The 70,998-nt window shown below is 46.8% G+C and overlaps 1 protein-coding gene across 6 annotated transcripts; it reads left to right on the top strand.

The window, feature by feature from the left end:
* The first annotated feature begins 22,794 nt into the window (after window positions 1-22,794).
* Rgs8 (regulator of G protein signaling 8) lies at window positions 22,795-64,185 on the top strand. 6 transcript variants are annotated; one of them, XM_055624589.1, is made up of 7 exons: window positions 24,112-24,172; window positions 34,995-35,068; window positions 36,940-37,068; window positions 39,512-39,613; window positions 40,516-40,580; window positions 58,850-59,016; window positions 59,177-64,185. In XM_055624589.1, the coding sequence occupies exons 3-7, from the start codon at window positions 37,043-37,045 to the stop codon at window positions 59,357-59,359; spliced, it is 543 nt and encodes a 180-aa protein (XP_055480564.1). In that variant the 5' UTR covers window positions 24,112-24,172; window positions 34,995-35,068; window positions 36,940-37,042; the 3' UTR covers window positions 59,360-64,185. The 6 variants fall into 6 exon arrangements, with proteins under 6 accessions (XP_055480562.1, XP_055480564.1, XP_055480567.1 ...); XM_055624590.1 differs by lacking the exon at window positions 24,112-24,172 and adding an exon at window positions 34,662-34,693; XM_055624587.1 differs by lacking the exons at window positions 24,112-24,172; window positions 36,940-37,068 and adding an exon at window positions 22,795-23,005.
* Window positions 64,186-70,998: the final 6,813 nt, after the last annotated feature.

Raw genomic sequence — 70,998 nt, 5'->3', positions numbered from 1 at the left:
GTTCTTTCTCACATAACCCAGGCTAGTCTCTAATTCACTATCTGATTAAGGCTGACTGACCTTGAAGGTCCTTCTGCTTCCTATTTTCTTTTTAATTTTCTATCTCTCTATATCTATCTATCTATCTATCTATCTATCTATCTATCTATCTATCTATCTATCTATCTATTTTTGAGGAAGGGTTTCTCTGCATAGCCCCAGCTGTCTTGGACTCACTTTGTGGAACAGGCTGGCCTCAAACTCACAGAGATCTGCCTGCCTCTGCCTACTCAAGTGCTGGGATTACAGATGTGTGCCACCATGCCTGGCTGCATCCTATTTTCTAAATGCTGGGATTATAGCCATGCAGAATGTCCCCTAGTTTAGGGGCCATCATCTACATGCTGCCAGCTGGATGCATTTTAGGACGACAGGCTTTATTTGTAGAGCAAGATGCCTGTCCAAGCCATATCTTGGGCCCCTGGTTACTTCCCTGACCAGGACTCTTTGTCAGTACCTTTGTTCTGCACTTGAGACAACTGAAAAATGCCAGTGCAGTTGGTTTCCTGATATTTGTTGCTCTGCGCAGGTTTGAAGATGACGGAGAGAGGTTATGGGGAAAAGGACAAAACGTCACCAGTAAAATGAAAAAATACAACAGTGGAGGCATCTTTCCATGGACAGAGATGGTTTCTACGACAATATGCAAACAGGACCACTGGCAACATTAAAAACGATTAATCACTTTCGGATGAATGTGGCAGCCCGGGCCTGTAATCTCTGTACTCCGGAGGCTGTGGCAGGACGATTGTAAATTTTGAGGTCAGCCTGTGCTATAGTGTGACCCTTTGTCTTCAACAAAACAAGACATAAAACAATGACAAAAAACAATAACAAAAATCTGTTTTCTTGGGCACCTTGGAAAGCCTGTGTCGGGATGCCAGGAAAGGACATGGGCTATTGTTTAGTTCTTTGTTCCTTCAGATCTGATAACACCACCTTGCTTTTTCCTTTGGGATTCCCACATCTTCACACCTGTGTAATGCTGTGGGACCTTTGGTTTTGGTCCTTTTCACCCTATTGGGGAGGGAGAGATCCCTGATTTAGGGCCTGGGTAGCTGAATCATGACACCTGGTGCAGGAGTGATGACATCATCAGTATGTTATTAGTCATACAAAGTCAGAGCCTTGGGGAGGAGGACACCGCAGGCCACACAGGGGTGGGGATTGTATTGGGACTGTGGGAAAGCATGAGCCTGAGGGGCTTGGGGAAGCAGACTTTGTAGTAGGACGAGGGTGGGTAGGTCTGTGATGTGTGAGGTATGGTTGGAGTATATAAATCATGTCACAGCCCAGCAAAGGAGACAAAATCCATACTTGGGAATAAGCAGGCTTGTTCCAGTTCACTTGGTGAGGAGGGTTATTTATTTTCAGCTGTGGTGAGAGTTTGATGTGAGGCCCTCTAAGACCTTTCTTATTCCTGACGTAGACAGGTAATCCAGACAGGGCTGTTTTGTATAAATTATCTGTCCTGAAACCTAGAGTCTTCCCTGATCCTTGCTTTACTGCATTGAGTTCCTTGGGGCACATTTGATCTTCATCAGGATATCTCCTACCAGCAATTCAGCAGACAGCAACCAACAACAGCAACAGGAAAACACAGGAACTAGCTATAGCAGCAGCAGAGAGAGCAGCAGCTGCTGTAACCCCTCTGGAGATCTAGCATTTTTATACCCCATAATTCTAAACATAAACTATTTTCAGCTGGCAAAATCATGCCTCTGCTAGAGCATGAGGCAAATCATAGTTAGCTGCTGTGGATAAGTTGAAGCAGTCCCATATCTCACATCTGGGATTAATAAAAAAAAATATATATATATATATATATATATATATATATATATATATTCCTAAAACATTAATGTGTTTTAAAAAAAATCAAAATTTCTCACTACATATGGGCAAAAGTATTTAGAAGGAGGGGACCTGTGAGCACCAGCCGTGGGTTTTTTAAGTATCAAACATGAGTTCCCTCCTGTGGAACTGGCCTCAAACCCAAACCAAAAGTGTTACCTTCATAATACTCGTTTCACTACTGTACTAATGGGCATATTTGGCCTTCCAGGTAAGGATTATGGCATACAGGGTTTACTGTTATATATTATAGCATACTGGGTAAGACTGTGAATGACTTTTTACCCCCCAGCAGCTGGCACTATGAAAACTAGCCTCCAGGGAGGAAGTTTCCCAGTTATTTTCAGTGTGATTCCTCTATGCCCTACAGTCAAGTATGTAGTAGCTTCAGCAATAAGGTCTTACCATGTAGTTACTGTGGACATCCATGGGCATTGACAATATTCTGTGTTGTTTTAAGGGCCTCTGTGGCCTTCCTGACCAAAAACTTAAGTAATGTACCTGGTACTGAGATTTTTATTTAATAACCCATGCCTTCTGGAAGCAGCACTGTCTACCCATGCATGGTACCTATATTCAGATGTATATATATATATATATATATATATATATATATATATATATATATATATATAATATATGATATATTATCTATAATTGATATAGGATATATATTATATATGTCTATGAACTTACAAAGTAGTGGGTTTTCATAAGGATTTCCCATACATCCTTAGTTTTAGTTAATCCAGCCCCATCCTTCCCTCTCTTAGGAGTCTTTATTCCCACTTCACAAATGAAGGAAATGGAGGCAGAGGGGTGCCAAGATTGTTCAAGTTCACAAAACACATAAGCAAAAAAACTGGGGAAAGTTCAAGAATTATAACGAGCTCCGTAATCATGAAGAGCTCTGTATCTATTGTCTTAGAAGCAGGAAATAGAGATAACTTCTTAAAACTCTGAATGCCAACTAGGGAGAGTATCATGCTGGTAACTTGTCATTTGTTGGCAACGCTTGGTCTACCCTGTACTCATCTATGGTCCTGGGGAGTCCCTTACAATTCACCCAGAGATAAGGGATCTTGGTCCTTGAGTTCTAAAGATTGTTCTGATCGAGGCACCTCATCTCTGTGGCGACTCTAGCCTGAGAATGGAAGGCCGTTTTCTCGAGCAGGCTCTGGATGGTTAGGGAAGAGGTCTCTGGGCTGACTGGGTTAGGGTGTGGGTACATGTGCACTTCATAGCTCAGGTTATTCAGCCTTTTCTGCTCGTCATTGCTTTGGTGGGCAGAGAGTCAGACTGAAGAGAGAAAAGGGAGTTAGAACGGAGTTATTTCCCATTCACAAATAAGGTCTAGAAAGTTAAAAATGTGAAAGAAAGATGGACAGTGTTCTAAAGAGGATGTTGATCTACACACCTAAATAACAGCATATCTATAGAAACAGGGACAAAGACAGGAAACAGAAGAGCCACTGAAGTCGAAGATGGGAAAGAGAAGGTGTGCAGAAATAGAGAAGGCGCTGCAGTGATGACGTCCTAGGGCAAAAGGTGCATCTACCTGGGCATCTCAGATAGGCCCTTCTTTCTCTTCCTCTTCCTGCCTCCTCGGAGCTGAGAGCTACTTTAGAAGGGAGTGTTGTTGTTGCATAGACCCCAGGAGCAGTATCGTCTTCCTAGAGGTTCAGAGGTCACACCTCATGCCAGTGGTCAAGAAAGAAGTGGCTTCCTACAGACACAGCAGATCAGGAATGCAGGACCACAGCTGGTGGTTGTTCCGAATCCTACACCCTGGGAGACCCAAACTCATTCTCTGAATTTTGAGGTCTCTGGCTCTTGGCAAGATCTAAGAGCTTCAGCACAGAGAGACGGAATTGGCCTCTATCTGGGAGCCAGCCTGGCGGTAGGAAAGATGAAGCTGAGCTAAAATTATCCTGCTCTTATTTCTGTAGCTGAAAGACACACTCTAAGGTCACCGGCATTTTGCTGTCAGTCCATGTTGGCTTTAAGCCTCTTGTCAAAACCATTATTTCATCTCAGGAGTGGGTGGAGTCCACGCCTGCCTCTCTTAAGAGGGTGAGTTTGTTGCACCCGGAATAACAGTGGCTGAGTGCTGAGTCTGTCTCTCCTTCAAGAACTTGCTTCAAAGACACAATAGGACCCTTGTCTTGCACATTGCTACCTTGGAGGGAGTAGGAAGGAATGCATTACAAAGGAGTCACATTGTAAGAGTTAAGCTTGAGAGGAAGCTACAGAGGGAACAGATGTTTTCCTACTGATGGGCTTGCTCTTCATCCTAAGGGTTGCTGTTGCTTATTCTGCTGGCCAAGAGCCTATGCTGCATGAGGCTAATTCCAGTTGTACTGGTTCAAGCCACCTGTCCACACACAACACCTAACTTCCTTGCCTTTTTTCCCAACCTTGCTGTAACTCTAAATACCTCCCTCCCCCGATCTTGGGGTTCTACACTCGAAAACTGCTGTATCGGTGACAGTGTGGGCCTGAGCTTGAGCTTGTAATAAAAAGACTCTACTGTGTTTACATCGGAATCAGTTCCTTGGTGGTCTTTGGGGTCCATGAGACTTGGGCATAACACCTTAGCTTTAGTATCTGCAGAATGGCAGACTTAGCTCAGGAGTGTTGATGACTGACAAGCAGAATCCATTTGCTTCAGTTAGTGACAAAACACCATTACCAAGACAACTTATGGAAGGAAGAGTTTATTTGGCGCTCACAGTTCCAGATTGTTCAGGGTCTGTGATGGTGGAGTGGAAGTAGCAGGTGGCAGGCAGCTGGAGCAGCAGCTGACAGCTCACTCCTCAAGCCACACACAGGAAGCAGAGAGCACGCTGGACACAGGTGTGCCTTCTGACATCTCAAAGCCCGCTCTCAGTGACAAACTTCCTCCAGCAAGGCTGCACCCCCAAACAAGCACCAACTGAAGGTTGTATTCAAATGCCTGAGACTTGTGGGGAACATTGCATTCAAATCACCATACCATACCATACCATACCATACCATACCATACCATACCATACCATACCAAAACAAAACCCTAAGAACCATGTTGGCATAGAGGAAATACCTAATATGTGTCATCTTATTGATTGTGATGACTAAATAGTTGTCTTCAGTACCTCTGCCCTCAAACTTTTTTTGATCACTGTAGAGATGCTCTGGCCCCAGGTTAGGGGCTTATTGGAATCCTTCTCTAGGGGTGGGATGCTGAGGAGCAGAAAAAAAGGACTAAGGATGGCTTGACAAATCTTAACACAAAGTGTTGACTCTCTGGGCATGCTCTACCCTGTTTTGCACTTGGATTACATTCAAAGACACGCTCCTGTGGCCAGCGTTCTTAGAAAGCTGGCGCAAGCCATACTTGGCTTCATCTTTTTTAGTGGGCAAGAGGCCACATTCCTCAGCTGGACCTGCTCCAAGTAAAGTGAAGTGGAAAGGGCTGCCTTTGGCTCTGCCTAGGCCTCTGTTCCTGCAGCCTCTTCTCAGGTGCCATCTTTTGTTGTTCCCATCAGTAGCTCGGTTGAGAGGATCTGAAATGAATCCATCCTGAGGCGTTCCAAGTAGTGTCACTGCTTCAAGGGAATTTAGATTTTGACACAAATGAATTTTGATGTAAACCAGCATTAACTGTAGGGGTCAGCCCACGGGAGAAGGTGTTCTGTGCCAGGGGTGGGGGTGGGGGCTGTGGAAGTTCTGGAGTATCTTAAGTAGATAGTTACCTTCCAGACTTTGCTCTTCAGATCTCTCCTCTGCAGCATTCCTAGCTCTAGCTAAGGGCTCCGGATGAGCAGGAAAGTCTGTTCTCAGGATGCTGGACCTGAATCTGGTACCAGGAGAGGCCTCAGCATCTGCTGCTCTGCATTTGACTTGCTCCCAAACCCATCACTTGCAGGAGAAGCTATTGAAGTAGGAGGCCATGGATGCCCCCCATGTGGGGTGGTGAGAGGGATTCTGGGCCTCTGAAACCTACTGCAATAATTAAAAGGGTCTGACAATTCTCTTATACACAGGGAACTTCATCTTTTTTACATCATTGTTTTAATTTGTGGTGCCATTAGCTTGTACATACCGTAAATATGTAACCCTATCTTAGTATTAATGACTGGGTGAATATTATGAGGTCACTTCTGGGGCTCTCTGTGTCTACTTACCTACTTCAAAGCTAAAGCAGCTTTTGGTTTTTTAAAAAGAAAAATATAATGGTTGATTTTATATGTCAACTTAACTGGGAATGCCCATTTAGCCCCAGAATCGTATTTGTAGCTGTGGTAGCAGGTGCTTGCTCACACTTGTGTGGATTAGGGAGCAGAGAGAGGGCAGGAAACAAGGGTTCAACAATGCCACCATCCACAGTGACTAACTTCCTCCAGGTGGGCCCCGCCTCTAAAGGTCCACTGTCTCTCCAAATAATGCTCTCAGCTGGAGACCAAATGTCCAAACACAGGATTCTGGAGGGGACTCTCCGAATTCAAAGTAGAGCAGCATCCAAGATGCTTTGGATGAGATTAGCGTGTGGATTGATACGTGATTAAAGATTTGCCCTTGTTTGGTGGAGATGGCACATACCTTCAGTCTCAGTGCTCAGTAGGCAGATGCAGGCAGATCTCTGACGTCTTTGAGGCCATCTTGGTCTATATAGTGAGATAATGTTTACAAATGAACAAGAAAATGAACAAAGCAAAAGGGATCCAGAGATTCAATGCCTTTATCCTATTATCTTGTGGGTTGAAGTAAATCAATACTTTTGAGCAAGAGCATTTTCCTCCCCTCCTGCTTGCCTCCCTCCTTCCCGTCTACCCTTCCTTCTTTTCTTCCCTCCCTTCTACTTTGTTTTTGATTTGCTGGGTTTGCTTTGTTTTCTTGAGATAGGGTCTCATGTAGCCTAGGCTGGCCTTGAGCATTGATCCTCTTCCCTCTGCCTTCCAAAAGTTGGATTTGAGGCATGTGGCACCATGCCCAGCAGCGAAAACAATTACTAAGTTCATGCCACTATGGTTATTGGAGGAGCAGCCTAGAGTCCTACAAGATCAGCAGCCACTGGTGTCCTGTGGGTGTTCAGATTAACTTTGGGCTCATAGTTGAAGCTCCAGTGAAATCTGAGTTTATAAAGGTAGTCTTGGTGTACTCTCCTCCTGTGGTGGCTTGAATAATAATGGCCTCCATAGGCTCATATATTAGATAATAGAATGCTTAGTCATCAGGGAGCGACACTACTTGAGAAAGAACAGGAGGTGTGGCCTGGTTGGAGTAAGTGTGGCCTTGTTGAGGGAAGTGTGTCACTGGGAGGTGGGCTTTGAGCCAAGACCAGGCCCAGTGGCTCTCTCTACCTTATGCCTGTAGATACCAATCTAGACCTCTCAGCTACACCTCTAGCACCATGTCTGCTTGTGTGCTGCCATGCTCTGCACTATCATGATAATGGACTAAAACTCTGAAACTATAAGCCAGCCCCAATTCAAAGCTTTCTTTTGTGAGAGTTGCTGTGGTCATGATGTCTCTTCACAGCAAGAGAACACTGCCTAAGACACCTCCTAAGAAGATGGCGAGCTTGTTCACAGTAGAGACGTCCTCACTCCTCTTTATGTCTCCTGTGAAACCAAGTGCCGCGCCTTGCCATTTGCTGACGTTCAATAAATATTTGTTAAATAATGATGCAATTTGCGGCTTAACTCCCACGAAGTTTTATTTCAAAACAGCTTTTCTCAACACCCAACCCCCTGGAAGACAACGGCAGTGCTGCTCCCTGACTTCTCTGTCAGTGTGGACTGAGGGAATGCAAACAAGAAGTTAATTAGAGAGGTGAGTGGACTTTGAAAGGCACTCACATAAGCAAATGTAGGACAGAAGCAAATTTAAATGATTTGCAGACTCATCTGAGGTTATTATCCGTGACCCTATGCTGGCCCAATTATTTCAGATAATCAGGTTATAATTGGCATTGGTTCCTCATTCCTCTTTAGAACAGCGGGAGAAAGTATGGGGCTGCTATGACCATGAAATAGGAGAAAACACAGCCATAAAAACTCGATCACTGTGGTAAGTTGACACAAAATCAAGAGATACTGTTTTACATAGTGAAAGTCTACACGAATATGCTTAGGCCCCGCTCTGCTCTAGAGGCAAGTTAGGATGAGATGGCATGTCTGTGTGCCTCCTCATCTCTTGAGTAGGGGCAGAGGTGAAGTGTGGGTGGCATCAGGATTTTTAGGACTTTTACTTGCGTTTGTTATTCCCAGGAGTATAATCTTCTCTTGACATAACGGACGTTTCCCAGCTTTCCCAGGGGAGGTCTTGGTTTGGAGCTTTTGCTATTACTCAGGAATCTCTCTCAAAGTTTGAGTAGCAGGAGAAAATGTCTCTTTCCTTTCAGAGAGACCTGCAAGAGGATAGGAGATCTTTGTTCAACGTGGGTCAGAACACAGGCTTGGAACTGTACCTGTTACCAGTCAGAGCCACTCAGAACACCCCTTTGTTGGCTGTTGCAGTTTGTACCACGCATAATAGGCGCTAAAAGGGTCAGAAGGACAGCTAGTCAGATGTTGAGTAAATGGACGGACGAGAGCACCACTCAAGTCTCCTGCCCTTCGTCACTTGCAAACATTCCCATGAGCCACCTGTCGAACGCTCAAGAGAGGTGACTTGCTGGGCTCCGTACCATGGACACTGTAGACTATGATGTAAGGGAAGAAGGCAATGCACCCCTTTCATCCAAAGAGCCAAGTTTTCATCCCTTCCAATATGTTGAGCTACTTCTTAGTGATCTGTATTTTTGACTTGCTTTGAAATTCCCGGCGTGATTATCATCTAGGGGTGCATATAACACAGTCAAAGAACTAAATTGTGAACTAGGGGGGGATGGCTCAGTTGGTAAAATGCTTGCTTGAACTTGGATTTCCAGCAGCCACATAAAGTCTGCGCAGCGGTAACCCCAGTGCTTTGAAGAGATCCTGAGGAGGCCCATGGGCTAAGTCAGCAGGGCTGAGTCGCGAGCTCAGGTACAGGAGAGACTCTGTGTGAAAAAAAACAAGGTGGGGAGTGGCTGAGGAAGACTGTAGACATTGCTTTAGGCTTCTACACTGACATACATACATAGACACTTGGCACAAATATAAACATCACATGTACACACATGTACACAATGCACACACACATAGTTAAATTTCTCACCCCGGTGTGGTGCTATATGCTTGTAATTCTAGCACTTGGGAGGTTGAGGCAAGAGGAGCATGAATTCAAAGTCATCCTTGACCAAAATAGTGGCTTTGAGGCCAATCTGGGCTACATGAGATATTTTCTCAAAAATTGAGTTTTAAATTAATGTAGGAAGTTATTGGAAAGTTTTTATATAGAAAGCCATGGACAATGTAAACAATTTAAGTTAGGCTCTTCATGAGCTCCTGTTTGTCAGGTTAGCTGGTTGGTTCCTTGATACTAAGATAACTGATTAATGAATTAATTTATGTTTGAGACAGGATCTCGTTACATAGCCGCGACTGTCCTGGAACTTAATATGTAGACCAGGTTGGCCTCCAGCTCACAAAGATTTGCCTGTCTCTTCCCTCCTTCCACAGTGGCGGGCTAGAGGTGTGTGCCTCCACACCCAACCAAACACAAATATTTAAATCTAAGAACTGCACAGAAAAGTAGGGAATATTTGGGTACCCTAAGAACCTCCTCTATGGCACACCATGAGCTTTTGCATATGCAAAACTGCAGTTGTCCCAGAGGAAGATTGGACATGAATATGGTACACGGAACTGATAATTTGAATTTGCCTTCTCTGCATCTGGCACCTTGTTGCCTGATGGAGTTTCTACATTTACTTAATGTGTCTGCTAAGATGTCATAGTTCTGCTCAAAGATAAACAATGCTGTCTATGGCCCATCAGTTCAAATGGCCCCCTGCCCTTGTGCCATCCTTGAGCTATACTGGTTTCACTTATTTGCCCTTGGGCCAGAGCTACAGCTGTGTGAAGAAGGCCTACACGCCATGTTTTTACAAGAAAAATGACACATTGGACAGTTTTTTTAATGACGGGCTTGTTATGATGATGTAGAGTGTATATAACTTATTCATTAAAACTGAGATGCTTAAGCTGAGTCAGGTTTGCCACAAGTTCAAAGACAGCCTGGGGTACGTAGCGAGTTCCATGGTAGATGGGACTATAGTCTGTGACCCTGCCTCAACCAAACAGATAAAAATATCATGCATGTAACAAGGCACATGGCAAATAGGCACATAGACACGCATGTAAATGGAAGTGCCTCCAAAGAATACTAGACTTATATTTGGAAAACTTGACCCTGAATCCCACTGTTCATTATGAAGCCTCAGATAATTATTTCTTTCCAGTGTATCAATTTTCTCCGAAACCAGCAGTCCTCTGGCTGTTTCTATCAAATGAGACGATTTTGAGTTTTTTAAATGCAACATCTAGATATTCAAACCATCTTCAAATACATTTCACCAGGTAACATACACAGATTCCGTCAGCTTGTGGGTGAGTGTTTCAGCTTTGTACGATTACTAAAAAAAACAAAAAACAAAACAAAACAAACAAACAAACAAAACAAAAAACAAACAAACAAAAAAAACAAAAAAACAAAACGAAGGAAAGCTCTGGATCTTCCCAAGACTCCCAGAATCTCAGCTATTTCATGAAGGCTCCGAAGATTAGACGGATCCATCCTGCCAGGATCAGCCGAAAGCTGGTGGCGATGTTGAGACGCCAGGGATTGCTGGTCTCTTGGAGGCAGACAGGAACAATGTAAAGCGCCGGGCAGAGGAGGCGGGCGGATGTTTGGTGGGGGGGGGGGGGGGGGTCAGGTTGGGGTGAGTGGTCACACCTGCTTCCTTCCATTTTCCAGGGCAAATGGCTTCAGCTGCTTCCCAGCAACAGCAGTTTCATAAAAGCTTTTGAAAAGGTGTCAGCCAATAGCAGGGCGGGACCCTGCCTAACAGCTGGAGGCCCTCCCCCTCCTCCTGGCTGGAGTGGAGAATTGGCAAGCAGCAGATGGAGCCTCAGTGGGCTCCCAGGACTCGGCTGCTAGGCCCCCAAGATTCAGGAGCGGAGGCAGACCCTTCACAGGTTTTCTTTTGGCTCGGGCTGCAGAACAGTTCCTCCCCCCTCCGTCTCCCCCCCAAGCCTTGCAGTTTCCTCGGTGGGGTGTGAGGCGCCGGGATCTCATCCAGGGCAGGCATCCTGTAAAGATTTTGTTCAAATGTTAAATTTGCCTCGAGTCTTCTCATGTGACATTAATCAAACAGCTGAGCCGAGCGGGGCCCTGCTGGAGCACAGTATTCATTAGAGTCCCCAAGGGACCCCTTCCTCTTAGATCTGGGAACTTTTGGCTGCAGGCATAGAGAGATATCCGCTCTGCCAGGAAGGCCCCAGGCTTGTGGCACTCCGAGGGCTTTCCCTGAATGTTTCCCCGGATTCGGAAGCCCATGGCCACCCCCAGGGTTCTGGGGCTCTTTCTGGATTCCTATGAACCCTGCAGCAACCAGGTCTCTTGGGGAGCGGAGGCACTGGGCTCTGCGTGGAAGTTTCTGGTGTCACAGCCATATGGCGCATGTCTAGACTGCTCTGTAAAGTGTTTTCAACTTCCCCTGTGGCTAGTGTCGGTCCCTGGGGGCTGGGAGTGAGGAGAGTCTCAGGGAGGCCGCCTGCCAGGGATGCTTGGCTCCCTTAGCTAATCTCTGCTCCCAGGAAGGAGCTCCCAGAAACCCTTGCTTTTTCTCTCCCGCCCCCCACCTCCCGTCCCCTTCCCCATAAACCAACCAAATGCCTTTCTTGATTTCTAAATACAGCTCGGTACCAGGAAAAGAAAAGCCCTTTAGCGGTGGCAGCCTGGCCAATGTTTCTAATCCCAGGTAGAAGGAACGATGTGAATGAAGGCCTGCCTCAGTGGCGCTGTGAAACCTGGCCGGGTGATGGAGATTTGAAAGCACAGCCTGAGAGGTGGCTTCTGATATAAAGATGAATCCACACGCACGAAGTATAACTCCTCGGCTGTGACCCATCTTTTGCTTTACCCCTTCCAGAATTGTTAACAAAGAAACTAAAAGCAAAACGAACGTAATTTCTTCCAAACCCCACTCTTCCCTCCCCACCCCCTTTTCACAGACATACAGTAAATCCGAGCACTCGTTGACATTTGAATATATGTAACTCCACGTTCACTAGAGATTTGTGTATGCATTAATCTAATTCGATGATGGTTCTCATTTTGTGCATTCAAAAAAACCAAAACAAGAACGGAGGAGGCACAGCAGGATTGAGTCACTTGCTTGAAGTCACACATCTTTTTGTTTGTTTTTGTTTTTTTGAGACAGGGTCTCACCTGTAGCCCAGGCTGGCCTAGAACTACATAGCCCAAGTTGGTCTTGGACTCGCCTTGATCCTTCTGAGTTCAAGGACTAACAGACATCAGCTGCCACAACTGCCCCTCATACCAGCGCTGTCAAGCCCCCTGGGGGGGTTTTACAGGGCTCTAGTTTTCTCCCTTTTCCTCAACTGGTTTTACATTTCCCCTCCCCTCAATCCTGCTCACTAGTAGACCCTATGACAGCGTAATGAGGGAAGACAGGACAGAAACACCCAAGTCTGTTCACCTTTAACAACATTTAGTGGTTCTAATGGTCCCTGGGGTTACAGTGTCACATTGGATTCTCTGAATCACAGATACCACGCTAAAGCGAGGGAAGCTCAGCCATCACGAACATGCTCCTTCCCTTCTCCCAGTTCAGCTCAAATCATTTTAATAAGCACACAGATGGCTTCTGGCCATGGAGACTGCTAGCCCAGTGGAGTTACAATGTCTTATTAACTGATTAGCTGAAGGGTGCATATGTTTTCGCTGTAGCTTTGAATTTTGAGGAGAATTGAGCTGGGGGCGGGCGAGGTGGGGAGGTAGTCAGCAACCTTTCCTCATTACAGATGCACAGGGATTGTATGACTTTTTGGACATGGAACTCTTAAAGCATGTGTGTATGTGAGGGAGGAGTTTAGAGTTGGGAAGACTGTGTATTTTACTTCCATCTTTTCACCAGGATAAAACCATACTCTAGAAGGCCTTTGGAAGGTTCTCCTGATGTCGTCTCCCTCTTTGGGTATGTGAGTTTTGATTACAGTTGTCAGGTAGAGTTCAGATTTGTTCAGATATCTATTTTAATAATAGCTTAAGGGGTTCTATTTTTTTTTTTTTCAAGACTAGAGAGAGATTGTTTTGTAAGGAAACCAGTTCCTGGATGAGCTGTGTATTTCCTTTTGGGGAGGAGGGAAGCTGGCTTCAGGGATGACCCTACCAGGCTAGGAACTGCCTGGAGATTCTTTTATTATTCTTTGGGAATTCCATACATGTGCACAATGGAATATGATCATATTCATGTCCCAGCTCCAGCACTCTCGTATTGCCCTCAGCACCTCTTTCTAACTGCTTTGTCTTTTTCTTCCTCCTCCTCTTCTCCTTTTCCTTCTTGTTCCTCCTCCTCTGGCTCTTCCTTTTCTTCTTTGCTAATTCACCAACTCCAGTTATCGTTGCCCAAATAAGTGTATGTGGGTCTGGGTCATCCTCTGGAAAACCTACCAGTGGTCACACCCTCAAAGAGAAAACAAACAAACAAACAAACAAACAAACAAACAAACGATTGCCTTCTCCCAGTAGCCTTAGTAAGTGGTGGAGCCTGAAGATCCTCTCCACCATTAAAGCAGGAGATTTTGGCTGGCTTGTTCTTGGGGGTAGTTTCTGTGTGGGAAAAACAGCTGGTGTGAGTTCATGGTGTAACAGCCACGTTCAGTCCAGGAGACAGCATTTCACAGCACCCCCCTCCACATTTTCTAGCTCTTACTTTCATTGTGTCACCTCTTCCATGATGTTCCCTGTGTAACAGGAGTGTGGGCGGGTAGGCGATGGCCATTGTCTAGGGCATTGCCAAGTTCGTTCTCTGGCATGAACAAAAACCAATGACGAAGTAAAACAGAAGATGAAGCTACAGAGGAAAGAGAAATATTAATTTTATACAGAGAAGGAACTCTCTCCTGTCTTGTTTTGTACTGTCTGGGGACCGCTTCTGTGTCCAAGGCCATTTCTAGCAGACATTGGTTTGCGTTGGAGGAAATGTTAAAAAAGCTATGATTGTCAACGGTCTTGCTGTAGTTTGAAAGTTAGACCTGATGTGACAGGCCTCCTGCCCTAGCATTTCTGTGTTGTAGCAGCTGCATAATGTGACGAGTGGAGGAGATGAAGTCGGACATGGTGATACAGGCCTCCCATCCTAGCCCTTAAAGTTGAAGCAGGAGAATGGAAAGTTCCAGGCCACAGAATTTTAGGGAACTATGGTGATTTAAATAAGAACAGCCCCCCATAGGCTCATCTACTTGAGTGCTTGGTCACCAAGAAGTGGCACTATTTGCAAGGATAGGGGCATGGCCTTGTTGGAGGAAGTGTGTCACTGGGGGTGGGCTTTGAGATTTTCAAAAGCCCAAGCCAGGCCCAGTGGTTCTTTCTTCCTGCTGCCTGTGGATCTGGATGTAGAACTCTCGGCTTCTTCTCCAGCACCATGCCTGCCTGCGTGCCACCATGTGCTCCACCATGATGACAATTAATAAACCTATGAAATTGTAAGCAAGCAACAATCAAAGGTTTTCCTTTGTGAGACTTGCCTTGGCCATGGTGTCTCTTCACATCAATAGAACACGGACTAAGACAAGAAGCTTGAGCCACAGAGTGAGATCCTGTCTTAAAAACAAAAACAAAAACAAAAACAATAAAAATCAACAAAGACAAACGTGAAAATGGAGAAGAGGCTGTTTCTCCTCAGCTCTTCACAGGTCCGTCACAGGTCTCTGGAAAATTCACAGTATGGCTCTCCAGTCTTATATGTCTGCTTTCTATAGCGCTGAAGATCTATGCCTCCTCCAGAGTCAACAGAGCACATGAGGTAAAGACACTCCTGAAACATACCCTTCAGTGCCATTTCTGATTATGGTCCTCTGGCATTCTGGAGAATAGTTTGATGTATGTATGTGGACCAATGAAAAAGCACCAAAGAAAAAGTTAGCAATGACTACAGAAAAGTTAAAGAACCCCTCCCCAAAAAAACCTAATGCCCTAATGCAGTGTGTGTGTGTGCATTTCTTCATAATAATTTCTATGTATATATACTTATATATGTAAAGAATTATCCTTCATTTTGCTATCCTTTATACTTCTTTGAATTAAAATTATCTTTATTCTATAAAATGATAGTGGTAATAATATGATTTTTACTATTATTTGGAAAATGAAAGATTGATAATTCTGTATTATTAAGCGAGAATTTAGAAAATTTTTGCTAGGTTATGACATACAGATGTGGAAATTTTATGACACAAAGTGCTGAGTTTGTTAACGGGAATATGTATGGTAGATAAGTGAACTAATACATAAAAGAAAAAAATTAAATCAGTCACTTTGAAGAAAAGAAAAGTTTGATCAGTCTTTTAGAGGACATAGTCACAAATAAGTTTTCTAATCCAGCCTGGATTTCATTAGGTTCCTGTGTCAATTTTCAGGTTTGATATTAGGAATGAAGTTGGGATGCATACATTAAGAATGTCTGGCGGGTAACAGAGCCTCAGTGGAAAAATTTCAAGCCAGGGTCAGTGGGAGATAGTACAAAAGAGCATGGGTAGGCAGTCCTATGAATAGGTGAAGGACTGCCATGCAAGATACCTTTAGCGCCTTCTAACACCTCAGTGATGGCTTATTGAATCAGTGTGTCATTTGTTCATATTGCCTTAACAATTTATTTCAGATGAGACTTCCAGCTGGCAGGTGAAAAGTGAAACACAGAATCAGAGAAGAGGAAACACATATAGAAAACATAGTAAATATGGAGGCTCAAAGATCCAAGTGGGAACTGATTACATGCTTTATATGTCAGTAGTTGTAGAGCCTGGTGTTTTAGTTACTGTGAAGAGACATCATGACCAAGACACCTTTTTAAAGAGAAAGCATTGCCAAGCAGTGGTGGCATATGTCTTTAATTCCAGCACTTGGGAGGCAGTGCAGGTGGATCTCTGTGAGTTCAAAGCCAGCCTGGTCTACAGAGCAAGTCCCAGGATAGCTAGAGCTACACAGAGAAACCCTGTCTGAAAACACAAACAAACAAACAAAACCACACACAAAAAAAGGAGAAGGCATTTAGTTTAGTCTATTATCTCCAGGGTAGGCAGCATAGCAGTGTGCAGGTAGGTGCTAGAGGAAGAGCAAGTGAGCCAGAGAGAGAGAGAGAGAGAGAGAGAGAGAGAGAGCTTGGCCTATGCCTCAAGGCCCATTCCCAGTGGCACACTTTCTCTAACAAGCCACACCTCCTAATCCTTCTAATCCTTCTAGCCCAGTTCCACCCCTTGGTGACTGATCATTCAAATATATGAGCCCGTGGGAACCATTCTCATTCAAACCACCACACCTAGAGAGGAATAAAGTGCCGTTTCATCACTGAGATTTTGATGAGACAAGGAAAGCAGAGTGAAACAGGAGAACTGGTTCTTGTCTTCAAGGGATATATAGTCTAATAGGGGTGCCAGAGACAAGGAGAAAGACAAGATAGTACCTCTGCACTGAGGATGGCTTTGTTTCTAAGCCAAACATAGGGTGCCGAGGGGAGTGTGGGTCATGACGATGTAGCGGGGTATCATCCAAACTCATCCAGTTTCATCAGGACTCTGTGATGACCACGGGGAGGTCCCTATTTTACAGGGAAGGACACATGGTGCAGAGAGCTTAGTGAGTTATTCTAGGTCACGGAACTGATGAGTGCCTGGGCTAATGTTTAATACTCAGACTCCAGGGTCCATCCTCTTCATTGTGCACGTCTGTTGCTGATGGAAACAGGAAAGAGAAAAATGAAGGTTGGGAACAGAATTCCTGGTAGGTACTTTAAATTCTGTTTGCTTCAAACAACCTGAACATACAAGATTTAACCCACAAGCAATGCATGCACCCATGTGGGTGCCATGTACCCATGGGCCCGTGGGGACCTCTGCTCATCGGCTCTCAAGTACTGGCTGGGTTGGCCTTTCATGGATTTCTGCACCAACTGATACATCTGAAGAGTTCAGAAGCTTATTTTTTATTTTATTCTATTTTTTTGTTTCTTTGACTATTAACTATTTCTATCCGTCTGTCTACTGATCAGCTCATCCTATTTTCTTTCTATCTGGAACCTTCTGGCTCCTTCGTGCCTTAGGACTGGGCTATTTTGGTAATATTTCTGCTGTTTATTTTCTCTCTTCCCTCCAGCTGGCAGGCTCTGCTTTCTCGTGGTCAGACACACTCTTTTTCTGTTGCAGGAGGTGGCCTTCTCTACACTTTTCTTCTCCCAGGGCCTGGGCCTTAATTGTGTTCCCTGTCATAGCCAATGCTGTGTGGGAGGGCAGAATCATCCTCACGTGCAGCTAGTTGATCAGAGAGCTAGAGCCATTTTTCCTGGAAGGAGGATCTGCCTGGGAAGGGAAGAGAAGAAAAAAAGCGTCTAACAGGTTATTTAACGGTGGGGAGGGGAGGAAGGTAAACTTTACATATGAAAAGCCGCCCTTTGGTTTCTGATTTTGCTTTTTAACCATCTTCCGCATTCCTGCATGTTTAGTATTCATTGCCCTTAGTATTTAGGTTCTACCTAAATGTAGAAATGCCTTTACTACAGCCACTGCTGCCATACCAAATTCCACACACTCAGCAGGGACTTAGCACAAATTCATTATCATACAGTTCTATAGGCTAGAGGTTTCACAGGCGTCCCAATGGGCTAACATTAAGTTGTTGATTGGGTTGGTTCCTTCCTAAGGCTCCAGGAGATATCTGCTTTCCTGCTCTTTTGGCTCTTTGCATTCAGTTCCCGGTGTTTGCAGACTGGACATCTTGCATCTTTGATGTGGTTTTCCAGCTACAAGCGGTAACTGTATCCTTTGGTTCTTGGCTTCTTCCTCCATTTCAAAGCCACAAAACAGGGGTCAAGCCTCTTTCATGGGTTGAATCTCTCCCACCCTTCATCTGTTTTGTCCTCTTCTGTCTCATTCTTCCACTTAAAAAATAGATTTGTTTTCATTTTATTTATGTGTGTGTGTGTGTGTGTGTGTGTGTGTGTGTGCGCGCGCGTGAGCATGTTGCAGATGCCCATGGAGGCTAGAAGAGGGTGGCAGATTGCCCTGGAGCTGAAGTAGAGGTCATAATCTGCCTGACAGGAGTGACTGGGAAACCAACTCTGGTTCCTCTGCCAGAGCAGTAAGGGCTCTTAAATGCTGAGCCATCTTGTCAGTGCCCTGCTCTCTCACTTTCAGAAACATATGTTATGGGGTGGTAAGACAGCTCAGCGGGTAAAGGCGTGTGCTACCAAGCCTACCGACTTGAGTTAGATCCTGGGAGCCCACAGGATAGGAGGAGGAAACTGACTCCTGCAAGCTGTCCTCTGACCTTCAGATGCACCCTGGGCCATATGCACTTTACCCCAAACAAATACAAGTGTAATAGAAAGAGAGTGTTATTAGAAGGTGTTGGGATGCCACTGGGTCAGACAATCCAGGATTGGATTCCCACCCCTACGTCATTCACCTCTGTCAAATCTGCCTTCACAACTCCCAGAGATTAGCTGTGGATATCACTAGGGCCGTCTTTCTCCACACCCCGTAGCTGTGTCTCACTTAGTTTATCCACCTTCACAATCTTTTTTATATCTTCCCTTGTTTCCTTTTTTTCCTCCTCATGTCCTCTGTCATTCCCATGTTTATTTCTTCCTTAAGAAACCAAGTTTTATTTGAGAGGGGGTTGTATGTATGTGACAGGCACAGCAGTGGGACACTAGTAAGAAACTGATGGGGGCTGAGTTGGTAGAGTGCTTACCTGGCAAGCATGAAGCTCTGGATCCTATCCCCTGGGGCTAGGCACAGGCCTATAATCCCAACACTTGGGAGGTGGAGGCAGGAGAATCAGAATTTCAAAGTCATCCTTGGTTACAAAGAAAATTCGAGCCACGAGTACATAAGACATTATAGCATGGGCCGTCAAGTAGCTTACAATTGGATGGAAGCAGTTAAATTAGTTAAATTAGTTAAAGGAAAAAAATGTAGTAGAATATGTTGCTCATATAGCAAGTCTTTGTAATGTTCCCCTGGACTCACCAACTCTTCTTAGAGTCAAAATAGAATAAATATTGTAACTAAACACTGAAAAGGCTACACCTGCCGGTGACAGTATGCATGTCACTCAGGGAACACTTGTGAGCCTGGGTAAGTGTGTCACAGACTGCAGTGGGATCTACTGCTTCTTTCGTTCCTCCACCAAGAAAAGGATGCTTGAGCAGGGAAGTTCATGCAGCCTCAAACCTTGATTCCTTCCTCTCTTGTTTGCTTCGTCTCTATAGCCAGCAGTTTCTTTTCCCTGACTCTAAAAACTCCACCTTGATATTGCTTGCCCTTAAAGCTACAGCCCCCTTTTCTCTAGTCTCAGTTCTTGATTCAATTTATTGTAACATTTATAGGGTTCTTGTACTTATCTGGTACCGGGGATACAAAGAGAAAAAGAGTTTCTGTTCTTTAAAGCAAAATTTGTTTTTGTGGCTCTGACAAGCCAGTCACATTCTGCTGTTTGACCCCTTTTCGTTTCATTTCTTTAAGTCGAGCCTTCCCAGTCCATTAGCTGAGCAGATCTCTCCATTGCTGAACTATTTCTTCTCTCGGTCTTAAGGAACCTGGATGAATCCTCTATTCCACTTACTCTAGTGTCCTCCACAGAAAAAAAAAGGCATTCTGGCCAGGCACTGTCAGCATCAGGAGGCAGAGGCGGGTGGAGCTCTGTAAGTATAGAGGCCAGGTTGGCCCACATACCATGTTCCAGGATAGCCAGGGCTACATAATAGAGAAATCCCATCTGAAAACGAACAACAAAACAAAATGACATTCTGCTTGTGTGACAGTGTGAATAACCGTGGCACAATAATCCTCTTGACCCTGATGTCCTCATGTACAGTGTGGGGCCTGCATAATTCCCAGCGATCATTGGGAATCTGCTTGAGATGCAATATTTATAATGTTAGTAATAAACATGTACTAAGAATTTCTGGCATGGAGATTATTTTCTTCCAACTTGAGGAAAGAAACAACACTGTCTGAACCCTGCTAGACCAATGGAGAGAGGAGGAAAGTGATTCTCTGCAAGAAGGTTGGTCTTTAGTCTCAATCTAAGAAGGTTCAAGAGGGCAGGGACAGAGAGCAGAGGGATCATCACATGATATCAGGGTCCAGGTGAGATGTCATGAACCTTTTAGCTGGCCCTCAAAAGCAGGAGGAGAAACACATTTACTCTCTCTTTGTGGGTGACATTCTTAATGATTGTATTCATTTCTTACCCTCAATAAGACTATCATTCCCCCCATGTATCTTCGCCACTTAGGAATGCAAATTCTTGGACTCTGTCCTAGCCCTACTGACTTGGCAACCTGGGGTGTTGGGCCTCCCAAATTCACTCTAGAGGGTGTGTTTCATCTTAAGCTTGAGATTCCTTGCTCTAAGCCGAGGTTAAGGCTCCTGCCTATAGCTACGATACAAGGTTAGTCATGTGTGCCTCTCTTCTCACCCACACTGATCCCTCTTCAGCATTTGACTCTTGTCAGTTTTCTGACGTCTGGGCTAATTCTCCCACCTTCTCTCTACCTGACAGTTTTTCTCCCCCTAGTCTTTGTTTGGCTCTTATTTTCTTTAAACTTCTTCAGGATCTTTCCTGAGCCCCTCTCTTCTCACCATTGTTGAGGGATTCCATCTGTTACGCCAACTCTTGTTTTCCCTGCTTTTCCATCTTCTCTTTATCTTCTGCCTCATAGAGCTCAACCAATCCATCCTCAGCTGAGCACCGTACAGGTTTTACCAGCCCAAAGCTGCTCTTCTGAGTCTCTCAGCATTTACAACTAGTTCTCAAAGGATAGTGTAAAGTCATTCTCACATCCTCCTGGTGTTCTGCTTTTCTGAATTCAGCCCTCCTGCCAAATCAAGTCCTGTTGATTCGCCCTCCACAAATCTCTGTAGTTGCTCCCTTCCCCTCAAGCCTGTTGTCTTACTTGGCTTCTCATCCTCTCTTACCTTTGAATTTATGATAATTTACGACTGCCTTCACCTTCCTCCAATTCCTCCCAACTCAGTATTTTCTCAAAACATATATCTGAGGAGTAAAACGACTCCTGCTTTCTTAGAGAGATCCCTTGCTGCTTGCCAGACAACTCAGCCACCTCCAGGCTCTGTACTTCACCCAGTCATTTCTTAGCCCTGGCTTCTCCATTTCAGTCATTTTTGCTGATCAAAATCTGCCTGCGGCCATCCGTGTACTGGAAGAAGGAACCTCTTTTCTCCTGGATCTCTCAGTTGGAAGACCTCCTGTACTTCCTCCCATTTCTATAATGATTTGAGCACCTTACTTTTTTGTTTGTTTGTTTGTTTGTTTGTTTTTCGAGACAGGGTTTCTCTGTGTAGACTTGGCTGTGCTGGACTCGATTTGTAGACCAGGCTGGCCCAGAAAGTCACAGGGATCCGCCTCTGCCTCTCTGAGTGCTACCTGAATCTCTATCCCTTCCTCTAATCATCTGGCATGACAAGGATATCTCTTCCCTCAACATCACCTGTAGCACATAGTAGGCTCTCAGCAATGGCTTGCTATATTGATCTGACTGTGTTGAAATGGAGCAACAGTTTAGGCAGCAGCAAAATGATGATATGAGCATCTGTGGGGACAGGAGCCTGACAGGTCGTCAGCAGTTTGTCTCTAGGGTCAGTGCTGGCCACATTCTTTGGAGAGATGGTTGGCTGAAGAGTATTAACTTGCAGGATGGAAAGATAGTTTCCTAGACATCCAAATCAGCCACTTTTTACTCTCTACACCCCGCCATCTCTCTCCCAAGAAGGCCCGTGTTTGAGATCTCTTTCCCCTTTATTAGCTGTGTTTGTTGGAGCACTCCTCAGCTGCAGCTTCCTTAGGTCTCCTCTCTTCCCCTCTTTGTTTATTTCCTTGTCACCGGCTCTCTCTGACTGTGTTGTAAACAGAGCCAGTGACTGTCAGCCTGGGGCTTGAGCAGTGAACCCATCACATGCCCGCTCTAGAATCCTGTGAAGGGCCCTCCCTGCTGCTCAAAAGCAGCTCTGGGCACTGGCCCAAACTAGCCAGAAGGTTGTGCTCCTGACCACCCGAATGGAACTTTACAGACAGAAGCATCACATGCCACCTTCTCTCTACTCCTCTGAACCTCTCTTTTGATCCTGTTCTTGACAGCACAGGCCCCTGATAGCTCATTGTCCAAGTGGCACAGGGAATAGTGTGGGTTTCCTCTGCATAGGGTGACAAAGGACACTGAGCACTTCCTGTCTAAAACCCATCTATTCTAATATCTTCCTTGTCCTTGAGAAAGTTGGAGCTGTGCCTGACATGGATTGCCTGGCTATTCTAAATCCTAAGTCTAAATGGCTTTTCCTAGTTATGGAAGGGGAGAGGGATAACCTTGAAGCTAGGCCAGGAATGTGGGGTTGGATTTCCTCCTTCTCCATGTCTCCAAGCCAATGCTCCTGCCTTGGTGGGATCCTCAGCAGAAAGGCAGACCACCGTCTCTCTCCCAGGTTGCTGACCTCAGCCACCCCCTTCTGCTCTCTGCTCCTGGCTGAACTTGCAGAGCGCCCAGTGCTTGTGTTCAAGCCATCAACAGAGAGCCACACAGGCGCTGCCATCCTGCTGGAGCCGGCGGTCCTCCCCCAACTGCGTGGCTGCGCATCATCTGTCAGAGTGCCCCTCTCCCCTCCCTCTGCCTCCCCGCCCCCTCCTCTGCGCTCGCTCACTCGCTCGCTGGCTCGTTTGCTCTTTCCCTTTTCATGAGATGCAAAGCCTGGCGCAAAGCAGAGCTCTCGGAGCAGCATGTTGCAGGGGCTCTTCTAGGGGTCCGAGGTGAGGAGGCCACGGCCCACCACCCTCACCCATGTACCAGGAGAAGGCTGACTCTGTCACTCAGGGCTTCACCGAGCCATGCCCAGCTGGGGCCGACACCAGCCACATCTTTCCAGCTGCGCTGCCCATTACCAGACAGGTAAGAGAAAGCGGCTATTTCTCACAGGGAGCCAGATGGATCCCCAAACAGGCCAGAGAGAATCAAGACAGACAACAGAGAGCAGAAAGGCACTTCCCTCTGTCACAATCTCCACTTATTTTCTCTCAGAGCTCCTCGCAGCAGGGCAAGCCTGCCACTCTGGTCCAGAGCAAGGATTCGGAATACCCTGTTCTTCCTACTTAGCAGAAGATGAACCGTATATATGCTCTTTCTTTTCTTTTCTTTCTCTTTAAATTTCTTTCTTCCTTTTCTCGTTTTTTTTTTTTTATCTGTCTCCACCTCAACTCCCCAGGACCCCCGAAGTCTGCTTTCTGTCAGACAAGGATCCTGTTCTGTTTCTGGCTTCCAATTTCCTGGGGTGGGGATGTCCCTAAAAATGCTGTCAGTTTTCTGGACGGTGCCACAGGCTTCTTATTTTTAGTTTCATTCATGTCTTGCTCAGCTGTTGTTTGGAACGGGGGTCGCCCGGCACAGCAGCCTGGCTGCGCATAGCATCTGTCTTGTTTCTAGTCAGCCAAGCAGGTCGGCTGCTGGTGAACTAACAGTAGTGACACATTCCGATGCAAAGGGACTCACAATGACAATGAGTCTGAGGGAGATTAAAATGCATCGGAGGGTACCAATTCCTAAGTGGCAAGTTAAGGGCACATATACCAGCTACAGGAGGTGATAGGTCCCTGGCGTGGTAGCTGGTGATTCTTCTTTTTTTTGGGGGGGAGGGGTTGTGTTGGGGGGAGGAGCATGCTGCATTGGGGAGGGTGTTAGTTCTTCTTTCTGTTAGAACTGCTTGACGTCCATCCGTTGTCTGACCATGTACTGAAAATCAGGCTCTCGGGTCTCAGTGCCCTCTGAATTTGGGAGGCTTCTATCTGCAGCAAGGCAGGAAAGCTTAACCTAGCCTGAAACTTGGCTTAAGTCGGGACCACTTGTTCTGGCAGATTAGAGGGTACAGGGGGTGGGCTGGGGAATTGAGGGTGTGATAACTATTCATGAGGTCACATTAGTGATTTGGAAAAGACAGACATCTAAAAACAGGCTACACTGTGTTGTCCTGAAGGCAGCTCTTATTATCCTTTTGGAAACCACCACAGCCCACGAGCTATCCACGAAGCAGTCCAGTCCATATCTCGGCACTGACAGGCCAAGGTGAGTGCTCCTGACTGTCAGAACCTCTTCGTTTTATTTTATTCCTATTAATATTTTTTAAATGTAGTGCCTGGATTAACCACTTTTCCTGTTGCTACGATAAAATGCCTGGCAAGAGCAACTTGAAGGAAGCGTTTATTTTGGCTCACGGTTTCAGGGTGCACAGCCCACTATGATGAGGAAGGCACAGCAGCAGGGATGTGAGGCCGCTGGTTACACTGTATTTGCCGTAGACAGCAGAGTGTCGCCATGTTCTGTTTGGGACACCAGCCCATCAAATGGTGCCACCCACAGTTAGAGTTGGTTTTTCGACCTCAGTTCATCCCATGCAGACGTGTCCAGAGGTTTATCTCCTAGATTTTAGATCTTGCCAAGTTGATAATTTATCATTCATTACAGTGACGAGCACACAAAAGGAAGCTGGAAGGGTATTTAGATTCCGTGTTAAACCTCCTGCTTATGGCGGCAAAGCCTTTCTGTCATGGGTCAGTGAGCTCTGACCTGGAGATACAATCTTAGCCACCATGGCCTTATGACGACTGCCAGGTACTCTTAGCAGAGATGCTGGCCAACCAGTTAAGCAGAATGTGCTTTATGAAGCCCCTCTTCCCAAAACTGTGGATCTCAATGACGGGGCAACAGGTGACCATGAAGACAGTGTGCTGGTGGAAAAAACCGCTGGCGACCCTGGATTGCAGACTTGACTTTGGTAATCTGAAAAATGGGAGCAATCACAAGTGCTCAGTTATTTTCTGAAGTTTTTTTTTTTTTGTGTGTGTGTGTGTGTGTGAGCCTCGGCTAAAAGGGGTATGATAAAACAGCCTCCTGTGATGAAGACGCACTGAGAAACGCTGCTAGGAACTTTCCCTTCGTTGTGAGGCGTAATCTCCAACTTCTTGGGAGATAAGATAAGGCTCAATGAGGTTAAAAACCATGATCAGGTTCGGCTGAGAAGGGCAAGCACTTTATAAGTCTCGACTGTGTTGCACAAGTGAAAGATCTGTGATGTGCTCATGACTTCGCAGCTACCGCTACCTTTCCTGACTTACTGAGATGGAGGTCAGGGCCTCATTCATGCTGGCCTAGCGCTCTACCTGAGTGAGCTACCTCCTTAGAGGTAAAATAGCTTTCCTGTGAGTCCTAGCACAGGCTCCCTATTTTGTGGTTTCTCACACCTTCTTCACCCAAACGCCTACATCACTGGGGAATGCTCTGCTCTAGAACTAGGTTGAGATTGTCCACTATCCAGAAATTCCAGCCCTCTCCTTGGGGGTCTTTGAAAACTGCTGCAGTTTCCAATAGCCTCTTGCAGTTTTCAGGAAGAGGTTCTAGAAGGAAGAGTGTCTTGGAAAAGGTTTAAGGTGGTTTTCTTGTCAAGGGCTTGCCTGTCTAGGCAGAGGGTCAGTGAGAATTTGCTTGGTATCCCTGTACATTGAGGCACACCCACACAGCCCCGTCCCTCCTCCCATCCCCTGTGCCATCACTAATGTGAGCCAGGCATCTGCCTGGAAGTGAGGCAGGGAGAACACTCATTTCCCAGAGGGCTCTGGATTCAGGAGCACATCCAGAGGGCCACCCCTCTGCAGGGTCCCAGTGTGGACAGCAGTATTTCCTGTGGCTATAGCTGTGCCCAATACCTCCATGTCGTATTCCAGGTTCCGATGGCTGTGGATTTCCCCTCTGCTGATCCAGGTGGCTGGCTAGGATGATACTGGAAGGGAGGACAGGAAAGCCATTGCCTGAAGCCAGCAAAACAGAGGGTTAGAAAGAGATTATTTTATATTCCGTGTGTGTGTGTGTTTTAGCAGCCTCTGCTTACAGCTGTGGACACTGATAGTGAATGGTGAGGCTTTTGTTACTTTCTAAGAAGGGAAAGAAAATGATAACCTGGGAGCGATAGAAAGGAGGACAGAGTGATGTTCCAGCTGTGGCAGTGACTTCTGCCCATGGGCCTGGGAAGCCAGGAGCTCTCTTTTCTCATGCCTGGCCCCACTGTGCTCTTCACGACCGCAGCCTCCATCCCATTCCCATTTGGTCTTGGGCCTCTGCCTTGTCTGGTGGGATGCTTGCTATGGGCCTGTATGCTTTCTTGAGAATGAATAATTTCTAATCCATGTCTGCTTTGACATTTTCGTGAGTTCTTGTACAGTTGGCCTTGTTTTGGTAACTTTAATTTCACAGATTAAGAGAGCAAGATCCTAGGAAAAGCTGAATCTGACATGAATAGGCAGAATGAGAACTTGAACCCCTATCAGCGATGTCAGAAAGCCTGTAGCATTTTTTTTTTCCTGACTCCCGTGTTGGCCAGCTTCCTGCTCCAGACCAAGACAGGGGTCTCTCTTGCCTTACTACTCACAGGCTCAGGCCATTTTGGTACTGCAGCATTTTCTTGGTTTCAGGAGCCATGCTAAGTTTGAGGGAGGTACAGGTGGAAATATTTTTTTACCTATGTAAGGTACGTAGGCAACACAATGTGCTCACATGTGACACATCGCTTGGCATAAACAGTATGTATATTGAGTATCACTTGAATGAAGGAATAAGTAAGTAAACACATTTCTGTGTCCTTGATGAACTTAGGGTCTTACAAGGCAAGAAATGTAGCTAGCCACCTCCTTGCCCTGTGCCAGGTAGACAGATATTCCCAGGAGCCTCAGGGGTTTGGAGGGTACTTGCTACACTGAGTTGGGCAAAGGGGGGGTTCCTCAAGTTCGGTTTGAGGGATGAGTTTGGTTAGTAAAGTCAAGAGAATTGTAGGCAGGTGGACTGAGCAAATAAAGTCTAGGAACACAGAACCCTGTGCTGAGTGAGTGAGCACTGCAGGGTGTTGGAGTTCAAAGCTCAAGCAAGGGGAGTTCCCAAGGGAGGCAAGACCCAGGTCAGAGGGAATTTATTTAGTAACATTTTTTTTTTCCTTTTTTAACTATTACAATTTATTCAATTTGTATCCTGGCTGTGCCCCCCTCCCTCATCTTATCCTCATCCCTCCCTCTTCTTCCCCATGCCCCTCCCCTAGTCCACTGATAGGGGAGGCCCTTCTCCCCTTCTATTTTACCCTGGCCTATCAGATCTCATCAGGACTGGTTGCATTGTCTTCCTCTGTGGACTGGCAAGGCTGCACCCCCAAGGGGGTGGTGATCAGGGAGCCTGTCACTGAGTTCATGCCAGAAAGTCCCTGCTCCCCTTTACTAAGGACCCACTTGGAGACTGAGTCTATAGGCCATATCTGAGTTGGGGTTTTAGGTCCTCTCCATGCATTCTTGGTTGGGGTATCATTCTCTTCAGGGCCCCCAGGGGTTTATTAATGTTTTCATTAAACTTGAACTTTGTGCTTAAGCTAGGAGGAGAAGGGAACATAATCATATTTGGAACTTAAGCATACAATTATGGCTACAAAATAGAACTGAGTTTAAGGCCACAGACTGGGTTGCAGAGAGCAGATGCTGTGAGGACATTAGTTGGGTCCATGAGGACATGAGTCAGGGTAATGGCAGTTGGGATGCAAGGCAGGAGATAGATTTGAAAACTAGGAAAGAAATTTAATCAGCATGATTTGATAATTGGCTAAAGACAGGAGCTGAGAGAAAAGGAGTTACCTCTAATTACGTCTCTATTTTTGGCTTGAGTTACACAGTAGAGGGTGCTATCAAAACCTGATCTCACCAATGCCAGAGGGAGCCAAGGGCTATGTGGGTAGGAGGGGGATGGCAGGAGGGGATGACAGCTAATATAGGTCAGGAAAAGGGAAATGTGTTGTCCTTGGGTTGTAGGTATATATTTGTATTTGTTGTGCCTGTGGGCTACCAAAGGACTGTCTTTGGTAGTACATGGGTTAGAGGTGCCAGAGTCAGTACACCTAAAGGCAGTGAGGATGAGATTACCCAGGCAGCATGCAATAGCAGCGGGACAGGAAGTCAAGGTTAGAAACAAAGCCTCATGAGATGGGTAGAGGAGGAGCCAGCTGAAAAGCCAAGGAGAAGGGCTGCCAGAAGATCGTTAAACATCCAACCAGTGCTCATATTTTTTTCTCATCAAATTTTAATCATTTTTTGAACAGAATTGGGACATTATATAAGGTGTATTGCATTTTTTTAAAAAAAAAATACATTGCATTTAATGTGTATTGCATTTTTTTTTAAATGAACATTGAAAAATTATGGTCCAAGAAATGGGATTGTATAACTGTGTCTTCCAATTCTGTGCCATTTTCTCATTGTTCCTAGTTTTAGGTGCCCCAAGGAGCATTTGCAGACTTAGGCACCAAAGCCTCTGTGGTTCGATTTTAAAATTCCTTTCTAGACACACTTAGAATTGGGAGTACAGAGACAAGAAAATAAAAAGGATAGAAAGAAGAAAAGCCTGCAGTGAGTAGTTAGGAGACAAATGGACACCCAAGAGAGACAAAAAAAGAACAAGAAAGGCGACAAAGACCAGAGGCTCTTGCAACCTCACAGATGTATTATCTTATATATTTTTGTATTGCCTTGGTGAGCAAGCGATAAAACGAGTCTTTAAATAATAAGAACATTCTATTTCTATGGCACCTTTCCCCAAATAGCCTAGTAGATAGCTGAACAGACAGCTGCTAGGTAATTCCCCTGTGTCAAGCAGGGAAGTAGTAGGACTCTAATTCCCATCTACAGTTGGTGAAGTATTGTTGACAAAGCTGACGCTTCCCCATTAAGGGCCACTTGCTACCTGTCAAGCACTGTGGAAAAAGCCCTTTGCCATTACCTCACGCAACCCCTGGTAAAAGCCTGAGATATTGGTGTGGTAGTTGTCTTTATTATATCCCACAGTGATTATGACACCCAGAATGAGTCACTGGCCCACAGTCATAAGTCTGGAAAGTAATATTCCTGTGATGGAAACTTTGGACTGTCAAATCTACCGGACTTTCCCTCAGTTCTCTATTTTCTCCACTAAATTAATAATCTTAGGTTTGTTTTTTTTTTTTTTTTTTTTTTGTATATACTTGCTCACTGTCAAAATTCTGTTTAAACGAAAGCCACGATCACCTCCAAATATAATAACAGAAGGCCTTGTGCTGGAACTTATAAAGTACTCACAGAATTTTTCACTTTTTTTTTTTTTTATATTCACCCTGGAAAATAGACATGGCAGGTGTGTTCATTTGAGTTTTATGATGAGAATTTTGGGAATGTGAGAGTGTTGAGACAAAGATGATTTTTAGCTCCTCATCCTCTTGTCTCCCCTTCTCAAGGGCCGGTCTTATGGGTGAGTATCACCATACTTGGCTCAGAGGGAAAATTAAAGTTCAAGAATTCTTAGTCTTGTTCGTTGGCGAGCACAGTACTAATGCAGGTGGTCAGTGGTGCAGAGCTAGTTAACGAGAGCGATACACAATGACCCTTTGTTCTGTACTTCAGTTTTCCTGTAGACCCACCTCATGGGTTCTCAGTGTTAGCTACTGACCTTCTCCCTGACCCCCTGACACCCCTTGGGGGAGCCCAGGAAGGTCATTACAAGTTAAATATCTGGATGCTTGAGCTGATGGACAGGAGATGGGGCTGCTAAAGCTCAGAGGGATGAACGTGAGATGCATGTTTTAATGTAGAAATTTTGGGTCCGGTGTCCTCTTTCTGTCCTGCCCTTCCCTGTGTCCTTCTAATCTCCATGGAAACCCCAAATCAATGCAGCATATGTTGATTCAGATTTCTACTGTTACTAGGAAGCTGAGCGGTGGCAATTGCTTTTAAAAGATTTGTGGAAGAGCTTGAGCGCGCTGACCAGAATTCAAATCTGATATCCAAATGATTTTTATTGAAAGCTTTGGATATGGTGCTATCCTAGGTGGTATGTTGATTAAATAAATACACAGCAGGCATTTGGCAATGAACCTCTTTTTTCTGTTGTGGCTTTTAAAAATATTATAGTGCAGATTTGGATTCCTTTTATCTTCAATTTAATTATATTCTTGGGCCTGGGTGGCAATGCCAGGTGCTCCCTTTGCTCCTGATTAATTCTGCCTTGCACAGATCAGGCTGCTGGGACAGTTTATAAAAAAAAAAAAAAAACTTTATATTTGCGCTACTGTCCCCCAAAGCTATCAGCATTCTGATGACTTCAGTCCTGACCAGGAGACTGCAGAGGTCTTAACACATTTCTGCCATAAGAAAGGCTTGGTGATTTAATCTCCTCCCCCAGCACCCCCGTTTTTTTCAAGAATTTAAAATAAGGGCTGGCAAGATGGCACTTGTCACCAGCCTAGATGGCCTGGGTTTGATTCCTGAGACCTCCATGGTGGAAGGAAAGAACTAACTCCTGCAACTTGCCCTCTGACCTCCACATATGTGCTCCCCCCAATAAATGAATAAAATGGAGAACTCATGAATGGGAGTTAGCCAGAGTATGGAACATCTATACCATACGAAGCACTGAGAGGTGGGAGAGGGGCTGTCTTCCTGGAGTGGAAATCAGTTTGGGAGAATTGGAAACCACAAGTGGAATGGCTCGACTAGACTGTGATGGAGGCTTTCACAAGGCAAGGTGGTGGGACAGGGATAGACGGGCTCCTCTCACTGAAGTCATTCTGAAAGAGCTCAGAAGGGGAGCTTTTATCTCAGAGGACAGGGATTGGCCAAGGAGCCGGGAGCTAAGAGGCAGATATAGAGTAGGACAATCTGCATGGGGGAGCAGGTGCATGGGCGTGTATGTATGTATTTGAGAGAGCAATAAAACCAGACAGAGAAGCAGGACCAGCTTATTGTCAGGCAAATAGAGGAGCTGCAACGGAGCCCATCAAAGATTATTATACCGATGATCTGCTTATGGCGTCTGTTCAGTGGGTAACTGAGGTTTGTGGGTGGGCGGGGGAGGACTGGGGCAGGGAGATCTGTGCTGAATAACCTCTGTGCCAGTGGATGGGAGGGGGGTGGTGGTGAAGCTAAGGAATAATTCAGAAACACAATGATCAGATTGGAACACTGATTTAACAAGAGGAATGAAGGAGATGCCAGAAATATCTGCACTTGTTACCCCAGGGCTGAGGGTGCAGTGATGTCACAGGCAAACAGAGGGAGCCCTGCGGGAAGGAGGGGAGGGCTGAGAGCAAGGTTGCTGGGGATACCTGGAGCCTGTGGGCCTGAGGTGCACAGAGCTGTACAGCAGAGCCCTGTTAGCGCAGCTCTAATTCCAGAGAGGTGCAGACTGGCCTGTGCTTGGTAAGGTAGTTCCCAAGGAGGTGGGGGGGGGTGCTGTAAAATGGAAAGAGCAGAGGAGGTCCTGGGTCACCCACAGAACCAGATCAGAGCTGATCATCACAGCTTGCCTGGGGAAAACCAGAAGCTGGGGCCCGTTTTCAGCCAGGATGTCAGGAACAGTAGCAATAAAAGCTGGACATTATGGGCCATGGCTCTCAGCCCGGGGAACACAGAGTCCAAGTGGGTGAATTCTGGCCTCCTAGAACTGTAAACTTCTTGTGTTTTTCTGCCTCCTTCATCCAGGAAAGAAACTCATTGGAGGATGCTTAACTTTGAAGCCAGCTTAATTTTTTTTTTCCTCTGGAGATCTGGTTGTTGTCTTGAGACAGGGTCCTTCCTCTGTTGCCCAGGCTGGTCTAGATCTTGTGGTTCTTCTGTCGCAGCCTTCCCAGGATTGAAAGGACACCTGATTTCCCTCAGGATATCTTCACATAGCTGTCTCTTCGGAAGCTTATGGTAGAGCTCTCCCGAGGACAGGACTACCTTAGGTTTGCGCTTCTCAGAGTGGGTGTTCTATGCTTCCACATTAGCGTTCAGGAATGTTTGGTAGAAACTTTTGGACTGGTTTTGATTTTCTTCTTTTCCTAATGTTTTCCATGTCCCTATTCTCTTACCCTTCTGTTCTTTCTACTTTTGTCCTTTCCTTTGAAACTTTACCAATTACGGTATCTTTTGGGAAAGATACTGTAATTCAGCTTATTGATTGAATTATTTCTCTGAGGCTAATTGAAGACTCCAATATCTGGCTAGTATTGATAGGCTCCTGACTCAGACTCAGGCCCATCTGTAGCCCCATCCCCTCTCTCTGGTGTTTTTTTCTTTCTGGATATCTGGACAACAGGAAACTCTGGGAAAACCTTGCCCCGTATTAGTCCTGGGGGCGGGGGGAAGAGTCCACTAATGACATCACCTTTGTGTGAGAGGGAGGGACATGCCAGGACCACCTTAGACAGCAGGCACCAGCTCTGCTCTTGATAAATGACTCGTCTCTGTTTTTTCACCTGTGAAAGGGGCTGATGAGAATGCTGTCTTTGGAAATGTGTTGGGATTGTTAAATTAACTGGAGTGCAATGCCAGGCACAGTGGCTTCTACATACAAAATGACCCTTAAATATTAGCTCTATGAACTCATCTTTGGATGTAAACAGGTCTTGGGTGAGAGACGTATGTATTCATGGAATTTTTTTTTCTTCTGGTACAAAATACCAGGAAAGGATCTAGAAAGCAAAAAATTCTCTTTCAGCTTGCCTTTGATTTCTAGCTAGCATCATGTTTCAAGACATCTTACTTGGTAACGTGAAGTTGCCTTTGCTCACAGACAAATGGTGTGGACATTGTTGGGGAGAGGCGGTGAGTCACTGTGGCGCCATCAGGGTTTCCGTCTCCTCTCTGCGCCAGGCAGTGAATGATTGCAGCACATTAATTTCTCTGTCAGAACCTGGGTTATGCACCAATAGATACGCCCAGAGACCGTGTCCCAGCACATGACGGGAGCAAAAGCTCTGTTGTCAGAGTCATAAGACAGATCCTGGTCCTTGTGTTGCCACTGCGTGTCGGGTCACTTCGACAAAGAAACTTTATCACATGTAGCCTCAGCTTTCTCTTCTGTGGCATGGGCATAATGAGCTTCCTGACTGTGGTACATGGGACTGTTGAATGACAGAAGGTGAAATGTTTTATGCTTGGTTTGTGACTGTGGGGCTGGTTCAGACTGTTCTTGAACTCCTCATCCTATTGCCTCAGACTCGTGGGTGCTGTACCATCAACCTAGGTTTGCTTTAAACACTTAAAAGGGGTTAAATGAGCTGGGCCTGTTGGCAATAGGCCTATAATCCTAGCTATTCGGGAGCCTAAGATAGAAAGATAGCAGTTTCAAAGCCTTCCTGAGCTACAGAGTGAGTTTAAAGCCAGCCTTTAAACAAAACAAAACAAAACAAACAACAAACAACAAAAACAAAACAACAAAAAACCATCAGAAGAGGGGCTGGGAATATAGCTCAGTGGCAGAGCACTTGCCTAGCAAATGTAACATATGCAAGGCCCTCGGTTCAGTCCTCAGCACTGACCAACAAGTCAAATAAATGGGATCAGTTACTTTAATTATAAAGCCACCCCTTTCTATGGAATTGTCCTCTAACTTCTGGCTTTAGAAATGACATGCCAGAAATGTCAGGTGTATTTGGAGCCAGTTCCTGAACCGACATGGAGATGGCCTGAGAGACTCAGAGTGTAATGAAAAAGAGAAGGCAAGCTTTATCTCAGATGGGTTTGCAGACTTTAGCATGTGTCGGAATTCCCAGGCACGCTGGGTCCCACACGTAAGTTTCTGCCACCGAAGGTCTCTGCATGGGGCCTGAGCCATGCCCAACATGCTTCCAGGTGATGCTCAAATTACTGATCTGGGTACCACTTTCAGAGAATTAAGTCAAACAGGAAAAAAAAAAATCTTCCTTCTGGAACAGAGGCAGGCAGAGCGAAGATCTATGTGGGTATATAGGTTTGGAAAAAAAAAAAGAGATAGGAAGACAGAGATGATGAGCAGATTGGGCAGAACAAAGGGAAAAGTCGAGCTCCATCACAAATGCAAGTCGGGGTGGTGGTGGGGGGAGTTGCTAGGTGATGATGAGGGAGAGAGGTGAGTTTCTACTGTAGGAAAAACCAGGTGAGAGGCAGGAGCATGGAGTTGGAAACCTGCACCCAGGAGGCAGAGGAGGTGGAAATGTTTCATTAAGGAGCAGGGAGCAGGGTGGTTGGTCTTGGTGGGGTGGAAACAGGCTAGGAGAGAGAGGTTTCTCCGTTGAGTAAGGGGACAGCTGAGACTTGGCAGAGAGGGGTAATTTCAGGGCTGCGCGGTTTGGCTTGGGAGCACAGTGCAATGGGATTGGGAGAAAGGGGGTGGAATTTAGATGTGCGACCTGCCCCGTAGCTTTCTCGCTCTCTGCATTTATCACATCACATCACACCCAGCAAGACAGGCCCCCTCCTCCTGGCTCATTAGAAGATTTGATTCGGCTGGGCTCCCGCTGTCAGCAGCTGTCTGGGGCAAGATCTTTATGCTCCCTGCTCCCCAGCGCAGCCACCAGCCCCTCCAGCCTCGCAGCCAGCAGCAGAGCTCATTAGGAAAGCACCCTTCCCTGGATTTTCAGCTACTTGGTGGCCTGAAAAGAGTTAATTCCCACTCTTGGCTGGGGGGCAGAGCAGCTGCTGTGGGCTGGGGAGAGAATTCTCTCCTGAGCCGCAGCCAAAGGAGCTGCAGGTTAGTGAGGCCGAAAGGAGGAAGGTACAGGATGCGTGCCAGGTCAGCTCTGCTTGGGGGCATCTCCTGCCTGCGTCCTGCCAATGAGGATGGGCGTGCAGACTGTGCCCGGGAGCTGAGCCGCCGCCTGCTGGGTGTAGGCTGCTTCAGTATTTACTGGATGTGACAAGCGGAGAGAAGAGCTTTTGGGGCCGCTTGCTGCCTGGCTCAAATGGTGGGAGGTGTGTTGTGCATGCATGCTTCTGTCTGTGTGTATGCATGCGTGAGCCTATGTGTCCCTGCAAACATGCCTTCCACCTGCCAAGGCTTTCACTGCTAAAAGAAAGATCTACTCTTTCCGTAGAGCTCCTTAACCCGAAGCCTCTCTGACCATCCACTTGGCAAAGACCTGCAGGCCATGAGGACCGGTCAACGACAGTGAGTATTGGCTCTGCCCTTCTCCTTCCTCGATGGGGTGTCGGAAAGCTGGTTGCATTATACATATTTAATTAATTTGCCTCTTCATGCATATTGATTGCTTTCTCCCTGCCGAGCTTAGTTTCTCTTCCCTTCTTTATAAATCTTTGCTTTTTTTTTTTTTGCTCTTATACCCCCCCCACCTTGAATGTCATCTCTTCCTACACTGTCTGCTCCAGTCACGTGTGACTTGGTGCCCACTTCCGAGAATACATGTACTATGGGGTGGGCGCATCACATCTTTGAACTTTCCAGGCTCTGGCCAACCCCTTCTCTGCCCCTTATAAATCAGTCTGGGGCTAAATGGGGTAGGAACCCTGAGGGTTCTGGATCCTGGAACAGACAAGGCAGCTGGTTCTCATTTGTGAGGCCAAGGCTGACCTCACTCAAGGGGTGATTTGGGAGGTGCTGGGAGTGGGGGAGAGGAGACAACTGGATAGCACTAGCAAGCCAGTGTGGGCTGACAGAACGAAAGGGAAGGAGGGGTGGTAGGCAGGGACTGAGCCCAGTTGTCCCCTGCTTAAAATGACCTTGCCTGTGGTGTGTGCGGGTGGTGATCTCTGGACTGCCTGGCAGCAGAATAATGAAGGCCCCTGGGGACACAGTCTATAAGCAAGAGGCAATGAGGCATAGGTGTCCCAGACATGCTTTCTGGAGACACTTAGGGCTGTTAAAGGGCTTTGATGGCCTGACTTCTGGAAAGCAGGTGCAATCCCAGTTAAGACATGATTAAGGAAATGGCCCCTGTTGTCAGGGGACATGACCCGGTGGGATGAGCCTTTACATAAAAACTGATTCTTGTTGTTGTTGTTGATTTTTTTTGTTTGTTTGTTTTTGGGTTAACAAAGTCATTCTTCTATTTTGTTACCAATATAATTATTCTGAAAGTGATTTTTAAAAGTATTTGCGAAACGGTCAGGGTGATACCAAACCAACTTAAATGGCACAGTCACGGAGGATTCTTATCTATCTAAATTAGGTTTCTTTTAAAATGGAGTCTACGTTTGGTGGCAGGGTTCCCCAAGGAGACCTTTTATGGATAGGTAGGCAGCTCTTCCTAGCAGCTCTCTTTTGTGGGAACAATGGTCTGAAACGCTGCCAATGACACCCATGGGAAGGAGAGGCTGCAAGGCAATCAGCCCTCAGCCTCCATATCCCCTTCCCCATCTCCAAGTCTTCCCTGTTTTGGGTTAAGAATGGGCCAGGCTGAGGAAGGCTCACCCCCTTATGAGCTAGAAAGACTGGCTTACATATTCATTTCTTCAGACAGTGTTTGGGATCCCTGACAAGGAGCATGCCCAGTGGTGGGGTGTCTGATGGCTTATCTCCAAGTCCCTGCAAACCTCCCCCCCCACACACATACCTTGCTCCCTTTTTCTCCAACTCTGGCTCATTTCCACCTGGGACAGGTGTCCTTGGAGGGAGGTGGGAACCAGAGCAGCATCCAATCAGATTATTTTGGAGCAAGTGTGCTGGCCTCTTCTCTCTGGTCCCTTCCGGGCTGGTCACTTGGGCATCAGTCTAGCGAGCTAAAGAGAACAGTCATTTTTGGTTTGCCAGGCCCATGCCTCCCTAAGGGTACGTGTCCCAGTTTTGGTTGATGGCCAGTGGTTGGGGAAGTAGGAACTTCTGACCAACAGTCAACAATGTGAAGCCACCTGACATTTGCTCCTGTCCATCTTTGATTGGCTGCCCTTGCTATAAGAATGAGCTGACATCTGTGAGGGCTGCGGGGAAGCACTCAGTGGCTGGCGAGCCATTGGAATGGTGTGTCATGCAGACAGGTGTGAGGGGGTCTAAGAGCCCTCTTACAGCAGACTCTTTGATTTTAGGTGAGAGAACGTGAAAGGGTAAACCCCTGAACCCCGCAGTCTTAGTTCCTGCCCTGACGTCCCTGCAAACCAGCCCAGGGGGTAACCATAAGCGGATGCCTGTATGGCTGCCTTACTGATGCCACGCAGGTAATGAACTGATGACCTGTCTTCCTGTCTCTGCCCTTTTCTTCTTTGCCCCACCTTCTGGTCTGTCCGGTCTGTCTCTCCTTCTGTAAGCTCTAGGCGGTCCTCATCCTGCGGGGCCTCCAGTGTGCAGCACACTTTCCTTTCCTGTGTGCTTCTTAGGAAGTTACGGCCTTGCAAGTGGGGCCTGCCTTAGTTCCGTGTCCTCTTGTTGACTTGGTAGGCTCTCTTGGTGATGACTTTTGGGGTAGGATAATGTGCTGTGTGTGAACTTATATGAAAGTCTGTGAGTTACTGGTTCAGGGGTTTGTAGAGAAAAGACGAGGAAATGATTCTTTTCTTCCCTTTTCTCTTCCCTTTTTCTTTCTTTCCTCCTTTTCCTTCCCTTCCTTCCATCCTCTCCTTCCTTTCTTCTGCCCTGTCTTACTTCCTCTTTTTCCTTCCTTCCTGCCTGCCTTCCTTTTGTCCAGTCTTCCTCCCTTCTTTCCTTCCTTTCTTTTTTCTTCCTTCCCTTTTTCCTTCTTTCCTTCATCCCTCTCTCTTAGCCTCTTACTCCTGTGTCTGCTCACATCATTTCCTGCTAAGGAGATTGAGATTCAGGTCTTGACTAGAAAGATAGAAAACCATTTTGTCCCAAAGTAAATTTGCTTTTGTGAACTCTTTGAATGACTCAGAGTTGCCTTAGGAGTAAGCAGTACCCTTTTCAAGTAGCCTGTGCCAAACCTTGGCGTATAAAACCTGGCATGGACTTGCCGCTTTCTGAGAGTTCTGTTTGTTGCTTTTGAGGGCAGTGACCTGAGTGTTTTTGTGACTGATAATCCTAAGGCACCGGAGTGGGCTGCAGGTTGGAGCCTGACCTGTGTGGTACGGCCTGAGCAGGACCTTTGCTTGAATTCACAGTAGTGATGACTCAAAGGCCTTTTAATCAGTTGCTTGAATGGCCTGGTGCTGGGGACCCTGTGATTTGTAAGAGTGAGTGGACACATAAGATGCTCTCTGTTTCAGGAAAGAGAATGGTTGTTGCAACCGTTTTTGAAAAGCCACAAAAGAGATGGTGGCACAGTGCAGCCCGCCTGGGCGGGGGGGGGGGGGTAGGGGCGGAGACCTGCCGACTGATTTCCTTCGGGAGAGGATATTTCTGGAAACTTGGATGCTCTAGCTCTGAGGGGCTCTGTGGAGATGTGTTGTGGAATACAAATGTCCATCCCTGCCAAGTATAATACCATCTCAGTAGACAAATGTCAGATAAGATTTCTGTGAACGAAGACAATGAGCAGGCCAGGGAATGGAAATCCATTTGAAGTCAATGGGAGTGACTGAATTGGAGGACCTCTAACTCTCTTATCTAGTGTTGGGATTTGTGGGAAAGAGGGAAAGGAAGACAGGCCATAAAGGACTTGCTTTCTGCATGAGAGGATGACATATTGTAGCGCTATTTCCATGGCAATATCTACCACCGTGCACATGCTAATTCCTTTTGTAAGTCAAACTGAAGTCCTGGTGTGATTATACCAATTCCCCCGCCCCACTTACTTTTGCCTTCAGCGTGAGAGATGGTCATGGTTAAAGGTCAGAGGTTAGCTAACTTCTGTTGTCCTGAGTCTGAAAGTAAATATTTTCAGCTTTGCTACAGTCTGTATAGTCAATATTGCAACTACCTAACTTTGCCCTTCAAGTTGAAGGCATTTTTAGACAGTATGTGGACAAATAGTGGTGTTGTGTTCCTATAACACTGTGTACACAGACACCTCACAGGACTATAGTTTGCCAGCCCCTGGCTGAAGGTAAATAGGATAATTTAAGCAAGCAGAACTGTCAAAGGGGACTCTGGCTCTGCATTGTGGGCATCACCCATTGCTCTTCCATCCCCGCTGGTCCACAGCCATTTGTGTTCTTCTAGCCTGGCTTGGTGGGATGAGCTGAGAGAAGCTGACTGGGAACTGACCTGCCTTGAAACCCCACACTCTGTGCTCTGACTCTCTGTTGTGTGCCCCTGCATTTTGAGGCACCCCCTCCTCTGTGTGCTGTCCTTGCTTTCATGGGTTTGTTGTTAGGGGCGCCAGACACCACCAACCCTGCCTCTTTGCCCTCCCGGTGGGAAAGCAAAATGTAGATTGTTATTTTGTAACTGGTGTGTTTCCACTCCCCACAGAGAATCCTAATTTAGAAGTTCTCCCAAGCTAATGACCCTCATTGACTTACCATCAACTTGCCCTGTCAGCTTTAAAAAGCCTTCAGCCTTGAGGGGAAGGGCAGAGGAGGGGCTCCACACCTAATACTATTCCCATAGTGAGATGAGGCTGAGCACAGCCCTTGCCTCTCTTCTTGCTGATGGACTTTTCAGGGGCCACCTGGGGTAGGGAGGGCAGCAGGTCCAGGGGCCCTTCATGGAGCTGGCAGTTGTGGTGGTGACAGCTCCCTCCCTTCTGCCCCGAATCTGCTGCAGGAACAAGGGCATGAGGACTCGACTGGGATGCCTGTCGCACAAATCAGATTCCTGCAGTGACTTCACAGCCATTCTTCCCGACAAACCCAACCGTGCTCTCAAGTGAGTACTGTGGCTGCCTTGCATTCCTGGGTGTCTTTGGGACTTTTCTCTCTAGTGAACTGTTGGCCAGATAAACTATAGGACAATAAATTCTGCTCTCTTGGCAGCTCCTTTCCTACTCCCGCACGTGAGCGACAGGAAGGCAGCATAGCTCAGGTGGAAACCCTCATTCCCTTAAGAAACAGTATCGCCCGTTTGTGCCTGAAGCTGTGGATGGGGAGGGGTATTTCTTGATTCTACTTACTTGTCTACCTGAGCTCTCAGTTTGGAAATAAGCATCCAAAGTTACGCTAAAAATACACTGAGATTCAGCTCATCTGGATTCAGCACCTACTCTGAGCAGTCACGGTACTCAGTGATGTCACTGGTATCACCTTGGTTCACCCTCCCTCACCTCTGTAAGGGGCTCTGCTGTCTCCGTTCCAAGAGGTGAAGAGTTGGAAGTGACAGTAAGAGCTGGAGTTGTGAGCTGAGCCTCACTCTTTTCGCTCCAAGCCTAGGTTTCCCCCTCTCCTCCACTGTCACCTTGACATCACAAAATCACGTAGCTGCATACCTTTATTGTTCTGACTGGAAGTGATGTATGGGATTCTATGAATACCCATCCAGGGTGATTCTTTTCTCTGGTGTGGGGGGGGGAGCAGACCCAGAGCCTCAGTCATGCTAAGTAAGCACTTTACCTCTAAGCCAAATCCTCCCCCCACCTCTCACCGCAACACACACACTTGGAGTGTTCCCCAGTTATTGCTTGAAAATGTGCCAATTTACAAGAGCAGAACTGCAAGAACCCAGGTGTGGTATGCATTTGCTCTCCACCAATCCAAGGAGTCCTGGGCCAGTCTGAGCTGTGGTTGGGGGAGAGATGTGTCAGAAACACTCAGAGAGATGCTATTGCCTTCTAGGAGACTCTCCACGGAAGAAGCGACGAGGTGGGCAGATTCCTTTGATGTGCTTCTCTCCCATAAGTGTAAGTAGAATTCAGGTCACATCACTCTGAAACAAAGCGTCCATGTGACAAGACACATAGAGAATGTCTTCTAGGCTCAGGACACTGTGCTGGGATCCCAGCTCCCTATAGTCTCGCACACGACAGAGAGACGAGAACAATTTTAAAGGTAATGGGCTTAGGCTCTTCCTGCCTGTTTTCTGTATTTAAACCATAGTCCCAGTAGGCCCCAGGCTCTCAGGAATCATATCATAATCATATCATTTGGTATTTATCAGATATGTACTCTCATTGTTGACCTGTCTTGGTTACTAGATACTTGGGTGGTCATGGTGGAATCTCTGTTTTGTTTTGATTTTTTAAGCAGATGCCATTAAAAGTGACTTTGCTTTTCCAGGTCTGGGAAGGTAGCTCAGTGGATGATTACTTACCTAGCATGTGTGAGGCCCTCAATCCTCCTTAATCCTCTTCTTGAAACAGGGTGTCTTATAGTTTAGGCTGACCACCCTCAGATTTGCTATATAGCCAAGGATGGCTTTGAACTTGGGATTCTCCTGCTTCCGCCTGCCACATTTTAAGCAGGAGTGTCTCGCAGTGGCTGGCCTCTCGGCAATTCTGATGAGAAAGAATTCGGTTTAGGAGCGATGGGTGACTCCTATCACCCATCACCCAAGAGGTTCCAGGCTAGATCTCACAGAGGGGAATGTGCCCCTTTCTCCAAGTCACTGGAGAGTTCTGGGCTACTGAGTGAGCTGAACCTTGCGGGTATTTCAGCAATCCCTTGCATTGACAGAGTTCACTCTTTATCTCGAGGGATGACTATCTCAGCTGCATTGTGCCCCCACTTCCTGGCTAGAACTCCACTCGGCTCTCCCCTCCCCTCTCCCATTTCCTCCCTGTTCAGCTGTTGTGTCTTTTGTTTCCTACAAAGGCAGGAAGAGTTGTGCACATTGCAGTGTGCAGAGGGCAATTTATCATTAGTCAAACTTTTCAGCTCTCTCTCTTCTCTTTTTTTTTTTCTTCTCATCATGAGCAAGTCCAAATTTGTTGGGCTCTGAAATCCCTCTGGCATTAAGCACATGGAAGTGGCAGAGCAGGGGCGGAAGGGAGAGAGGGGGTGTTCTGAGGAGACAGGAAGGTTGCAGACAGATATTTGGTATTCCTCCTCAATTCGTCACAGTCAGTGTGAGATCCGGGAGCAGAAGGGCTGCATGCATTTTGGTGTGTTGTTCCTACTTAGTTGGAGAATGTGGTTTTGGACAATTAACTAGAAGGCTGTGAGTGGGATTCAGCTCTGTGTGTTCTCATTGTTGCTCTATCGTGGTTCCTAGATATAGGGGTGGTCGTGGTGGAGTCCCTTGGTTGTTAGCAGATGCCAAAGGCTGCTGTCAGCTCTCTTCTCCTCTCACTCTGTCTTATTTATAACACGGATTTATTTGTGTGTGTATGTGTATGGGTATGTAGGTGTGTGGGTTCATGTGTGCCTGTTGAGGTCAGTGGATAACTTCTGGAAGTTGGTTCTCTGCTTTCACTGCGAGGGTCATGGAGATGGAATGTAGGTGTCAGGCTTGGTTGTGAATGTTCTTAGCTACATTATTATTATTATTATTATTATTATTATTATTATTATTATTATTATTATTATTTTATTGGTGGTCCCTCGGTAAACGTGGAGCCTGCCAATTAGGCAAGATGAGCTGGCCAATGAGATCTAGGAACCTTCCTGCCTCTGCTTCCCTGGGGATCCTATCTTTCCCAGCCCTTCTATCTTTTCATGTGGGCACTGGAGATCAGGATTCAGGTCCTCACGCTCGCACCATGAGCACGCTGCCAACTCAGCCATCTCCCCAACTGAACAAACACTTTTGAATAGATTTTAGAATAAATGGCAATATCTAAGAATAAGTGCATATTACAAAAAAGAAATTGTGACTCTGGTATTCCATGGGATATACGTAGGCAGGGAAATAATTCAGTGTGGGGTATACGGCATATGTAACTCACAGCTGTGCCCTGATATCGAGCTCACATGGTGAATTTGCCAAGGTAGTAGTGTATGCATGATGATATTTAGAATTAGACGGTAATGCTTTTCTGAAAAGGAGGTTCTTGACTATTTTCCTGGAGTCACGTCCTGTGGGACAAATGTCACTAGCACTTTATATCTTCTTTTCTGGCTGGCTTTGATTCAAGGTCATCTTCAAGTTCGGTTTCTATTTCAGCCTCACACTGATTCACTCAGTTCAAGTCCCTGAGGCTGTTTCCTCATTCCAAAATGGGGTTAGAGATGCCTGCCTGCTCACTACCACCTGCAGACAGGAAACTGAACAAATAAGTGGGCACACGTGACGTGATGATACACTGATGCGATGGCTTTTTGTGTGTGTGTGTGTGTGTGTGTGTGTAATGATACATTTATTTATTAGATGCAAAACAAATACCTTGACAGTGAATTTTGTATCCAATTCTTACTATTAAGCCAGTATGAGACTTAGAGATTCAGTTTTATCTGTTTGAGTGAGTGACTCTTGGATCTGCAGACACTTGGTCCTCTAGTTAAAGAAGCTCTTGGTTTCCAGGAATGCTGTAACACTTCCCTGAGATAGTGAGATAGGAAGCCCGATAACTGGTCACTGGCACCAATTTGCTACTTTGCTAAAGTAATTAAAAAAAACCAAAAAAGGCTTTTTGAACGAAAGTTCTTGGAGTCTGAGGTTCTGCTTTTTTTTTTTTTTCTAATTTTTTTTTCTTCTGTTTAGTATAGAAATAAAAAGCCAGCGGCATGAGAGTTCTTAGGAAGAGAAGAGTATTTAGGTAGGGTCACTGGCAGAAGAACTTCATTCAACCTTTTAGGATTTGGATGTTTATTCCCTGTGAAGGCTGTGGAGAAATCAGAGCCCAGGCTTAAAAAAAAAAAAAAAAAAGAGGCAGATTTCTGTGAGTTTGAGGCTAGCCTGGTCTACAAAGCGAGTCTAGGACAGCCAAAGCCACACAGAGTTATCCTGTCTCAAACCCCTTCCCCCCAAAAATGTGCTGACAACTTTCTAAAAGTAAAAGATGCTTTGCTACCCTTGTTCTGCTATTGTTTTGGACACTTATTTACTTATTTCTTAAAGGTGTGCTTATTCGTTATGCACAGGGTCTGTTCAGCAGGGAGGTAGCCCCAGAGAAAGAGGCCATGCTCTATCTCTGACGAAGAAGGAAGGTCTTTGAGAGCTCAGGTTCTCAATGCTCACAAACAATGCAAGGAAACGAGCCAGTGCTCTCATCACACACCAGGTGGCCTCGGGATTGCAAACAGAATCCTGACTTTCAGCATGCTCTTAAATTCTGCCTCATCAGTGGCAGAAGTCCTACTAGTCTGGGGCGATGCTTTCCAGTTGTCAGGTACCAGGCTTTTGGACTTTTAAGTAAAACCTACCAGCTGGCGTCAGATCTGTGATCCTGATTCTTGTCCATCCCCCACCCCCTCCCATTTACTCCTGAAGAGCAAGGTGGCCCTGATGGAAACCTTGGCTATTTAGGAAATCACATTTCTCACCTGTCTGACAAGGGAGCCGGAACCAGATGTGTCAGAGGCTGAACTGGACTCTGTTCTTCCTCCAGGGTGTTCTCTGGAACAGACTAAGGCTGGGAGATAACCAGTCACCTGTGGCAGGTGGCTTAACCAGGCGCTGCCTGCCTTCGAGGTTATGTAAGAGTGCTTTTCAGCTGAAATGGCTCCAGCAGCCAGAAGGGGGACCAAAGTACCTGTGTTCTTTCCTTGGAGCAGTACAAAGGCGCAAATCTCAGGCAAAGGAAGATAACTTCACTATCTTCAAAACCTTAGAATTAAAACAAAACAAAACAAAATGTGGGAGGAAAATATTTAGAGTGGTTTTCTTTCCCATTGTATTTGTTTACAAATGAGCACAGGGAAAAAGCACTCATGGATGCCTGAGAGGCGATCACTTGCTAAGTGCTTTTCTTAAAACCAACAAATGCAACGGAAATTGACATTGATGATGGCTTCATTAACTGGAAGGATTTCTAATATGTGCTCATTTGGAAGCCTTTCCCCTGCTTATCCAATTACAATTAGACTTGATATCTGAATTGTGCTTATAGTCTGCCCTGGAAGGTGATGACTGTGCGTGTGTGTGTGTGTGTGTGTGTGTGTGTGTGTGTGTGTGTGTGACCGCGCACTCGTGTGTTTACATGCCTAGAAATATTTCTGCTCTGAAGATAATACCTAACAGAACCAAATCCCAGTTTGTGGGAGATCCATTCTGTTTGCCAGTTTGAAGAACAGGGAAAAAACAGTGTGTTTACCTTTTGCTTTTATTTATTTTTTTAATGAAGTTTAGACATGCACTTATTTGTCCTGCTTTTTGAGAGATATTTAGCCCTGAACTCTGAAGAAATATTCTTTTTCTGCTTTTCCTTCCCTACATTCTTTCTTGTTTCTTCCCTCCTCTCTCCTCCCCTCCCCTCCCCTATTCTCTCCTCCCCTTTGTTCTCTTCTCATTTCCCCACTCCCTTTCTCTGTTTCATTCAGTTTACCTCCTCCTTTTGTCTTTTCCTTGCTCCTGCATTCTTCCTTCTTTTGTTTTTTTTTTGGACAGAACATTTGAGTTACAGTTTTAGTTATACCTGAGGCTGTATGAGTCTCCCCTTTCACTTTTATACCTGATCCCACCTAGACTGCCCAGTGCCTCCCTCTAGGACTGATGTGGAAGACAATCTTGTTTGATAGTTTGCATGGAACCTGATGGAAGGCTTCTGCTCACTTGACCCCATTGGGCCTGGGGAATGATGGGTAGGGAAAACAGGACCACTAGAGCCCTTTCGCAGTCCTAGCATTGTCTGTCTCTGCAAAACAAGACCAATGGAGAAGACTTTGGGGCATAAAACTTAGCCCCCTTTCAGATAATGGTTGAAACATAAAAACGCATAGTAAGTTAAGCTGATCACGTAGCCACTAAGCAAAAGATCCCAAATAAAAACTACGTGGTCAGCTTGTGGAACACTACATTGTTCTTCTAGGCAATCTTTAGCTCTAGGGCAAATAGTCAGGCTTCTACTTACTATACAATTCTACCCACACTATCTTTAAGCCAAAAGATTCTAGAAAATCTTATTTATTCAAAGTGTGAACCAAGGTGGCTGCAGCAACACCGGCAGGAGCTTCTAAGAACATTTTGGGATCTTATCTCAGATATACAGAATCAGAATCCCTGGGGCTGGAGACTGGGGTATGTTTTCCCACAAGTCTTTCAGGAATGTGGAATTCCCCCACCCACCCCAAAGCCTGAGAAACTGCTACCAAGCACAAGTATGCAAAACAGGAAAGGACAGTGTCCTGGTGGGACAGAGTATTTTGTATTGTGTGGAGGGCCTCAAGTCCTCAAGCTGCACCTGCCTTTAATGGCGAATCAGTACCACAGAGCCCGAGTGTGCGGTGTGGAGGTTTCCACAGGCAGTAAAAAGAGAGAAAGAAAAACAAACAACAGAAGAGCAGAGGTGGAGTTCGCTATGTGAAATGGAGATAGGTAGAAAAGAAAATGCTGTAAGCTTCACTCATTGCCTAGAGGAGTACAGGGCTATCAGCCGCTCCCAAAAGGTCTGAACAGAAGCATCCATACAACTCCCTAACACTCATTCTGTTCGTTATCAGCTCTGCGACCTCATGCCAATGGCCTAACCTCAGTGAACCTCAGTGTTCCTCATCTTTGAAAGAAAAATGATGGCTGTACAGTGCAAGAATTCAACACAGTTTGCTTGTTCCCAAAATGCTAAATGTGGGGACTGGCGTGTGGAGGGCCAGGTAAAGGACAGCTGTTTTATTATTTTGGCTAGACCACACACTGACTTCACTGAGAAAGCATGCATTTCGTGTATCCCACGTGCCTGAGCTAATGGGAGCTGAGTAGACAGCTTGGGGCAGCACAGGATGGGGAGAGTGAGTCCCTGGTGGAAACTGATGTTTCTTCTGCCTCAGCCCTCCTGAGCTTTGGGATCCCCCGTGTCTTCCTCCCTACCTCCCCTAACGGATGTAGGAGAACCCTGCTGGGAGTGAAGTTTGTAAAAGCCTAGCAGGTAAAATCTGATGTGTTCTTTCTTTCCAGAGTCCCAACAGTATTCTTCCATCCAATGCCTCTGAGAAATATTCTTTTGTACTGAATTTGGAGATCTTTTAGGCTATGGAATACTGTCTGTGAGGCTTTATAGTACATTTTTGTTGTTTTGTTTTTGTTTCTCTGAGACAAGGTTTCACTCTGTAGCCCAGGTTGTATCTCCTTCCTTCTGCTCCTGCGTCTTAGGAATAGGAAGCCATGTAGTCTCAGAACATCTCTGCCTCTTTGTGTCCTAGATAGGGTGTGATCATAACACAGAGACTGATGTCCTACTATAATATAACACTCTGATATACTGCCACTCTAACACACACACACAAACACGCACACACACACACACACCCCACCCCACATGTTCGTGTACACACACACAGTTTACATATACAAATAAAGTAGAGATCATTTAAGAAAATCACTAATCACAAAGAGATATAATTAGCATCACAATTGCTATCATAACAATTGTATCATAACTGGCCATAGTTTGTTCCCTAAGTATAATCCTTACATAACTCTTGATTAGCCACAGTAATTTGCTTCAAAACTTTTGTCTCACAGGTGACACAGAGGAAGAGTCTGACCCTGACGTGCTTCTCACTACGAAATTCAAATCACTGGCTTGATCAAACAAGATTTGGCTTCTCTAGTAGCCTATGCACATTTTCCTGTTCCTATCCTCGGCTTGACTCTGGGTCCTATTCAGTGGGTTATTTTCTCCCGTTGATCAGGAGGGCAAGAGGATGATGGTCTTTGAGATAGTACGTTGGTAAACACAGTGCTTAAAAATATTTTTTTTGCCTGTTTTGTTTTCCCAAGCCCGGGAACTGAGTGAGGCTCAAGTCCACTCTTGATGGCAGCTAAATCGGGATTGTTGGACCTTGAACTGTTACCTAAGCCACCCTCCCTCCTGCACCAGCTGCACTGCTCATTCATAGTGACCCAATTTCTCCCCTTATGTAAGCACCCTGCATGAAAGAAGGGAGAAAGCCGGCAGCCGGCAGCATGTGCGGCCGCGGTGTGTTCTTGTAGGTTCTGTGGCTGTTCGAAAGGACTCCAGTGTCCTGCCCACTGTTCCAGGAATCCTGGACACACGCTGGTCCCTTCCTGCTGCTGGCGAGGTGCCGATCTCAAAACTTGATGTTGTGTTCAGAGCCTTGACTCCTGAGAGGGTTATTCAAAGAAAACCCAAGTGAAATGCAAATGAAAACAACTAGAAGGTAGAGCCCCCCCCCCACCTCCCTCCTCCTTTCTGGAACTGCACATCCCCCACCTTTAATTGGTCAGGTCTGCATTGGCATTACATGTTAAGTTCTGGGTCACGACTCCACCAGAATGTGGGAATGACAGTCACTGTTTATCAGTCAGGCTCTGCATGCCACTTATGCATATGAACTCATAGCATCCCCCTCAACCCCAGGGAGGAGGAGCTGCTGGTATCTGCATTTTATAGCCCAAAGAACCAAAGGACAGAGAGGCCACACCTCTCTACACCACTAGTGCACGCCAGCTACTGTGTGCCAGAGTCAGAACACAGGAGCTTCAGGGTTTAGAGACAAGTTTCCCACACTGTGAGAGAGCTCAGGAGAAAGGTTCGAGAGCAGATCGGAGCTCCAGTCTTCCCTCTGCAGAGTACACAGGCCCCTAGCATCAGCTTTGGTCCTAATGTAAACATGGCCACCCCCAGAGGTAAGAGCAGATGCTGCTGAGCTGTTCAGTGATAAATCAACACTCTGCATTTGGAACCAACTGCAGTTTGTGGACAAATGGCAGGAGGGGAAGAGCGTCCTGCCGGAAGGAAAGTGAGTGATGGCAGGACAGGGGAGAAAAATGGAAAAGTACAAGGAGCAGGAGTGGGTGGGGTGGGGAAAGGTGCAGAGGAACAGATGAAAAGCTTGATGGTTAAGAGAAGGCGAAGGAAGAAAAGATGTGAATGAGAATAAAAAGATGTCGCTGCTCTCTCTTGTCCTCAGTAATTCACTTGCTGGGTCACATCAGCAAGAGATTCGAACCAGGCCTGGAGCAAGTGATCTATACTGAGGCTGCTGCTGCCTCCTGCCATCTGCTACTGGCCGGGGTGGGGGTGGGGGATGGACTCCTGAAGCAGTGGTGCTCTCCCCACCCCCAAGAGCTCCTCCCACTCCCACAACTCACTTCTATTGTTCCAGGATGGAACTTTCTTTGCTCAGTGACCCTCCATGGCCTGCCTGCAGTGACACCTGCTCTTGAGAGTATAAAAGGGATAGGAGAAGGCTATGGCTGAGAGGAGGGTGTAGAGAAAGCTGGTGAGCTGAAAAGGCCCGAGGGCAGGTGCATCAACGCAGGGCTTTGTGGTTTGTGTTGGAGCGTCTTTGCTGCAATCTGTTCTTGTTTCTTCTCAGATCCAGACGCCAGGAGAGTCCATGGGAACAGGGTCATTCTTTCTATTTTTCTGGCCTCTCAAACTCTCCCTTGAAATGTCTGACAGCCCCAAAGTGCTATAAATGCCTGGGCTTATTCCTTGCTCCCTCTGATCCCATCCCATCCAGAACTACAGGCACCAGTAGATTTGAGGCCTGGAAGAGTACATTATGTTTCTAAGAACACTTATGATTCCTGGCTAGAGGCTGGGAAAGCCACCTGGGAAGGTACGATGGCATGTTGAGAAGGACAAGTTAGCCCTCTCTCAACGAAAGAACCATTAGCGACAGGCTAACCATCAGTGTTGCAAGATGGAAAGAATTTAGGTAGATTCCAGGTTCTTAGTGGTACCTAATAGCCTCAGTTCTCACCACAGAAAAGGCGATGCGAGCTGTCCTCCAGCTGGACAAGTCCCAAGTCTGTGAGCCAAATGGCACCTTTGCAGGGCCGTGGCACACATATGCTCAGAGTGTTTGCCTGACTGAGGTTACCACTTATCCCCACCTTGAAGAAAGCGATCATTGGAGGGGAGAGCATGTTCTGACGACATCCAGATGTGTAGGCAAATCAGCTGGGCTCCTTCTACTGGCTTAGTGACCTCAGGCAAGTCTGCTCTCAGAGCTCACATTCCTTTTGTAAACCAAGCCCCTTTAAGGGCCAGCACTATTGGCTGCTCGTAGCCGGCATGGATTGCCTCATTTGATCTGTTAACTGTCCAGTGCAGTGAGTCCTGGCAGGGTCTTCATTTCCATCATGGGCTTCAAGGTGTTAGGGTACTTCTCCACGGTCACATGGGATCCGAAACCAGAGCCCACGTCTTTGTCTCTGTCTGTGTATACACATGTGTGGAGATGCACAGCACACGTGTGCACATTTCTTTTTTTTTGAAACAGAGTCTCTCATTGACATGGAACTTATATCTAGTAGGCTGGGCTGGCTGGCCAGCTTGCTTTTTTGATTTGTTTGGCGTAGATTCTGAGGACCCGAACTCAGGTCCCCATGCTTGTGGCCATTGGTGGTGGCACCATCTCTCTAGCTCTACAACCTCTTCTCGATCGCACGGATGTAACGGGGCACTGGGTTTGGGAAGTTAAGATGACCATGGCCTGGAGTGAGTCCTCCTTGTGTGGCAGGGATGTGGTGTTGACGGACGGGGAAGAGGTGGAGTGATGGAATCAGAAGTGAAAGTCGGCTAAGAGCCACGTCTGATGAAGACCAGTCTATGTTGGTGTGGGCACACGACAGAGCGGTAACTCTACCTGGGAGAGGTCTTCAAAGCTACTTTCTCCTCCCACAGTGGGGATGATGAGACCAATAAAGCTGCATGTGCTGGGCCACCTGTGAGTTTACTACACACATCTCTGCAAGCCTCTAACCTGTGCAGTCATTTCAGTTCTGGGCAGTGTAATTCATCAAACTCTGAGGCCCACACCTAGCTTTGTTTCTATGTGTTGTTTTTAAATTAAAAATGTCTCTACCTAAATGGCTTTCTTCATTTTTTTTTCCTCCACCCTACCCGCTGTGGTCACTCATACAAACTCCTACAGTGTTCCTCATGGCTCTCTGTCTTGCCTTGCATGGGGCTGCTTTCTGTCTCTCCACTTCAGCAGCTCTTAGGAACCCAGGCCCTCCAGGGCTGGAGATGAGCCCATATACCGATGTTAACTTCTTCCTTATTTCAGATTTATTTATTTTATTTGATGTGTACGAATGCTCTCCCTTCACATATGTGTGGTCATCTCATGATGTGTGCCCAGGGCTCCAAGAGTTCAGAAGAGAGAGCTTGATTTCCTGGAACTGGAGTTACAGATGGTTGTGAGCCGCCAGCTAGGTGATGGCAATCAAACCCAGCTCTTCTGCAAGAGCAGCAAGTGCTCTGAAGAGCTGCGCTGTCTCTCCAGCTCCCCCTTTGCTTCTTAACTTGGCGTTCTTGCCACTAACCAATCATGCTTTATTTATCTTCTGTAAGGTTTGTTTTCCTTTCCTTTCAAATGGTAAAACCATTGGGATCTAACTACTTCGGATAAACCATGAGGTTCAGAAAGCACTTGCTGTGGCCACAGTGCTCAGTAAATGCTTGTGGAGAGTGTGTTAAGATGTGTATTCTGACGTCAGCGTTATTTCAAAACTTCTTCTGTTCTTCTGCCTTTCTTTGTTCTAACTTCTGCTTGCTGTTCTCTAGGGTCAAGGTCTGTTCAGCAGCCTGGACTAAAATGGTGCTGTCTTTGAAGGATAGATGCATCCCCAAGTTAAAAAGGTCTTGCTTCCATCTTTGTGCATAGAAACTACCCCCGGAGTCCAGGTCTAACCTTTCACAACGGTTTTCTGTTTCCTGCTGCACTGAAGGCCATTTCCTCCAAGGTAGCTGGCTGCTCCAACTCCCTCCCACCCTCCTAGGTGCCTCTCCTATAGCACATTCGGCACTTGTAATGACACAACCCATTATTTTATATTACTCCCTCGTGCTTGTTACATTAGCCTGGCTGGAGAGTGAGGTGGTGATTTCATGTGTATTTGTGCTGAAGCTCAAAACGTAGCCTCATTCCCAGGCACTCACCCCAGATTAATAAAGATCAGGCTGTCAAATATGATGCCTCTCCAATATGTCCCACCCCTGGCTGTTTCAGTCTTCAAACATCACTGTTTTTTGTTCGTTTCGTCCTTAAGGAAGGCAGGCTCTCCATTTTTTCTCAGTCCCTTTCTGAAATCTGTCTTCCCAAATCCTAGCTTTTGTCCTTTGAGTGTTGCCGTTTCCTGCTCTTTTCCTTCTCATAAACACTGCTGTAAAGCTCTCGCCCTGGAATTGTGTGGGCCTGGTAAGGTATCTTAGCTCATACCAGCTATGCAGTTGAGCCATTTACTTGACTCCTCAAGGTTTTTGTTTCTTTGCTTGTTCCCTTCCCTTTCTTCCCACCGCTCCTTCCTTTTCCTCTTTCTCCCTCCCATCTCATTCAGCTTAGGCTGGTCTCGAACTGACTATGTAGCTGAAAATGACCTTGACTTTCTGATGGTCCTGCCTCCGACTCTCTCAAGCTGGGTTTATGGAATTACAGACTTGCACCACATCTAGTTTTATGTGCTGCTGGAGATGGGAACCTGGGCTTCATGCTTGCAAGACTAGCATGCTACCTGCTGAGCCAAATCACCATCCTGCATGGTACCTTCCTATAGAAAATGTGGGGTCCTACCTATTACTGATGACCATTGCTGTGAAAATAAACTCAGCTGGGGTCTTGTAAGATCTTGAAGAAGATTCAGTAAATCAAGCTCCGTGACCCAACTCCTAAAGGAATAAAGTTCAAGCCGTGCCTTTCATAACCCCTTTACCTCCCGAAGCTATTGGATGGGAACTCCCTTAAACTACAGTCACACCTTAAACTACAGCCTCCCATTGCACGGTCACATAGTGAGTCCTCTCTTGTGCCATCATTTAATTCTGTGCTCAGGCCACTTCTCTGCCTTCTTTTCAAGCCTTTCTTTAAGCCCTCTTACTCAACAAGTCTTTTCTGACCATATCAACACTTAAATGTACCCAAAGCCAACTTGAAAGCACACAGAGAAGCTTCTCTGATCCCATGGTTCCTTTTAGTTATATTGTCTACTCTCCGTTTCCTTTTTTTTTTTTTTGTCAGATTTCTTTGGAGAGATATCTGAATGAATGCTTCCCACTTCCTCTTCTCTCTTCATCACCGTAGCACCACAGCACAGCCGGGGGCCGGCCGCACCACACCTGCGACACTGTTCAAACCAGTAGTTGCTGCATCCAGAGGCCCGTCTCCCCTCTGTCCAGCTTGACCTCTCTGAGGCATTGCACACAGTGGCCACTTCCTCCTTCACACAGGCCTCTTTCCTGGCCCTTTGCGGTGCTGCGCAAACCTCCCTCCCCCATCTCTTTGGCCCTTTCACAGGTCTCTCTGTGTATGCCTGTCTGGAAGGGAGGCCCCTTGAGTTTGCTCCATTTTCTTAGTAACTACCAATCTTTCTGAAGCACTTCACGTTACTCTGAATGACTTTTTTAAAGTTTTCACCTGTGCACGTGTGGCTCTCTCTTCCTGAAGTCATCTTCTCTGTTACCCTCTTCCTTCTTTCATGTTGCTTCCTTCTCCTTTACTTCCCCCAGCAGCTGAGGCGCTTCCTCCCTGCAAATCTTTGTTCCCACCTCAGACTCGGTTCAGGTCCCAAGTTAGGGTCCCTTCATAGCACCTTGTCCTTCCCTATCATATAACTTACCCACCATCGTCATTTTTATTTATTTATTTATTTATTTATTTATTTATTTATTTATTTATTTATTTTTGCCCAGTCTACCTTTTGCTGGCATATTGGTTAATTTTCTTACTGTGGTAACAAAGTATCTGACAAAAGCAACATAAGGAAGAGTCTGTTTTGGCATATACTTTGCGGGCACAGCCTAGCAATGCAGGGAAGTCATGGTGCCAGAGGTGCCAGGAGCCCTGACCGTATGGCAGCCTCACTCAGGAAGCAAAAAGAGACAACTGTTGGTGCTCAGCCCGTGCTGTGTGTAATACCTCATTGTGTCTGTTCTCTGCACCTGGTGGAACGGTCGTGTCACCCAACAGGGGGAATGCGAGAATCAATAGAAACGGAGTTGTTATTTCAGTGAATAACCCTCCAAGGCAGTGTGTTGTCAGCTATGAGGTCAGGCAAGTTGTTGCTCAGCTTCCCCACCCCTCTCTGTAAGCTGAGGAGGAGGAGGAGGAAGAGAAGGAAAGCCCCATCAGGAAGTACCTTGCAGGTGTAAGCTCTTCTATTCTCCACCAAGACCCACCAGAGCTGGGATCTAGGTGACGAGAGGTAAGGTCTGTGTCCTGAAGACCTGGGGATGTAGAGACTTCGCTTTAACAGAGCTGTTTACCAACACAGCGGAGGAAATCGGAAATGTGATGTTCTTTATCTGTGACACACGCATTTAATGTGGTCTTCAGCACCTCCTTCTGTGTAGAGGAAAACAAAACAGTGAACTTGAAGTCTCCCGTGCAAGGGATTTAGTTGCCTCTGGCTTGAAAACAGCCAGGAGCTCTTCTGAGTGACTTCTCAGGGCTTCCAAGTCAGTGGTTCTCAACGTGTGGGTCGTGGCCCCTTAGCGGTGGAGCATCCCTTTCACAGGGGTTGCCAAAGACCGTGAAAAACGCGGATATATCCATTATGGTTCGTAACAGTGGCAAGATTACGGTTATGAAGTAGCAACAAAAGTAATTTTATGGCTGGGGGGTTCTCCACAACGTGAGGAACTGTATTGAAGGGTCACAGCATTGGGAAGGTTGGGAGCCGCTGCTCTAGGTCATCGATGCTCTCTTTTCCAGCCCTTTCCCTGACTGCAGTGAAAAGTGGGTGAAGATGGGGCAAATACCACATGACCTTGACCATCGGTGGTACCTAAGAGTAGATCTTGCTGAGGTTTTGAGTGGCAACTAGGAGCTGTGGAGGATAGGGAGGGAAGGAGAAAGAGGGAGACCTGGGAGGGTTGGTCAAAAGGAGCAAGAAGTTCTTGGGTACAAGTGCGTAAGAGGTGACTATATATTGTATAGCGATGTATTATACAAGCCAGACATGGTGGCTCACACCTGTAATCTCAGCACTTGGGAAGCTGAGGCAGGAGGATTCCTATGAGTTTGAAGCTGATATGGGGACATAGTTGGTTCTAGGTCAGCCTGAGCTAAAAAGTGAGACTCTGGCTCTAAACCAAACCAAAGCAAATGTGTTACAGATTTTTAAAAGTTAAAATTATTTTGAAAAATTTTAACACCAAGAAAGGGTAAGTATTTAAATGTTTGACTTCAATATCATACAATGTATAGAACATATATTATCTCATTATTCATATAATTTCTGTTTTTATTTATTTCTTAAGATAGATTTATTTATTTATTTATTATGTACACAATATTCTGCCTGTGTATGTGCTTGCACACCAGATGAGGACACCAGATCTCATTATAGATGGTTGTGAGCCACCATGAGTTGCTGGGAATTGAACTCAGGACTTCTGGATGAGCAGCCAGTGCTCTTAACCTCTGAGACATCTCTCCCAGCCCCCAGTTTCTATGTTTTTATGCATCAGGTAAAATAATCTTATCATGAAAAATAACCCCTGCGGAGGACAAGATGGAGGCTCGTGGGGAGGCTCCGCGATCCTTGGGTTTCCCTGTGTACATTGTAGGCCACTGATCCAAGTCCTCCCTTGTTGACTCAGCCCTTTCTGGGTGGGTTCTCAGGGTCGTTGCTTCTGTCCTCCCGTCTAACCTGCTTGCCTGCAGCTTCCATCGCAGAGGACTGGCTGCAAACAGTGGCCGTCTCCTGGCCTGGTGCTTGTAACCAAATCCGAGTTTACTCTGGAGCAGGCGGAAATGTCGCTAGGTCTTCCGTGAAGAACTTTGAGGGCAGATAATGTGGGAGGGTCCCAAAGGGAGTAACCGTAGATGCTAGTGGATCGTAATTTTGTAATTTGTTCTTTGAACAGAGCTGTGTGGACCACTAGTCTGAAATCCATATGACACTGAGTAAGTTATTCCCAGGCCTGAATACTGAGCCTCGCTGTTTTGTCGTTGGATTCCTTACTTGCTGTGCTTCCACTGTTTTCTCTTAGGGGTTTGACCCATGTAGGAGTGGGTGAGGGAGGTACCTAGAACACCCCCCTCTCTCTCTTGACCCTAAATCATGTTACTCTCTTCTTCCTCCCCTGGCACAGGAAGATTTTGATTTCCATCCTGCCCAGTGGGGGGGAGCCTTACATGATCATCTTCGTTTTCTACCCTGGCTAAGTGCTGGGCCTTGCCTAAGGAGCTGTGACTTTAGGTGGTTCATCCACTGCAGGGAACAATGGAGTCCCTCCCTTGCAGAACCCTTCAGGCAGGGAAGATAAATCACGCAACCACCCTACTTTTCTCAAGCACTCTGAAGCAGCCCTGCCCCCAAGCTTAAAGCCCTGTGATGTAAAGCCTCACTCTGGGAGCCCCATGAAAATGCTTTTCTTGGGCTAAAGAGATGGCTCAGCATTTAAGAGCATTGCCTGTTCTTCCAAAGGACCAGGGCTCAATTCCCAGCACCACATGGTAGCTCACAACTGTTTGTAATTCCAGTTCCAGGGGATCTGACATTGACATACAGACATGCATACAGGCAGAACACCAGTGTACATAAAATAAATAAATAGAAATAAATAATAATTCATTATTCTTTAATAATTTATAATAATAAATAACAATTTCTTATTATTCTAAGAAAAATTCTTGTCTTTATCAAGTGCTTGGCTCTTGCCATAAAATGTTGTAGCTTTCATAACTGTTGTTCTAGTGTGGACATTGAAATGCCTACTTTGGGTAAGGTGTGATGGTAACCCTGGCACTCAGGAGGTGCAGGAGGATGGAAACTGTGAGGAAAGCCTAGGCTACAATATAGTAAGTCTGTGTTTAAATACATAATATAAACAAACAAAAGAAGACAAAGACGTAAAATGATTTTTTTTTTAATCAGGAGAAATAAAAATGTCTTAGAATAAATATTTTAGGGCCAGTAAGATGGCTCAGTGGGTAAAGGCACTTGCTGTGAAAACTTAACAACGGGAGTTCAAGTCCCAGAACCCACATGAAAGTGGATGGAGAGAACTGCACAAAGTCGTCCTCTGATGACCACATGACGCATGACACATCATTCCACCCACACATCCTGCCAAGACTCAGAACAACAACAATAACAATAACGTTTAAAAATGCTTAAAATCACACGGCACCACCAATCCACCGAGTTGTCCTGGCTAGTGCCCTCTCCTGACATAGATCAGTGGTTATCAGACGCCCAGGTCATTGATGACATGGAATTAAAAAGTGCCAGGGCCTGGGAGATGGCTTAGTAGGTAAGAGTGCTTTCTTTGTCATGATGGTGAACTGAGTTCGAATTCCCAGCTCTCATGCTCCAGGCTGGGCATGACTCTACATTCCTGTAACCTTAGAATTGGTGGGGAGAGAGACAGCTGATTCCTGAGAGCTTGCTGGCCTTAGAAATTGACTTAGGTGAAACAAGTGTAAGCTTCAGCGAGAGATCCCATCTCAGGACAATAAGGTGTACAGGCAGAGAGGAAGACACAGCATCCTGTCCTGAGCATGCCATTCACGGGTGCATACAGCTGCACAGTCCAGTGTGCGCAACACACGCACACGAGACGGAGACAGAGACTGAGAGAGAGACGGAGACAGAGACAGAGACAGACAGACAGACAGAGAGAGACAGAGAGAGATGGCTGAGTTAGGATTAGTTGTGCAAGCCTGTTATCTCAGCCAAGCCCCACTCAGGAGGCTGAGGCCCGAAGATTATATAAGTTTGAGCCCTGCTTGGGCTATGGATTGAATCCCAGACCAACAACAAAACAGAAAGGAGGAGAGACGGGGGCACACCTCCATGGCAGAGCACTTTTATCATATACTGGAAGGTTGGGTTCAGTGCCCAGTAACAAAAATGGTAACTTCTTGTACTTCTTGTAACTTTTGTACATTTTACAAAAAGAAGTAAAAATGGTCACTGAATCATTTATTTTAACTGTCTTGGCATCTTATTCTAGGGTGTTCTTCATTTTGAGGACCCCTTCTAGAAAGCTGCCATTGTCATCCCAGCAGAAGGGAGTGCATCAAGAGTTAAAACAATTGATTGAAAAGTTTCTCAAAAAAAAAAAAAAAAAAAAAAATCAGCTACTGGAAATGCAGGCTATAAATAGCTCTCATTTCCCTCCTGACCTGATGTGGTGACTCTGCTTATCTGTGTGGACTAGAAGCACTGCTTGGCAGAACATATGACATTGATTAATAAGAGGAAAGGCTGGATTAGCCATTAGGTAAATTAGCAGAAAAATTATAATCAACCTTAATTAAAGCATTATAACCCAGGTCAGCGGGATGGTTTAGCAGGTAAATCCAGGCTTGGTAGCCTCAGCACCATTTCCAGGACCCACAACCACAGCCGGCACATGTGTGTGTGTGTGTGTGTGTTTTGATATTGGGACAGAAAGGTGGCTCAGCAGGTAGAGCTGTTTGCCACCAAGGCTAACCCCAAGTCCTCTGACCTCTATGTTCCTGCCAGTTGTCCTTTGACTTACACAGACACACACATACAGAAACACACACACACACATCTAAAATAAATGTAATTTTAAAAATTAAAATAAATCTAATTTGATAGGCAAATTTCAAAGTAAAAAAAAAAAAACAAAACGAGTAGTCTAAAATACCAAATACACATCCTCCAGGGTTTTCTAAAAGAGACAGAGAATGCTATCCATGCAGCAGAGTGTATTTAGAGACTGCATTTCTTGTGGATGTTTTTCTGATGGTGGTAAAGGGTTGGCCCCGAGTCATTCACATTCCTGTCCAGTTTGTCTTTCAACTCCCTGAGTCTTCTCTCTGGTGTGAACTCAGCTTAGGGCAGAGGATGTATAGTGCCTATTACCTTGGCCTAATGAGCAGCAACAGCTTACCAGCAAACCCGGGGTTCAGCCAACTCTGCATTAGTGGAAGGGCAGTAAACTCTGAGGGTTTAGTCAGAAGTGACCACTGTTGTCATTACTATGGGATTTACTGCACGCTGGTCCATGGAGAAGAAGCATGGCTTCCTCTGAGGGTAGCCATGTGTCGTGAGGGGCTGTGGAGGAGCAATAAGCTTGGATAGTGAGGACGCCGCCTCTCCAGTACTGCTTCTCCCTCACCTGCGGTCTTTGGACTTAAGCTTCCTCTTGTCTGTTTTTTCTTCCACCTCTTTCTGCATCCACAGATGGGGTGGCGGCCTTCCGTGCCTTCCTGAAGACCGAGTTCAGTGAGGAGAACCTGGAGTTCTGGCTGGCCTGCGAGGAGTTCAAAAAGACCAGGTCAACGGCGAAGCTAGTCACCAAGGCCCACAGGATCTTTGAGGAGTTTGTGGATGTGCAGGCGCCTCGGGAGGTGTGTCCGTCATGACAACTGTCTCCCGTGCTCTTGGGAGGTGGGGTTGAGCCGAACCCTGGGATTTCTTCCTACCCTAATGAGGCTCCCAACTCTGATGAGAAGTGGGTAGCCTTGGTCTCTGAGGGCCCGTGACCTTGCTCTCTGTTTGTATCTCCAGGTGAATATCGATTTCCAGACCCGAGAAGCCACGAGGAAGAACATGCAGGAGCCATCCCTGACTTGTTTTGATCAAGCCCAGGGGAAAGTACACAGCCTCATGGAGAAGGACTCTTATCCCAGGTTCCTGAGGTCCAAAATGTACTTAGATCTGCTGTCCCAGAGCCAGAGGAGGCTCAGTTAGACCTCGAATGGGGACTCTTGGAAGTCACTGGCTTTCCCTTCCCCTTGCTGCCAAGACCATATTCTAATGTGAAATGTCAGAGATGTTCAAAGGCACTGGGGTTTGGGGCGGGAGGCTGAGGGTGACAAGGGAATGAAGGGCTGTTCCAAAGTACGACCCAGCTGCTGGGGCTGGGCCTCTCTTCTATTTACCCAGATCTGTGTTTTGGTTAGAGGTAGCTCCTCTGCTGTCACCCTTCCTTCTCTGGGTGGGTCAGTCACTGGCCCTTTATAACGCCTTCGGTCATCTCTACTGAGAAGGCAGATTCACTGTGCCGGGCTACTTTGTAAATAATGCAAACGCATTTACCATCACCTCACCACCACACCCTCTTCACTAGGATTCCAGATCTTCACCTTGTCCTTTAACCAAAGGAGGAGTAGTTAGAAGACTCAGGTTCTCCCTTGAGACTTACTGTCACAAACCAGTGGCCCAACCTGAGTACCTGGACCTCACAATTCCTAGCACCACTGACGGGTGACCTCTGACAAAAGACATATTCCCTGGAGTTGACTGTGTCTTCTGTTTCTGCAGGACCAATATGAGAGTCTGGGGTCCTTTCTTATCCTAAGGAATTCACCAAACTTCTTTATACTTGCGATTCCAAGAAAGGGTCTTGGGAGATTCCTCCCGTGACTTCTGAGTGGAGCTGCCCTTTTGAGAGAGAGGCTTTGTGAATCTTCCGTAATTCCATCAAGAGCTTTTCTAGAAGCCGGGTGATCAGGAAATGTAGCATCAGTAGACTTTTTGCTCAAAATGAGGCTCCATATAACCTGTCTGTTGCCTAATGTATTCTGTGCCCTTACCTCCCCATGGCTTCACATATCACCGATCTTTTAGGACGAAAGGCAGCTTGGCAAAGGGAGGTAAAATTCCCCATAGCATGACAGCTTTCCTAGTGCCTGATGCTTTTCCTGTCTCTCCACCTCCTCCTTCCATGCAGGCCATGTAACTATGATGGGGGAGAATGGGAACCTAGGCGGAAACTCTCATTGCAGCTTGCTTCCTGGGCAACCTTTCTAAGGAAGGTTTCACTTTGGGCTGTGTAGAAATAGCTTCCTTCTTGGTCTCTAGTCTTTGGGACTGAACATGAACTGGGAAGAACACTGTGAACATCAGGCGGTGGAAACTTTCCGACAGTGCTTGTGTGGTACCCTGAGGCTGCTCTTGGAAATGCACCAGGACGCTCTTTCTTGGAGGAGGCATGAGCAACGTGGAATCTCTGCAGTGACCCAGGAGGAAACTGACTCTGCTATCTCCTGCAGTGACAGGGAGATGAACCTTCAGCGTAGAGACCAGATAATGGAAGATGAGCCTGGAAGCTGATGGCCTCTGGGTGAACCGAATCAGAGAATGTAGAGGAGTCACTCCTGTGATCATTCGCAACCAGTCAAGTCAACTTGGGCTTACTGATGAGCCATGAACTTTCAGCTTGAGCAAATGAAATAGTCCACGGCCAGGCTGCCCTGGAAAGTAGGCGGTAGAAAGCTGGGCTGACATTCTCCTTTTGTGAGGTGCTAGCCCTTTTGAGGTATTGTAGGGTTTGTATTCTGGTCTTGGAGAATCAGTTTCTTGGTTGTAGCCAGACAAGGCCAAGAAGGCCCTTAAGTCCTACCCTGTTAGTGCCAACCGCCCTTCTAGTGGCACATTGTCATTTGTGAATGGGTGTTGGTTTCTGTGTGTAGACTTCAAAGAGAGAGAAGAACACCTATTTTCTAGGCCTCACATGGAAGAGACCTGAGGCAGTCACATTTAATAAGAACCCTGAAGCTTCAAATAGCATCCCAGTTAGGTCAGATAGGTTTCCCCACCCCGATATAAAAATATTCTTAGCTAAAGCTGCCAGAACTAATGTGATGATTAAATTCTCTAACAGGGTATTTTAAACATTGTTTACATATGAAATGTGCATCTGCTACCAATGCTACTGTCCAATAGGAGGTGCATTGGACAGTATTGGACCCGCAGTGATGGAAATGTCCTAGAAAGGTCTTCTCACCCCTTGTACTGTCCCAATGCAGAAAGGCTCCACGTACATCCTGCAGCACCTTTGTTTGGGGCCTAGAGTTCTTGCCAACTATTGGTGGAAAGAAGGTTGCAGAGGGTGATGTCATGATACCTGGTGACCCCTTCCCACTTGCGAGGTATGAAGAACCAAGTTTGTGTATCCTGACTTTTGTAGCTAGACACGGGCATGTGAGTTTGTGTCTGTGTGTATGCGTAGAGGAGCAGATAGCTCTGTTTATGCTACTCTCATGGAGCATCTCGTGTGTGTATGTCTGTGTGTGTGTGTGTGTGTGTGTGTGTGTGTGTTGTGAGTCTTTGGGCAGTACACTGCAGACATGATCTTCCCATGTGGGTAGCTTTTCACATACCCCATCTCCCCAGCTTCTCATAGGAGACACAGAACTTCTCACCCTGACCCCGCCTCTTAGGCCTTTTGGTCATGCTGGCCCAGATTGTGGTCTGTGATGAAACAGAGAAATGTTTACAACATCTAGAGCAATATCCAAGCATACCTCATCTCTGAGCTTCCACGTGTCCCAGTCCCCTCCCCTCAGTTCTTCCTCTACGAGCCTTATCTGCCTCCCTGGGTTGTCATCACAGTGCTGCCTTTTCCCTTTCATGTCTTCCTTTGCTCCAGTCATGCAGAGAGTGCTGACGACTGGCCCTGGACTCAGGCCAGCCCAGGCAGCAGGGTACAATGCTGTGGCTTTCTATCCCTTGGTCCTACTGGAGTATTTGCTTATTTTTGTTCGGGTGTGTGGTTTGCTGTTGCTCTCATGGACCAAGCAGATCTCAGTCACTGACAGCTTTGGCACTCTGGGTTGGATGAGAGAGTGATCCTCTGAGCAGGCAGTATATATTATTAAACCTAGGCATGAATAATAGGGGTCACCCTGAAAGCCCCTCACAAATGTTAATTCCCAGCTTCTGTACTCAGAGACGCTGATCTCAAACTTAGGGAAGGGACCCATGAAGCAACATTGAAAAAAGAAAAGAAACCCTCCTGGATATGTAATGGCGTGTGGGCATTGGACAAAATGGCCCAAGACTGGTTCTTAACTTCATTGCTCACAGGCTTACCTGGGGAGCACCAAAAAACAAACAAACAAACAAACAAACAAACAAAACCTAACTGTTTAATGTCTACCAAATAGCTAAATCAGAGAGGCCTGGAGGGAGCCAGGTGGCAGCAGTTTTTAATATTCCACTAGCGGTCCCAATGTCAGGAAGCAGTGGTAGCCTAAAGAATGAAGAGGAACAGACTGACAGTGAAGAAAAAAAAAAAACTAAACTAAACAAAACAACAACAAACCCAGCAGTGAGGAGAAGGCACAGCAGCCCACCTGGATGCAAAAAGCACAAAGAGCAGGACACCTTGCGTGCTCCGCAGCTGACTCTTGGAGTGGTTGCTTTGTGCCTCTCACTCCGACTTGCTCCTTTGAGGCCACGTTTGTGATCAAGCTACTTGCACCAGGTGGCAGCAGGTCATGCCAAGGCGGGGAACATGAAGGGCACTTGACTGAGAGCTGTTTTGCCATGCTTCCCCTGCCCTTCCCACAGCACTTCCTCCAGGCCTGCATCATGAACTCTATCCCTGTTTGTTTTCATATACTCTTGTGTTTGGCCCTTTTGCATCAGGCAGTGCCTCTGTACCCAAGGCCATGCAATAGGATAGCTGGAGCATAGGTAGTGAGTGAAGAGTGTCTTGGTAGTGATGACCGTGGTACAATAGCTTCCAAATTTCGTCCCTTCCTGAAGAGGATCAAATGGGGGGGGGGTGCTTTCCAAGACTACGGTGAGATGTGGTTCCCTGCTTCCAACCCTCACTAGCTATTTTCTCTTTGGTCCCATGTTGGGTAGGCAACAAGAAAGCTGCTAGCTGGCTCTATTTTCTGGTGCTTTCCCCAGAACTTGCTGCTCTGAGAAACCAAAGCTGTGAAAAGGCGAATGCTCTGCCCAGGTGCTTGCCCTGGACAGGGCCACAAGCCCTGGATGGTAGAGAATCAGTCTCTCTGCTGTGAGGGGAAGGCATGAGAGCTGGGGGAGGGGGAGCAAGGGGGAAGGCTGAGGAGGAAAGGGCAGGGCAGGAGAGCCCCCAGCTGCCAGCATGGTAGCTGTTTCTCTGTGTCCCGGAGGGAAAGGTGAAGAGAAGGAGCACATTCATAGGCAGGATGGCCTTCTAGCAAGGATAACACCAGAATCCCGATGGCCCTGCAGAGGAACTGTTGTTTCCCTCCCCTGCTTTCAATCTGCCAAGTGTCTGCTCCCCTTAAATCCGTACCCCTCCCATGAAAGCAAGAGAGGTGGTAAGAGCAGTCCTGGCACTGGGAGCCCATGCCACCGAGCCACTTGGTGTGAGACTGAGGCAGGAGAAGCCAAGAGGAGAGAAGGCTTTCTACTCCTGTGGCTTCTCAAGGACTATACAAGATGCTGTAGGCCACAACGGAAGACATCAGGACGGGACTACTGGCCTCACCCGGTTCTGGGTTTGGGGTCCTCTCCATAAACTGTCCATTTCTTGAACTTACTCCCTCTGCTCCCTCCCCCTGCCAGATTAAGAGAAGGTGACCAGGCTCCCCACGTGCACTGACAATGGTAGCCTCAGCTGGTCACTCCTGGAGCACAACAGATTCCTAGCAGCTCATGTGCCGTATAAACCGCTTGGCTGACGGAGTCCTCATTGAGTCCTTTCACTACCATGTAAAGTGGAGTACATTCACCTTTACTATACACAGGCTGTGAGAACATAATAAAACCTGAACAAGCTGCCCTCCGCTCTCTGCCCACGTTTCTGGCCGTCTGAGTCTTTATGAGGAAACTCTTCACACAACACGTGGCCTCCACAGGGGGAGCATGTGGCCCTGCCCTGCCACAGCTGGCACGGAGCTGGCCACCAGGAAGAGTCGGGGCGTGGATAGACACGGGTTGATTGAGAATGGTCTGGGGCTGAGCGTAGGGGGTGGTGATGAGAGTGGCTTTGAAACTGTGAAGTGCTATACAAAAGCCAGGTGGTATTTTTTTATTTTTGCCACCTACAGCTTGAAAACGCAGGGAGAGAAAGGGTTTGCAAGTTTGTTCAGCGGAGGCCATCTGAACACACAGTGGGTTCATATGGCTGCCTTTGTGCGGTGGCGTGTCCCTGAAAGGGGCTGCGTTAGTCATCAAGTCTTTGTCCCCGGTGCTCGGGTCCTGCTGAGGGGACAAAAGGAGAATGAGACATCGATTCTGCTGGCAAAGGCTTCTTCTGCGGGTGGGGTGAAAACGTGGAGATACATGAAACTTTAGCAATCCAACTAAATTGAAATTAAATTATAATCAGACCAGGGAAGGTCTGGCTTTAGTGGGAAGTTGATTCTCCTTCAGTGGTAAAACCTCTGGGTTAGATGAAAAGGGGGCTGATTATGCAAATGACGCCCCTCACATCTCAGTTTGGCAGACCAGAAATGGCAGGCCAGGCTGCTGCAGACTAAAGTGCTCCCGGGAGAATACAGGTGGCTTTCTCTTTCTCCAGCTTTGCTTTTCAACTTCTCTCTTAACTGTCGCCAGGAGAGAGTGGAGGAGGCAGAGAGAGAGGTAAAGGATCAGGTGTGGATGCCACTAGCCTGGGCTGTGAGCTCTCAGCCTGAGTGCCCTGCTAGTTGACCGATGACACTGTGTCTCAGGAGACACTCCTTGCAACACCCTCCATGAGAGTGACCGCCACTCTGGCTGTGCCTGCTTCTTCCTGGACTGTACCCTGTGATTTGGTAGCCTCAGCAGTCTGCTTTTTTCCACTGGTCAGAGGATGACCCCGTGCTGGTCTTCTCTCAGAATGCTCACGACTGGGGATGCTTAGGCTCGATAAAGCAGGAAACGGGCTTTGTTTGACAGCCAGGCTCCTTAGGCAGCCTAACTCTTACATCACTGACTTTGTTGGCTGAAATCAGAACCCCCATCTCTGGGCCTCAGGCCCAGGCATCAGGGGCACATGCCAGGCTCTTTAAGGGACCATGGATCCTGCTTCCTACTGGAGAGGTCAGAGTCAAGCCCACTCTTCTCTTCTTCCTCTTCCTTTCCTTGCTTCTGGGGAGGGGTTGTGGTAGGGCTCACAGTTTTCAATAGCTTCCTCCATAAAGCTTCACAAACTCCCTCCTGTGGTCTTCTGCTCTTTGGACAGGGTATCAGGACCCCCTCACTGGCTTTCCACACCCTTCCTTAATGGCTATTTGGTTCGGAACTGACTCTTGTATCTTGTTCTTCTGAACTATGGCAGAAGCTCTGGACTTGGGGGCTACAGCTTGCGTATCCTAACACATTGCATCTAAGGGAAAAAATAAGTCCTACATCTACTGAGGGAGAGTCATTGCTAAGGGCAAGGAGGTCCTGGCTCCTGTGGAAAGCTGTTTAGCTGGGCCTGTCTTTACCATGGAGCTGCTGCAACAGAACACCATAGAGTGACCAATTCTAAAGACAATAGAACTGTATTTCTGTTGTGTCACTGGCCGAGTGTTAGGCCATACTTCTGAGTCACAATAGTAGAACGAAATTAAGGCAGCTCTCAGTTCTCATTTTAGAAAAAGATACAAATCCCACCTGTCCATGCTTTACCCCGTGACACAGAGGGCCATCTAGGCCCACAGCCTAGGTCACTGTAGCTTGATGGGAAAGGCACAGTCCAAGGGCTGCCTTCGATTGGGCCACAGCTACAGGTTCCTCCTCAGGGTCTGGAATCTGATGCTAACAATTTCTGGATTTCAATCTCAGTTTTAACTCTTGCAGGGTGTATGAGTCTAGGGGGATGTTCTCACTCCTGTGCTGCTTGCTGGAATATTAAAGAGAACCATGACCACTGAGTGATACAGAGCAGGAGGTAAAGGCAATGGCTGCGTGAGCCAGAGTTCCATCCCCAGAGCCCATGTAAAGGTGTCTTCCAAATGCACACCAGGGCAGGCATGCCCCTGACACTGCAGTAAGCAACAGTAATAAAAGACCGCCATGGAAAGCCAATGCTATCGCAAAATCAGTGTGCCACCCCTTCTTTGTTACACTAAACTCCCTGAGGGCAGAGACTATATTCCTCATTCCTTGTTCTAGTCCCTAAATGTTTACCGGAAGAATGTTGAATCCACAAGTGCTTTGAGGAGGCTCCGGAGCACAGCTTAGATGCTAGCATAATTTAGGGGTGGAGGCAAGAACTCTAAGACCTGGGGCCTCAGTGAACTTCCTTGGTTCTTACAAGGACTTTCCTTTTTGTTTGCAAGCATTGGTACCTGCCAGATGAATGTTGGTGGCTGTATACTTACAAGCAGGAAAAATAAAAGGAAGCAATTGAAAAGTCGGGAGCCTGGCTCAGTGATTTAGTTTCTTCATCTAGCTGGATCTTTTTGATAGGTCCCTGAGACAGCACATTAGTTTGCTATGACTGTCAAGATAAAATACCATGGATGTCATCCCAAGACAATAGAACTTTATTATCTCTTAATTCTTGAGCTAAAAGTTCAAGATCAAGGCCCTTGTGGGCTGGTCCCCAGTGAGGCATCTCTCCTGGTCATGTGGATGGCTGTGTGCTTGCTGCTGAAGGGAGGTACATCCCTGAACCAGTCAGCCAGTCGTGTCTCCATTCCTACTTCAGGCACTAATACCAGCCTTGTGGGCACCTACAGGGGCTGGCTCTCTCCAGAGGCAGCTGATGGGAGAGCACAGGGGATTCGGGTCTGCACAGGCCAGAGACTCAGTGCGGATCCTGTGGGAACCTCCTGATTTCCAAGCACTGGATTCTATTTTTCATGCATGAAGTATGAGCCGCTTACATTCATTTGGTAGGTGCCAATTCTTGAAGAATGGAAAGTCCTCAGACAAACCAAGGAACTCCTGGGCTCTCCTTCTCTTCTCAGAAGGACAGACGCCATAGTAGATTACAGATACTTCCTTAATGCATCACTTTAATTTCATGGCCTCTTTGAAAGGTACTTGAGGTACTTGAGGTTAGGCATCGACCTTGTAAATTTAGGAGAAAGCAACTCAGCCCATTATCAGGTAGATGCTGCTGTTATCCCCGAGAACAGAAGAGGAAATGGAAGTACAGATGGGTTATATGATATCCCCAAGGGCACACAGGGTGGAGCTGGCAGGACTGGGCACTCTAAATCCCGATGTCTACTGTGCTGTGGACAGAGGGTTCCTCGGGGGATGAGGTGGTGGAGGGGGGGGAGCTTGGGGTGCTAGAACTGAGCTGTTGATGGGATGGGACTGGTAAGTATACACAGTGTGGGCTGACAAGAGCAGAGATGGGACACCTTCCTCTGCTTTTCTCCCTGGCTTCCTGGTACAAAACAACTATGGTTGAAAGACCTGCTGCAAAGTCTGCCTGAGGTTAGATTGGCCAATTATGTGCCAGGCTGTTCTCTGGCAATGAGTGCAGACTCAGTCATTGAGTTTGATTTGTGTCTGTCCTGCCCTTTCTACCGTCTCCGCTAGTCTGTCAATCTGTCTTCCACAGCACATCAAGGGCACAGCATTATTTTTAGGGAAGCTGAGTCACAGCCCTGTGCACAACCTGAGGACACGAGGCTCCATTTTCCTTATCTGTTGTGGGAAGGTACATCCCTGGTGAGCAGACCTCAAAGCCATCTCCATCCCTTGGGTACTAACGTTGGCCTTGTGGACATGCGTAGGGGATGCCTCTGTCCGGAGGTAGCTGGAAGGAGAGCACAGAGGATTCTGAGACACAGAGGAAAGAGCCTGGCTGGTGATGCTGTCCAGGACCCTAGGGAAGGAAGGCACTTAGCTTCTCCTGGCCTTGCTTTCCTTATTGGCAAAAGGGGCCCAGTACATTTCCTAGCAGGATAGACACAAGGGTTATGGGTAATTTATTGACACCACCTGGAGCAGGTATTGGAGAGGTTCTTCAAAATGTGTAGCTTAAGTTCTAGAGGTCCTGGTGTGAAAACATCTTAATAGTTGGCCCCTCAACTTTATCTGGGATCAGAGCATGTCCAGGGGTAGTCGGCAGTTAGTCAGCTGAGGTGGGTGAAGGAAAACTATGCTTGCAGAACAAAACAAAACAAAACAAAACAAAACAAAACAAAACAAAACAAAACAACTAGGATCTCTGTTAGCTTGGAACAGAGGTCTATCACTTAAGAGGGTATTGTGTTAAGCAAGTTCGATGTGCCAGGATTGGATTCTTGTCACATAGCTCTTGAATGCACCGCCCCAGAGGCAAACAGATTAACTGGATGTTTGAGTTGGCAGAGTTAAAACAACAACCTCCTTGCAACAGATCAGCTGATCAGGCACCAACAGCGTGCTCTTACCTAATGTCCCCCAGCAGGAAGCAAGCTATACTTTTGCCTTCTAGGCTCTGGGGAAGCACACACCGGTGAACTACGCCGGAATGAATGAAAATGGAGCCTCTTCCAACTCACAATAGCTATGTGCAGGCTTGCTGGGATGTGAAGGGAAATGATTTCAGTCACATGCTCTAAAAATGAACACACGGGGGTTTTCCAGTAAAGATATTGTTAGGCCAGTTGTAGCTAATGTGCAAGGATCATCGTTGAGACCCGGAAGCTCCCCAAGGAGTGATTGGCAGCATCTCGCAGCGGATGGCAAGGAAGTGGGGTGAGGGGCTGGGATGCGGGATTCTCCAGTTAGGCTTCTGGGAGTCTGTGCATCACGATCGATCGTATTCAAATCCCAGGACGTGCGGATCATGAATAACTCTTACTGCAAGGTCGGGGAGTCTCGTCCCCGGGGAGGTGACTGTGGACAATTACTCAGCAGCCAACTTGCTTTCTGTATGGCCTTGGCCTGGGTGGAAGAGGGAGGGGGCAGGCTCAGGGAGGACCCTGAAGGAAGCAGGAACATATAGCCTTGTGTACCAGACTCAGGGGCTGCCATTGCTGAGATAAAACAGTCTGAAAGAAGTGAGGAGAGTGTGTCCTGCACAGGGGTTTGGAGGGGAGGTGGACTGTGGGACTCCTGTTCCTCTCACTGCTAAGTGGACTTTCACAGGCAGCTCTGCACAGGGACTTGGCTCGGCAGGGGGAAGCATCCTCTCACAGAGGACAGCATCTGCAGCCACAGAGACAAGCTCGCTTTGTTGAAGGAGCAGCTGTTGGCCACTTGCTCACTGGCTTGGGCTAATCCCTCTTTTGAGTAGGGGCTGGAAGCCTGGATTCTAAAAGAAAAGAAATGGGAGAAGCACTATGGCATGTTCAGTGCCTTCTGTCTGGGTCATTAGCCTTTTGAGGTGAGCCTAGTGTGCTGTATTTGGCATGCTTCCCCCTCACCTCATCTAAAGTTCTCAGACAGCACCCCCCTCGCCCCTGCCCCAGCATCTTGACAGCTGTCCATCCCTGAGGGCCTTTTTGTCTTCCTGACACCTGCCCCTGTTTTCTTTATTGTCCAGGGCCAGAATGGAGCGTTCTAGGCTGGACAGAAGCCAGATAATTGACCTCAGACCATTAGAGTGCCATCCCTGCCCCTTTACAGGGCATAACAGCCTATCCAATAGGCAGCTGGGCTAGCCAAGGACTCTTGAGTGCCTGCTTGTGAGCATAGATTGGGGGTGGTTGGAAAGGTCTGGAGATGTCCTCTGAAGCTGTAGAAGAAATTGCATATCCATCTGCCACCTATCCTGGAGGAAACAAATGGATCAGAAGTACAGAATTAATACTTCCTAAAATCCCATAGAGAGGTCAGGGGGGAGGGGGAGAGGGGAAGGGATACCTTCAGTTCCTGATGCAGGGATGCTGTTATTTGCAGCATCTCACTAAATCGTCACCGCAGTAGGTGTGATCATTTCTGGGCTCTTAAGGGTTAACCAAGTTCCCTGGTGAGTGTTGATTAGGATGGGGGACTCTTGTCTGCCTCTGTAGTGTCCTGGCTCCCAGCCCAGGCTCTGTCTTTGGATGCCAGGCCAGGCAGGCCAGGCAGGCCTCTCTAGAGCACCTCCCCTGTGGGGGCACACTAAGCACTTACAGGACTTTTTAGCCGTTGTCATGTCTCAGAGGACGTGAGTCAAGGCTGATCTCTCTTAGCTGACAGCCCTGTTGCTCGGGACCCTGGTAGGTCATGTCAGTGATTCCCTGGACAAATATTTCTCATTTTCTCTACCCATGGGGCCTCTACACTAGACGGTTCTCCTGAACTCTCTCCTCTAAACTCCCTTTGAACCCCTAGCATGGTGGGATGCAACCCCTTTGGCAAACCTCTGTCTCCAAAAATATTTAGACTATGGTTCATAACAGCAGCAACATTACAGTGATGAAGTAGCAAGAAAAATAACTTTATAATTGGGGGGGCCCCACAACATGAGGAGCTGTATGAAAGGGTCGCGGCGTTAGCAGTTATCATTACCAGTGCTGTGGCAAAAGCCACTAGAAGGTCCAGCCTATGAGCGCTTATCAGTGGCCTTGTGGGAAAGCGAGGCTGTTGCCAGATTTTCAGGCGCTCTCTCGGGGGAGGGAGCGTATAGACACTGCAGAGACTATACACCGATTCAGGAAGTCCTTCAGCCAGAGCAGCAACAGCTGGTCTGCCCAGGGCATATTTGCCTGGTAATTCTAATTTTTATTTGTATGCCCATCTGCCCCATTCCTGACATCACA

Source organism: Psammomys obesus, unplaced genomic scaffold, assembly GCF_907164565.1.
Source record: "Psammomys obesus unplaced genomic scaffold, mPsaObe1.curated_primary_1811, whole genome shotgun sequence".
In the NCBI taxonomy this organism is placed as follows: domain Eukaryota; kingdom Metazoa; phylum Chordata; class Mammalia; order Rodentia; family Muridae; genus Psammomys; species Psammomys obesus.
Note: the sequence above shows the minus strand (reverse complement) of the source record. Positions and strands in the feature narration are given on the sequence as shown.

Excerpts from the sequence above, each read along its gene's own strand:
- Rgs8 (XM_055624587.1), top strand. The coding sequence starts at position 22,898 with ATGTACCAGGAGAAGGCTGACTCTGTCACTCAGGGCTTCACCGAGCCA. Across the intron at positions 23,006-34,994 it reads CGCTGCCCATTACCAGACAG|AGCTCCTTAACCCGAAGCCT; the intron begins GTAAGAGAAAGC and ends CTCTTTCCGTAG. Across the intron at positions 35,069-39,511 it reads ATGAGGACCGGTCAACGACA|GAACAAGGGCATGAGGACTC; the intron begins GTGAGTATTGGC and ends AATCTGCTGCAG.